The sequence below is a fragment of the Pectinophora gossypiella genome, chromosome 2, assembly GCF_024362695.1.
Source record: "Pectinophora gossypiella chromosome 2, ilPecGoss1.1, whole genome shotgun sequence".
NCBI classification, from domain to species: Eukaryota; Metazoa; Arthropoda; class Insecta; order Lepidoptera; family Gelechiidae; genus Pectinophora; species Pectinophora gossypiella.
In genome coordinates this window covers 7,637,723-7,709,811 of record NC_065405.1, presented here as the reverse complement: position 1 = coordinate 7,709,811, position 72,089 = coordinate 7,637,723, and the positions used below count along the sequence as shown (strand labels likewise).

At 36.8% G+C, this 72,089-nt stretch overlaps 1 protein-coding gene across 1 annotated transcript; it reads left to right on the top strand.

The window, feature by feature from the left end:
* The first annotated feature begins 14,530 nt into the window (after positions 1-14,530).
* Positions 14,531-61,401, top strand: LOC126371683 (lachesin-like). The gene is made up of 8 exons (XM_050016974.1): positions 14,531-14,628; positions 49,293-49,399; positions 49,811-49,996; positions 53,672-53,864; positions 56,359-56,487; positions 58,788-58,907; positions 59,784-59,954; positions 60,250-61,401. The coding sequence occupies exons 1-8, from the start codon at positions 14,568-14,570 to the stop codon at positions 60,507-60,509; spliced, it is 1,227 nt and encodes a 408-aa protein (XP_049872931.1). The 5' UTR covers positions 14,531-14,567; the 3' UTR covers positions 60,510-61,401.
* The last annotated feature ends 10,688 nt before the right edge of the window (positions 61,402-72,089 follow it).

Here is a 72,089-nt window from a genome sequence, read left to right as displayed (position 1 = left end):
TATCCGTGGCATCCACTCATACTCTAATAAGATCTGAAATTGCTAACAAGAAAGCACGAACAAGAAACAGAACGGAAATTATAATGTTTAAAATTTAGAGCGACATCATACAAAATAGCTCCTAATTGTGACAGCAAAGCTACGCCCAACTTTTGCTTCGTCATGCATTTGGATAATTTGGCAAATTAATTTCTTAAAAGGAGAACTTCGCTTCAAATTCTCAAGTCTTTTTGTATATAGCGACGCGAAATAGGTACTTCTCTCACAATAAGGTGAAAATACTTGTACTGATAGGTAGCTAGGTATATGTAGGATAGATGCATGCCCACATTTATTTCAAGGTATACTTATTCCTTTATGGGTTGGGCACCCTCAAGCCGGCTATCTTAATTTTATGTGAGAGCCTTCAGCGCTCCCCATTTGTCCGGTCAACTAGTTAATGGTCTTTGCAAAATTAAAAGAAGGATTTATTTAAAGTACTCTTTACATACGGGATGTCATTGTGTTTAGTAAAGAACGGATATATTCGGTATAATTTGTTCGATATTATAGATGAATAATTAGTCATGTTACTACTACCTTTATAAGTACCTATTGTATGTAACGAATAATAAATCAATGACACTGTTAATTTTGTTTGTAAACTCTGAGTTTTCTGAGATTACGTCGGAGTCGAGTGTACCGACCGAAAGTGACAACCGCTGAAAGGGAAAACGTCGGCACCATAGAACAGATGGCCGATTTTCGTTGTCAGCACCGCTACCAACTGGGTCTATTTCGAGTAACGGATGAATTTAATGCAAGGAAATGATTAGCCGTCTTTCGGAAGACAAACTTTTGAGTACCTACCTACATATTTCCCCGTAAATATTCTAAAGAATTTCGTGATACAGTGCAGAATAAAAAAAAAATTAAAAAATAACCGGCTTCAAAATCTGTCAAATTAAAGGTGAGAAATAATGGCCCAGATTCCTGCAGACACCTCCTTATTTTATTTAATTCTTACCCGCTGAAAAAGAAAGGGACGGATAATCAACAGGCATTTAAAGTTTATGGAACACACGTCAATTTTACGCAGAAATTTAAAAAGCCCTTCCAAGATTTTATATTGGCCGATAACCAGACAGAATTAAGTTGACATCACACGTAAAATGAGGTGCATATGAGCGAGATATCTATTTTATACCCGAGCTATTGATTCATTTTAAAATTAACAGCTGTCAGCCATCCGACTCTTTCCTTTTCGGCGGTTAAGAAAACGACAGGTATAACTTAAAATAAAATTAAGATGTGTCTACAGGAATCGGGCCCAATATTTTGTTAAATACAATATGAGAATCAAAGTTCTGATGTGTCTCTAAATTCAGAAGAGTATATTTACCTAATAATTATGTATTTATTTAACCCAGAATTGCTTCGCTACGGTTCAAGGCCTATTCTCATCAACCGAAAGTATTATGGTGCATACCGCACCACTCTCCTCGGCTAACCGGCCGTGCAGTGAAAGCACTTGGCCTGTGTAACTAACCATTTTATCTGTTTTCAAGCCATACAAAAACAAAGTTGCCCAAAATGAACAAATAAGACCAAAATCAATGTTTATTTTCACGTACGGATGGTTAACACTCGCATTTTCTCGTAATATCATTATAAAACTTAACAAATGAGACGTTAAATGACGAGAAAAGTTTCGCGTGTCTATCAAAATTTTCATAGTCAATGTCATTACTTAATTTGCTTGTGATATAAAATTTACATCGTACTTGAGACGGTTGCGAGCATGACAATAAGATGCGAGAATTAATAAGCACATAATTTAATACCGCATTAACATCGAGGCTGGCGTACATTATAACTGCATTATCTGTTTATTATTCATGACTGAAACTTCCGCTAAGTGGAACTGGTGACGAATTCTGACTTATCCACCGAATAGGGACCTCCCTATGAATATGTAGCCGTAAGGGAGATAAGCGTTTTAACATACAACCTCGTAAATACGGCGCTTTCATGAAGAGATTTATCTGCGGTGAAGCGTGCTTTTTTATAATAATATTAACCCCGCATCGTAGTCACAATCGACATTATCTCCCTAGCATTATCCCGTTTTTCACAGGATCCGCTTACATAACTTGAAGATTTGACAGGTCCGGTTTTTTACAAAAGTGACTGCCTGTCTGAACTTCCTATCCGCGAAGGGAAAACCAGCCCAGTACAGGTTAGATCACATACCTCCAAAAATTCTTTACTTCACTGCTGTGCACGTGATAATTATTTATGATCCTGTGCTGGATTCGAATCTGCTACCTCAAGCGTTCTACCAACCGGGCTATCACGGCTTCAAAGGCTTCATCGTAGTCATAATTGACGCTGTAGCTTAATCATTGAACGGATGAGTTTTTAATAATAACCACATTTAGATTTAATTGTCTTAAGCAGCCTCTACGTGTTGGCTTCGGCCGGTTAGGCCCAACGCACGCCTTCCAAAAGTCCGGGAATCCATATGCCCGACATTATGAAAATGACATACAAATAAAAATAATATAAAAACATATTTCCACAAAAAGCCATTTAAAATAAGTAAGAAGCAAGTAACAAAATAAATATTTAGCGGTTCTCGTTTCGTTTTGTGAGTGTTTCTTGCTGAAAGCGTACTTTAAATTGTGTTTAGGATTTCGTTTCCCGCGATACCTTATCTAAGCGACACCGACGCAGGATTATGTTCAAACACTATGTAGTTGAAACTACTCGCATAATAAGCGTCAGATGAATCAAATCAAATATACTTTATTGCACACAACATACAAAACAAATTTACACAAATGGACGAAAGATACAGCACAATCTGGCGGCCTTATTGCACCGAACTGCGATGAACTTAGGGGTGGATGCATGATAGAAAAAATTACCAACCTATTATCTTCTATTAATGGCAGATCATCTGCTAGTAACAGCTGAAAACCCCTGGTACAGCTTGTTAAGTCTTCTATTTGTTTTCATTAGAAACATGCTGAATTATTTTTTCAACAAGAGTAATCCTGCTGATAGGAAACCTAAGCTGACGTGAAGGGCTGAGGGCAAATGTCAGAGTTAAGCCAGGCGGGACCCGCGCACGCTCTATAATGTGCTATGGATTACACCGAGATTCAGATTAAGCTTCTCCTTGCTCGGGAGTCGAGTGCTATCGGCTAAATAAAAATCAATATCAAAATCGGTTCCGAGTTTCTTCTTCACAATCCATTTGCTCTAAGAACGTAGTGCTTTCTCAAAGGGATCTGCGCGGCCCTTACTTCGAGATCCTTTAGGACCACACTTGAGGAACGGCGCGGAGCCTTTAGGGCCCCGCTTCCGCCCCTCCGAGAAATGCCCGAGATAAGAGAGACGTTTTGGCGCCATTCATGTTTATGGCAGGGCAAATGGCCCTAGAATACTGCGTACTTATTATAAACAAGTACCTACACACAATATATTTAGAAGGGCTTGGGGCGAGATTGAAAAATGTCATTTACTCGTCGCAAAACGCTTTCTTGCTCAATTTTTAAAGTACATTAAGCTGATTTGAAATATACTTATCGAGCAGGACGTACACAAACCCGGTTGCTTCCGTAAACACATTTTGCTGGTGAGGTTTTATTAAGAGGTGCAATGCAAACTTAGGCTGGTATTAATAAACTAATCTCAGCTGAGACTGCCCTCAAGACCATGCTCAAGCCTCTGTTTTTATATAAGAACTGTCACAATGACAGTCTCAAAGCTGAGATTAGTTTATTAATACCACCCTTAGAGATAATAACTAAAATATTCATTTTAAAATCAGATCATTCAAACTGTCCTTTTTGATTCCAATGTTCAACTTTCCAGACGAGGGTATTTTCTATTACTTATTTGTATTTTCGTGACCGTTGATAAAGCTGAGGTCGTGAAAACTAGCAATCTTCCAAGAATCCGTTGTAATTTGGAAGTGTGAAGGGACGGGCCGGGCGTAGTATTACTTTATTTTACAAAATGTAGTCACCGTAAAATTTTATGGCAACCGTTTGAGAAGGGGACGGTAGGCAACAGTCATTAACAGCCTACCTATACGGACGAGCGACGATAGCGTCGGCCTCCACACTTCCAAGTCGTTCTTTCAATTACCTGCCTAACTGATAATTAATGTGCCACTAAATATCTATTAGAAATCTTCGCAATGAACCAGATAACAGTCTTCGAGTCGTTAACATTAATCTATTATAGGAATCATCATAGGAATACGATATTTAAATCAATAACATTCTTTTATTAAATTTTCAGTACATTGCCTCCAATATTTTCATGTTTTAAAATTTGTTAACGCAAATTCTGTACGGAAACGCTAGTAAAGCTTAATTGGAATGTATTTTAAGTAACAGCCTGGTCTACAAATTGCTGTAAAATGACAGCTTTACAAAGTAATTGTTTCACAGTTAATTATTGGGAATCCATAAATTTTGAACCTCTAAATAAATGACCCAACTATTGATTAACTATGTAACATGTTGTTTGGAACAATTAGTTCACTCTACTTCGATCAACTTTGCTAGATGCGATCCGTTTGCAAACTATTTAACTCAAGGTTAGTTCGAGATTCATTTTATTTACATTTGATCACTACACGTCGTATCAAATGCAATGGTGGACTTTCCGGGCTACCTTTACCACAAAAATATACATGGCGCTGTTAACGTGATTTGAACAATCAAAGGTTCACAATATAAATAAATAACACTAAATTGTTATTTAGTGTTGGGTATTTAGTTTAACGGCTTTAGTGCTGTTGCACTAAAGCCGTTAAGCCGTTTTTCCCGGTTACTACTTACTGATGTAAGTATGTAATCGTTGCATATGAGTCATGTCAGGGGCCTTTGTCGGCTCAGTAATAACGCTGACACTAGGGTATAATGAGGCTGGTATTCCACCTCACAACCCATAAGATATGAAGAAGAGACAGCTAAAATTGACTTAAAAATTCACTGAACTAATTAATTGCATTCACATCATTATTACATTAAACGTTTAATCACTGTTTGTACTTAATTTTTGAAATAAATAAATAAAATAAAATAAATAATTAATAATAGTTTAGCCTAGGTCCCATTTTATTGCAAATTATTAGTATGTTTGCATATAAGAAATATTTATAGGCAACACGCGGGCGCGCTGGCTGGGAAATTACCACTATCAGATCAAATATTCGAATCAGACGAAAGAACGTCGACGTAAACTGATAAAAAATTAAAACGACGGTCCACGCGCAGCTTTCACGATTCAAGACTAAAATAAGACCGAGGGGGTGAGGCAAACCTAGCTCAGACGCTGGTGAGCAGCAGAGAGTTGCCATTCTATAAGTAGTATTCCTTATTCAATGCTTTATCTCAAATATTTCTCTATTATGTTTGTAAGTACATTTTTCATTAGGTAAGTACCTCCTTATTAAGGCTGTGTTATTTTTAGTTTAGTTTTATTGATCCGTGCGAGGATGATAGATTTATTACTATGTTTACACACTGAATAACATTCTTCGGTAAATATATCTCTCAATTTGAATGATGACCAGCGTGGGATTGCCAAACTCACATTGTACTTACTTAGATAATAGGCCCAAAATTAAAACATTTAAATATTTAATTTATTTTGTTATTTAAGGCAGTATTTATCTGACCATTTAGGTTTACACATAACATAAACAGCCTATATACGTCCCACTGCTGGGCACAGGCCTTCCCTCAGTTAACCGGAGGACGTATGGAGCATACTCCACCACGCTGCTCCACTGCGAGTTGGTGGAGGTATTTGGGCTAGTAGCCCAGGACCAACGGTTTAGCGTGCCTTCCGGAGCACGGAATTATCTTACTTTTTCGGACAATCAGGTAACTCAAGCCTGCAATATCCTTGCCAAACAAAGGGGAGTCTCACATAGTGATTTCGACAATGTCCCCATCGGGAATCGAACCCGTCCTCCAGATCGTGAGCCCAACGCCCTTGCCACTAGATCACGGAAACCGCTCCATTGCCGTCGAACGGCAGCACCTAGAGCCATAGTACTTAAAGAACGGATTCGCCAACCTTTGAATAACACGCGATTCATCCCGGTAGGTTCTTCTATGTCCATAGGTACTCCTATAAATAGCCTAAAAATAGTACCTATTTAAACGAATAATATTGCCGTTACTGTTATCAAACTTTGAAAAATTTTTAACAAGGTCTATTATCTTTTGTCTTCGGTTGAGAAATCCCGGGACATTAGAAAATGGACTGGTTAGATAGTAGTACCTATGGACATAGAAGAACCTACCGGGATGAATCGCGTGTTATTTAAAGGTTGGCGAATCCGTTCTTTAAGTACTATGGCTCTAGGTGCTGCCGTTCGACGTTGATACGTTCAATTAAGGTAGATAAACCTAAATAGCAGGCAATGGAGCGGTTTCCGTGATCTAGTGGCAAGGGCGTTGGGCTCACGATCTGGAGAACGGGTTCGATTCCCGATGGGGACATTGTCGAAATCACTATGTGAGACTCCCCTTTGTTTGGCAAGGATATTGCAGGCTTGAGTTACCTGATTGTCCGAAAAAGTAAGATAATTCCGTGCTCCGGAAGGCACGCTAAACCGTTGGTCCTGGGCTACTAGCCCAAATACCTCCACCAACTCGCAGTGGAGCAGCGTGGTGGAGTATGCTCCATACGTCCTCCGGTTAACTGAGGGAAAGCCTGTGCCCAGCAGTGGGACGTATATAGACTGTTTATGTTATGTGTAAACCTAAATGGTCAGATAAATACTGCCTTAAATAACAAAATAAATTAAATATTTAAATGTTTTAATTTTGGGCCTATTATCTAAGTAAGTACAATGTGAGTTTGGCAATCCCAGGCTGGTCATCATTCAAATTGAGAGATATATTTACCGAAGAATGTTATTCAGTGTGTAAACATAGTAATAAATCTATCATCCTCCCACGGATCAATAAAACTAAACTAAAAATAATATAAGATAATTTTTACTACTTTGTAGACGGCGAGGTATAATAATTTATTTTCAGGTTCAAGATAATTTTATTTATATTGTTAGTGAACTTAATTGTAGGCTCTTCGCTGCGCTATGATATATTAATAACTACTTATTCCAAAGGCATATTAGCCGTAAAACACCTCCACCATACCGCATTGGAACAGCGTGGTGGAGTGTGTTACATACCCCCTCCAGTTGATTGAGGGAAGCTCTGTGCCCAGCAGTGGGACGTATAAAGGCTGTTTATGTTATATAATTACCTAAAAATAATCGTTGCAATAATTTAGCTTAATGGTTTTTGCTTGTTATGAAAAACAACAAAAAACAAAAATCGAAAAAACGATGTCTTCGTGAAAGATTGTATTTGAACGAAACAAATGTTATTTCTAACATAAAATTCAATAAAAAAAAAACGTAAATATTTGCTTTTAACAAACTTTCTATTAGTTAAACGCTCTCTGAGGAGGTCATATAGCCAACTAGCTTGTGCCCGCGGCTTCGCTTGCTTTATATTCGGGGTAACACGGATTATTCCTGATATGGAACTCGGAACAGAGTATTATTTTAATACACTACTGTTAGGTATATTCATTTCATTGTCTTCATAGTCTTTTCATTTGAGGATAGAATGTAAAGTTCAAATATTTCCACCTAAAAATCACGTGAATTCGAAGCTCTATTCGCTGTGAAAGACAGATAAACAAACACACAGACACTGTCTCATTTATAATATTAGTATGGATAGACGATTTTCCATCACAGCTAAAGTTTTTATGACGTTACCCAATAATTAGTGATTGCTTTATAAATATTCATAACCATTTGTCTATCGTAAACGATTCTTTTAGAAAATTCCCTCGTAATACTCTTGTTTTTAACTAAACATAATTGGCATGTTCTACGCGAAAATGCTTAATTATTTTCCAGTCTGTAAAGCTATCGTTCTTAATAATCTTGAAAAATGAATTAGCTACTTACTTAAATAATACATCAAAAAGTTGCCTTAATAATAAATTATGGATGCGTAACATTAATTGAAGACCTACTATTAAGTCCTGTAAAGTTCGTTCGTGCTGAAAAGTTTCGCCAGTGGGAGACATTCCGCTAAATATTTCATCAACATTTTCCTCTTTCTTAAACAGTTATAGAAGTGCCAATTAAATGCAAACGAAGTTGTACCGCCACGCATACCGTCAACACTAACTGAAATAAACGAGTTCCCGTGAACATGTCCAAACACATAAAGTGGAAATTGGAATATAGAGGTGGATGTGCGAGGGTGGTACCTACGCCAGCCGAACCCGCTAAGCGCGCCCCGCACCGGCACTTGCCAAACAAACTTTTTGTGTATCAAACTGGTAATTCCCGTTTTTTGTTTTATTGCCCTAAAGGCCCACGAGATTTATAGCGCGCCACTTCGCATTAATTTCGCATTCATTACAGATCTCTAGAATTTTCGCCATTTTTTCCTTCCCCTAATGAGTGAAAATCGCAATAACATTGTGTATTCAAAAGGCGAAATATCCTCATAAATTAATATCCTCGTTTTTAGTTATTGCCCGCCAATTTGAGAACACACGGGGAATTTTAATTAATATTAATTATCGGTTATGAAAAAAGCTTGTCTTATTAAGAGTGCCTAATTTAAGAGTGTTTAGTAGGTTATCGAAATTCCTTTGTGAAACTGTCTTTTGTTTAGTAAATGACATTGCAGACTGAATTTACTGCAAAAGTAACAAGACTCCGTGCTTCGGATGGCACGTTAAACTGTTGGTCCCGGCAATTAACCGTAAAAAGACATCCACCAGTGGAGTAGCGTGGTCCACCACATATACTCCATAACCGCTCCGGTTGATTGAAGGGAGGCTCGAATCCAGCAGTGGAACGTATATAAGCTGTTTATGTTTTTAAAACATGCAAGTTTGTAACATTCTTAAACAAAAAATTAAAATAAAGATAGCTAGCTATGAAACTAATCTATATGTACATGTGGTGTCCTAAAATATTAAATGTTTCTTTCTTTTAATACTTAATTTAAAAATAAAATAAATGAGGTTTTGATTACAGAAACTGCAAATATTAAGTCAAGCAACAAAATAGTTTGTCTTATGTGGGCATATTTTTCTTGAAGTTCTTGAATGGATTGACTTGACGTTTTTATATCTTTCACTTAATAGATATTTATTCAATAGGCACATTATATACCTTCCAATCATTCATCACATTGCCATATAGTTTCCCCGCAAGCACAATTCGACGGTATAATTTTAACCAATTTAACATTACAAATGATCTCTGAGTTCCTAAACGTCTTATACAGTACATTAAAATAGTTGAAGCTTGGACGGTATGGGACACGTGGCCGCATCTTGCTTGACTTTGACCCGACCACACATAGCTTCTCCGCCATTAATGAAGATTAATTGTTAGACCACCAAAACGCATATAGTTACGTTTGCGGTAATGTTGCGTTCGCGTTATTGCTACGTTTACGAACGTGTGCGGTTAGCGTTCTAATGAGCTTTCCATACGTTATTAGCTAGGGAGACTAGTGTGGACAAATGTAATGAGATGTCAAATGTTGTTTGTATAAGCTTCTTGGGTAGACATTCCAGAAGGTTTATACCTTCAATATATATAGAGTTGAAAATTCCACTTGATATTAACTCAGAATCATGAGCCGAATTGCCCCCCTCAGTATTCGTTATGATGTCACTACCAAGTACAAGAAATTATTGATAGCCATACGGGTATGTATGGGTGTTAGTAACATAGTAACGAAAGCTTTGGGGGATGACGCATGCCATGATTCTGAGTTGATATCAAGTGGAATGTCGTGTCGTAAAAGCTCAATACTTTTGCGATCGAAAATTCTACTTGATATCAACTCACAGTCATGGTCTGAATCATCCCTCAAAGTTATCGTTGCGATGTCACTAACACTCCGTACGTACCTACTTATTTCTATTATGTTGTTTCTATACTCATTTTAACTCAAAGTCTGATATTTGTATCCACATGTGGATTCACTGAAATAAAAGTTAGGTTGATATTGACAAAGAAAATATTAACTAAACAACTTTTTATTACTAATAATAAAACTGTTTTCTGATATATATAATAAAATACTTATTATAACCTTATGATAGCCATGATTAAACATTCATTACATTTCACTGAACAAACATATATTTCCGATAACATATCCTACAAGTACGTTTTAAAAGTAGGTATTCGGACTGTTTGAAATGCCACGTTCTTAAATAATATACAAACATTCACAGCGTTGAACCAAACAATTCTGATCGATCTACAAGTATTTCAAGGCAGTACATTTTATAATTAAAGCACATAATAACGGGTTCTTACCGCGTTTAAATGGGGATGTGAGACTCCCGATATTTCGACACTTTTGCAAGTGCCATGATCACGGAATGACATTTTATATCAAGTAATCTACCAAAGCAACGTTATCATTACATTTTTACGATCTTTTCCCATCGATAAGCGCTGCAAGGTAACGCAGCACGCAACTTATCACTGTTCGCTTATCCAACCTGCCCAAGAAATACCGCAAACGACTTACCTAAACCGCCCGTCTAACACGGCGATCTGTCGCAAGATCGTGCTTTCCGCCCGCTTATCAGTCGGAAGTGTCGCCGCTCCCATTGTATCCCTCTGTAGTCGGAATAGTCGTAATCGACTCAACGGCTAACGACTCTTTGATTAGAACCCGTTAACACATTCGCTGGCAGCTTGGCAGAGATCCCCAGTGAGCGTTTTGATCGCATTACCGCACAATTGTAGCAACTAATTAAGCCATGATACTCATAGTGTTGTGGAGCAATTAGTCGAGACGCGAACCTGACGGGCTCTGATATGCGCCATTAATAGTTGTTCGATAATTTACCGTTTGTTGTATAATGACGTTATATTATAATACAACACAGAAACTTGTATCAACAAAGTTTCGTAGCTCATTGCTTAATAAATATTCATGTTAATGTTGTGCTCCACCTACCAAAACACCATGCATTAAGCTACGGTATCAAGAGTCACAAGTTTACGCTTTTAGCATTTCAATGTCTAGGTATGATTTGTTGATTTTTTTATTGCAAACATTTAATTACAATTTAAAAACGTCATTTTATATAGAAAACAATTATTTATTTAATAATTTAAATAAGTTTATCTATCTACACTAACTAACTAAGTAAGTACTTAAGTAGAACACTTTTAAAATATCAAACTGTTTTAAACTATAGAAGTTGGATATTTAAAAAAAAAATTATAGATGATTGTATTAGCTTTCTTTATAATTTATGTATAAATATAAACCCTTTTTCGACTCCTTTTTCTTGTGTACTTACTTAAAAATAAATTATAATTTTAAAAGTGTGATACTTAGTTTGCAGAAACAAAATAACAACAAATGTTTGGATTCTCTTTAAATAATGTGTAAATATTAAGAATATTAAGAAGTAGTAAATAGTTACATAATATATTATTATAATGCTTCAAATACATATTTTGGGACACTATTTTTGTTTATCAAAAGTCAAGACAGTATTTTTTCGTTTCACAAAATAGTCTCGAGAACCGTTTTGCTAGAGATTTTCCTGGCACCTATGAATAATGACTAAGGGTGTTGTATGATTGCGCGTTTACACGACCCACTTGACTTGAATAAACAAAATGTTTCATTTTAACATGTGAACATGAGAAATAGATTCACGTATCCGTTTTAGTTAAAAAATAAGTCATACATTAGTTACATGATTTGGAAAAATCTTTCAACCGAACTTAAAAAAGAAGTTTAATTATTTTGTTCAATGATCTCTTATTAGAATACCAATACCATTGAATAAAATATTTAGGCTTTAATATAATAATATTTAGCCTATTAATTGTATATTTTGAGACGACTAATTAGAGCGATAATTTTTTGTTTCTATTCGTCTAGAAACGCGCAGAGTATGGAAAATAGAATATTCAATTTGAAATAAACGATTGTTTATTTTGCTATAAAACACATTTTCGAACGTTTTGTATCCTTTGGTATATATAAGAGATTTAAGAGAAATACTTATAATACAATGATTTTTTTTTGGAACATGAAAGAAAGTCACCTACGTGTCAGAAGTGATTCCCATACAAATTGTCAGCATAACATAACTACACTTGACGCAACAGTTGACGAAAAAGCGAAGCAACCTTTCTTATGTAAATATTTTTCCTCTGAACTATTCTTACAATAATAAATATTCAACGTAATTTATTTTTTTGTCGTAATGGAATTACTCGTGTAAGTAGCGAGGAAATGTAGTAAATAAACTAATATACTTACAGATGTTTTATGGCAGCCATTCCAATGACAAATATATTATTGAAATACGAAACCCCAGATGCGTTTTTAGTAATAATAATAAACCAATCCACTCCACCATCCCCTGAGAAGCAATCCATTTCATTAAGTAGATTACGTACATAAACGTTGCATCAATTCCACCCAAACCTCGGTATCCGATAAATTAAAACATTGTTGCAAAGCTTAAAATCACTTTCGAGTGCGAGGCGGCTGGAAATCATTTATCTAAAAGCCGTTCCCTTCCGCCATCAAAACTAAATCAAGTAGGGCGAGGAACATAAACTCGACCGCCCTAGCAGTTAGATAAAATGTAAAGGGAAGTTTGATTCACTCGTGTGACACCGCACGTAGCGGAGCGGCCGCCGCCGCCGCCCCGCCGCCCCGCCGCCACCCACGTTACGACGTCTTCATATTGAGATATCTCTCTATTTGACTACGACTCATATCTCAGAGTGGAGGGCACTTACGAAGACATTATTCGAAAACTCAAACCCTTGTAAAAGTTCCCTGGTCGAGATCATACGCGTGCCGTCTATGTACAGGCCTCTCCACACGCAAATCATCTTATGTAATTTATATATTGTAACAAAACCCAGTCCACGTGATCGACATGAAAAATCCTTCCCAGAAAACACAAATTGAAATCGATAATGTAGGTTCTATTTGAATAGCAATTAATTTAACAAGCTTTAATTTCGTGTAATTACGCCAAATTGCGAATACCGAAGTATTTTTTGGAAGGTTTTCTCTTTCGTGTCGATACTTAATTACTGGATTAGTCCCGGATTATGTAACTTCATAATTACCGACAGCGGCGGCATACGAATTGGGCTCTGAAAAAAAGTCATTTAAACACTTCTTAGCGGGCAAATACCGTCGGTGGCCTGCGAGGTGGAGGTTCATCTCGAGATAAGCGGGGAGAGGCCAGCATCTGGCCCGGTAATTAAGAGCATCTGCCTACGTTCAATTTTGAAACGCGGTGGATGAGAGTTGCCACGCGCCTTCGGGTCCATTCGGGAGGGTACGAGCAAATTGCTAAACTTTCAATTAAAGAGTTGTTATTCAAACCGCTCTCGGTTCCTCAACGGAATTATATTTTTTTTCACAACGAAAACTCCGATAGGCGGTTGTTTCCAGTTCTACTCGACTACAGTTTTACGACGCCTGAAAAGGAATTGCGAAAATTTATTAACAACGGTCTATTTAAACTAATTTCCTGAGCTTTTCGTTAGCCATTAAGAGATTATTCCATTCTTACTCTTTAGAATACTGTAATGGAAAGGGAAGGTTTAAAAGCTGAATATCCGGTTCGCTATCTTCGTGGAAACACACTCCAATAGTTTTTACTTAGGTGTAAATGTAGCTAGAGCAGGTGGGGTGGAAACGACCACGGCATTGAATTTTTATGGGGAATTCCGTGCACTGCACTCTCAAGGAGTCATAGGAACAACATTATAAGAATTTAAATCGACTTTTATTCCAAAATACGAGGGCCCAACGGTCACATACATTATCTATTTAGTTGGTTTAACTTAGTGTAAGACTAAATCCCTCTTTCAACCGTAGTAAACTAAGTATTTGTTCCAATGCAATGTCGACTCTTCCCTCGACATGATTATCTAAATGTCAAACTTACTGACATCCCGTTCCGATAAATAAAAAAAAGATCGTTAGTTTTTATTTATTAGTAGAGTTACATTTAATTTGATAAGTACGTGTTTGCTTTTGTAACTTTGATGTAGTCATTCAAAAGCAAAGTGCGGAATGTTTTTTTGGATGGACTCTGATCTCCCGCTGTGGTAAAATGATAACTGGATAGTCTCATGCATCTTACTGTAAATTTTTACTCTGGCAAAAATAAAAATGATTTAATACTTATCCACACCAAGAAAAAGCAAAATAGTAGGCGAGTGTAAAGTTTGAATACGCATATAATTTTTAACTTGTTCCACTGCGAGAGATGTTAGACGGGCGTTACTATCGTATATCGTCAGAACGGATTGTCAAATTAATAATGAATGCTGTGGCATGTCAATGCCACATGTCCGTCGTCGCAACGGAGTGGCAACCCCGATGTGCCATCCCTGTTAATAGTTAATTTTACTATTCATTGTTGCAGTATATCGCGTGAACGAGGCGCAGGGGGCTCGATGTGCGGGGACGCGGCGCAGGAGCATGCTGGCGCAGCTGTTGGTACTTAGCACCGCCCTCGCGGCCGCCAACACCGGCAAGCACGGTATGTACTCCTTTTAGGGTTGTCACATCAACGCATTAGTCCGTAGATCTTAACGCCGCAAACTGGACGGCGGCGGCGCAGGGGAGAGACAAGAGTGCACGCGTCATGTCGTTTCGAATATTCAGTCTGCGCTCTAAAAATTGTTGGCCTCGAGCCTTCGATTACGTACAGACCATCTACCAATTATAATTGAGAAAGCAGATAAGTTAAAACCCTATGCGGATTTATACAGGACTTTTTATACCGGTCAAACGTGGACACCTTCCCCAATATTGACACCCTAACATTATTATTACTATATTTGGCATTAAGGAAACCAGGGTTGATGAGGTTGGTAATTCACCTCACAACCCACAGGATAGAAAAAGAAGAGGGAACCAAAAATTGGATAGTATTGCTCATTGTCAAATTTGTCATTTTATTTTACAATTTATTGTATACAAAGACAATTCGACTAACACAAGACATACAAACAGTTCAACTTATACAGGGTGTTAGTGACATCGTATCGAATTCTCAGGGGGATTATTGATTCTGAGTTAATATCAAGTGGAATTTTTCGTCGCAATCGCCCCTCAAAGTTTTCGTTACGATGTCACTAACACCCTGTATGTAGTAGAAATCTCTTCCAACTACAACCTACATGAAATTACAAGAAATTGACATTTGCTCTATCGCTGAACTGTATGAGATTACAGCAATAGGTACTGTAATACCAATAATAGTCGGAAACCACATCTACGATTTGAACGTGCACAACTATTAAATATCTACTTTAGTTAGCATAATTTAAAAATAAAAAGATTTTTAAAGGTTGAATGAACAGTGTTCCTATTAAAAAATATAAGATTAGTTAAGCAATATCGTCTTTATTAAAGCTGTGCCAGGAAATCTTCAGAGAGTAGGTACTGCACTTTCGATTAAAGCTGGCCGCTCGTAACATTATTAGTTTAGTTTAATCTGCAAATAGCAAGCTTCTCGCAAGTCCAATACAATAACTTGACCATTGTACCTCTCATCTCAAGAGTCATTTCTGACTGAGAAATAGCCATAATTTGTTTTGCATGAAGTCTGACAGTAATAAATGTGACAGTGACGATTTCATAAATAAATCGAGAAATTCGTCACTATATCCTCGCGCCGTCGGCGTCGCGTACGATACAAACCTCGGCTTACGTTTACTTAATATTTTACGTCAAATCTGAATAACGCTCGACCCCTGTTGTTGGCAAATAATAAGAATACAAAGTCGGTGAGTAAGTTAAAAAAATTCGCGTAAAATTTGCATAAACGTGGGCACTTTTTACTTTTTTCCATGGATCCCCCGGTCCCTACTCAATTCATTTAAAAGAATTCCGTGGTTTACTTTTTCATGCGCTTATTTTGGGTAAAAATTCCCGGACATTTGTATAAATACGACAATTACAGTTACTATTTTAAAGTCGACAGTTAGGTTCTATTTAATGTCTAGTTCGAGTGGTTTGCTTAAAATCGTTTTAAGTATATGATAACCAATATAGCTAAACACAGAAATGTGCATCACACACATATTATATAGACATAAGTGCCTTCCCGAGTAACCGTTAATCAAAATATCTAGACTAGTGGCCTACAAAACGAGCGTAAAAAACTCTAGTCTGAAATGTCACACCATTGATTTTTAAATAACTAGACACAGGTAAAAAATCTGAATCCTTCTATTATTAACCTTCCAATAAAAACTAGGCGTTCTTTAGCCACAAACCTCGCAATCCCAGTTGCGACAATTTATACTTTTATAAACAGCTTACTGGTAAAGTTCTCCTGCAACGGAAAATAATATTTAGTAAGTTAAATGTTTGTTTTAACACAAAGTTTGAGTTAGTGATACAACTTGTTTGTAACAGGAATTATGTAGCAACCATGGAATAGAAGAAAGAGGTTGGAAGTGAGCGCGAAACACGCGTCATAGAAGTATGAGCAAATAGTTCATACTTCAATTTTGCACTCCACTCGTCCGCAAACTTTACGACGCACGGAACTCAGTGATAGTATACTAAAAGGTGACTTGAGCATTGTAACATGTAGGGAAAAAAATATCTACTATCATGTAAAGATAGCCCTCCTTATCACAGGAAAGCTAAAAGCCCTAGTACGATTGGCTATTTATCAAAAAAATACTTTTGTATGCAGTACCTTACCTAAAATAATGATGAAATTGCAGCCTTTCATATAAAATATGTACATTGCCAGGAAAGTGGCTATGGAATTTGAAAAGCAGTAGAGCTATCCTAGTTACCTGTTTGCAGGAGTAGTAGTAAAAGAGAGTGGGGTTGAACCAGTGATATGCTCATACAAAATGCGCGTTAGGGCCTTTCTTACACTCCGTGTTTCTAAACAATACACTCCAAAGTATATTAGAGACTATAAAACTTAGTACGATGAACATCGAGACAAATAAAATTTATGTAATAACTGTCTATGATTTTTGATAGTTTTGAATTCTTATTTGTTTGTTCTTGCTTGTTTCTTCTTGTTTGTGTGTGAGATGTGACCTATCTTCTATTGGGCTGGTTTTCCCTTCGCGGGTATAAAGGTCATGCAGGCAGTCGCTTCTGTTAAAAACCAGACCTGACAAATCTTCAGGTTAGGTAAGTGGACCCTGTGAAGAACGGGATAATGATAGGGAGGTGATGATTTATTAATATAAATTATTCGTAAGTATAGCTACTAAATTAATCTAAAAAATACACAACTTGTGAGTATGCAATTACGTATGTCAACACAAAAACTGCTTATATAAATATAAATTTCAACGTTACCAGCATATTTAACAAGGAAACGAAGCATCGCGACTGCAAAGAATACCTAGAGAGATTCAAGGAAGAAGCGTATCGAGAAACTTCTCTGAAATCTTTCCTGATACATGTACCTAAGAGGAGCCCGTGTTATTTCAAGCAGAGCGGGCAGATCAAACATGACGGTGATCTACCCGAGGGATCGCAGTAATCCCTAATTCCACCTCACAACCTCACCCATCTGACACCTGAGTGTCCGAACGAGAAAAAGGCTAATCGCACAACTCATATGTGTTGAAAGGACCTACTTATAAGATAATATGGACACGTGCAGAGAGGTTACAAACACATATACCTACTGAAGTAGTTTCGTTTATTGATTAAAGAATGCGAATATTTTTTTTACCTAAGTATAAAACATTAAAAGTCAATCATGCAACTGAAAAATTCCATGTTACTGGAAAATTCAAGTCCAAGTAATATAAATCTTTAAACCCATATACCTACGTGTATGATTAAATAAAAAGCTTGAAACACATTAAAAGTGCTCTCTGCAACATATTTATTTTATCCACGAAAGATATTATTTATTCAATCTCTCCATTTTTATATATACTTATTTATTTTTATACATCGCAAATGTAGCTGAAATAGAGATACATTCTTTCATACTGAAAATAAAAAATACCTAACGTTGCCTTTGTGAACTTAGAACTGAATCCCTGGAGGTTTATGTCTTTTCGGATCAGGCGGCTTACGGGAGGACGCGCAAGGAAAACTCCTTTCCCTCATAAATATTTACTTTATGAAATAACGCGCCCTGAGCTCGGCTTAGTCTTACATACCGGCTGGGAGCAGGTGATAACTGCCAAATGACAAAAAATAGTTATTTACTTTTCTATTCCAATCCAAGTTCGTGACGTTGTTTAACTCAATCCGTCAATTCCATCCGGCCGACAGCGGCGTTCAATTTTCGCAAGGCATTTTTTCTTCTCACAAACGACAACGTTTTTTATTCTGCTGTAGTTATTCATAAAAGTATTTTCTCGACAACACGTTATTATATCAGCCGACACGAAATTGACACAATGGGTTTCGGTACAATTTCCCGCGGCACTTTTCAAAGGGTTCCGGAATAAATTAATTGGACGTTCATGAGCCAGTATTCCAGTTAACGCAATATTCATTGGATGAAGCGTGAATGATGTTACGCGACGATGCGTAAAATGCACAATACTGTACAATGGTGGACAGTCGGCGAGCGACGGCGTCCATCACTGCGCAACTATTGAAAAGTAAAGTCCAATACATCCAATTAGTAGAAACCGATGACGTGTGAACTCCATCGCGAGAGTGAATTTGACAACCGCTGCCGCCGGTTTAAAATGCAAATTAACAATCGCGGGTAGCACTTGATTATTTACTACATATTTTTCAAGTAACAAAACACAACGGTTTTTGTCAAGATTTTCCTGAAATACACACTTCTACTTAACCTCAACAATACGGTTTGTAAAGTACGAAGACGTTCTGTTGGGCTATGATGCTTGTGGTACGAATGATGGACCTTTTTTTATTTATTTTTTTTGACGTGACTTATTGTAGATTTGCCGCAGATGGCATTAACTACTTGGCCGGACAAATGGGGAGCGCTGTAGGCTTTCACCCGGTACAACGTTTAAGACAACAGGCCTGAGGGTGCCCAGTTGGGCGCGAACCTCGGGTCAGGGCGTCGTCTGAGAGGAAAAATATTTGAAAGAATTAATCGACCCTAGTGGGTCGACAGCGATAAGCGCTGAATGAGGGAAATCGTCGACCACGCCGGCGGGGTCGGTATCGGGGACCTGAAGTATTTGGTGTCGCGAGCTGATTGGGAATGATGGACCAAGATCGATCTCAATGTACCTAATAAAAGCATTAGAACACTCTCTGAGCCTAGAGTAGTTAGAGCGAACTAATTCTCGTCCGATTAAGTATACCTAGATATGTATTCAGAGCAAAGTACATTAGTGAGCATAGCTCTTAATCGCCCGATGGTTGAATTGTCCGGTGGTGATCGTGGTTAACCCGATGGAATGACAAAGATAATCATCTCCCTAGCATTATCCCGTTTTTCACAGGGTCCGCTTACCTGAACTGAAGATTTGACAGGTCCGGTTTATTATAGAAGCGACTGCCTATCTGACGTTCCAACCCGTGAAGGAAATACCAGCCCAATTCAGGCTAGGTCACATACCTCCGAAAATGCACTTCTCGAGAATTTGGGTTTCACCATGTTTTACTTCACCGTTGAGCACGTGATAATCATTTATGATCCAAACATGAATTCGAAAACAAATTCAACAATCATTGGTTTAGGCCTGTGCTGGATTCGAAACTGCGATCTCAAAATGAGAGGCAAGCATTCTACCAACTGGGCTACAACGGCTCACGACATGGAATGACAAAAATAGAGCTATTAAATTACCATGAACCCTGATCTCATTTAAAAAGGGATCGCTTCCGTCGCCGACATTCTCGTCGATATCGTAGACTCGTCAGTTTTGATCGCAATCATAGAATGATACGGATCAAACTGTCTATCTAACTGTTTTTTTATTATAATGGATGTCATGTGAAAGTCAGACACAAGAAACATAATATTGTAGAAAGGCGCAATATTCGAAACAGAATCAATCATTCTAAGTAAGTACTTACTTACCTACTCACTCTCTGCATTTGTGAGATAAAAGCAAAATCACAAGTCATACAATTCTTTACACGTGTAAGCATGAAGTTACTTTTCACAAAAAAAAACACATCAGAAATGGCAAATTTAATTTCGCTGGCACATCAAACCATAAACAGTGATTGTGCGTAACGCGAGCGCAAAATTCTGGGAATCATTTCGAAAGTAGTAAAATGAAGAACTCCATTCCTTTCATCGTAATAAGGACGAGGCTTTTGTCCCGCTGTTGTCTATTTTTATAAACTTCAAAATCTTCGTCACTTTTCTTCCGGGGGATAAACAGCGAACGAACACCAATATAAGTATTATGTAGTAACCCTTCGAATACTAATTTATATTATTTGATGCATGGTGCGCTAGGTGACAGAATCTGACACGAATTCGATTTTGAATTTTAACTAGATTTTTTTTATAATGGATTTAACTGGGATTGATATTCTCTATATGGCTGAATCAAAACGATGGCGGAGGTGCTTAAAGCTTAACATGCCCTTCGAAGCACGGAATCAGCATACTTTTTCGAACGATTAGGTGATTCAAGCCTGCAATGTTTTTAACAAACAAAGGACACTCTCACAAAGTAATTTCGACAATGTCCCCATCGGGAATCTAACCCAAATCTCCAGAACGTGAACCTAACGCACTAACCCCTAGATCACTAAGGCTGTTATGATTAAATATAAATGAGATACGATTAAATATTTTACATAAAATACCTTATTGTAGCGAGCGGCCGAATTCATGACCTAGGTTAAAATTGACCGCTATTTCCACTGAAATACAAAGTTTTACAGTTTCAATAAATTTGATTTTTAATACGGCTATGCTGTATAAAATACCGTCCGCAATTTAAGTGCACTCTTCCTCACATATTACTTCTTCCACTCACGCTGAAAGCCTTCTGTACAGTTCTAGGGCAAGTCATAATGTTTCCAGGCACCTTGCTACGCATAAACTGGAATATATATGATTGTACTTTTTATTTTTATTATACACACACATAAATTTCAATTTACAATTTACTGGACTGGGACTGAAGAAAAACCACAGATTACTTAAAAGTGGAAAAACAAAAATGATTCCAGCTACTTATAAATTAACAACCATCGGACAAGTTGTAAAAACCAACTGAAGGATTATGTCCTCTCCATTATAATGGACTTTCTACACAAGGTATAATAAAAAATAAATTGGATGTAAAAATATAGAGGTGGTTAGCTCACGTCGTCTATAAGTAATGTTCGTCCATTTTGCCTTGATAATCTTTTAGTCTACTTTACTATTCAGTTAACGGCCTTTGGGCTTATGACATGCTTCGGAGGTCCCGGGTTTAAATTCCGGTGGGGATATGTCACAAAAAGTTCGGTTAGGACATTACAGGTCCGAAAATAAGATGATCCGTGCTTCGGAAGGCATATTGAGCCATTGATACCGGTTACTACTTACTTGAAGCGGTGGAATAACCACTTTCATTTGGTATACAATTCGATAATCAGATCTTGGACACATCATCTCCCTAGCATTACCCCGTTTTTCACAGGGTCCGCTTACCTAACTTGAAGATTGGACAGGTCCGGTTTTTTACAGAATCGCCTGTCTGGCCTTCCAAGCCGCGAAGCGAAAACCAGCCCAATACGTGTTAGGTCACATACCTCCGAATGAAATGTGGGTTTCTTCACTATGTTTTTCTTGACCGCTGAGCACGTGATAATCATTTATGAATTCGAAAATAAATTCGACAATCATTTGGATTCGGCATGTGCAGGATTCGAACCTGCGACCTCGAAGTGAGAGGCAAGTGTTCTACCAACTGGGCTACCAAGGGTCATAATCAGATCTTTGACTATCTCACACATATTTGACTATCAATATAGGATAGTAGATTGTCACGAATATGATTCATTAACGTCAATACCAATTGTAGTAATTCTAGTAAACCGCGGCTCTGCCCACCCGTATAGCGATTACCAAGCTTGCCAAAGCAACATAAGACACTCAAAATATTTTTCATAATGCCTTGAAACCATTTTCCAACCACTAATTAATTACAGCAGCACTCACAACCCTAAGTAACATAAGTTGCTGCCATTATAAAACCGTACAATTACATTGCTCCGCCCAAAGCCAAAGAGGACAGGAAATATGAAACTGTTTAATTTTACGATCATCTTTGACACTAATTAAAACTTGTAGCTGAAAGAGCAAAGGCATAACCCGATGGGAATGGCGCTCCGTTTAACTGTCCTTGGTATGAACGGAAGTATCATTTTCGTTTATTACTGCTGAAAAACTTACCAAACGGATCCAGACAAGGAGAAACGTTAATAGCTTTAACAACCAAGCCGTAGAGTAGAAATTCGGTAAAACTTGAAATCTACATATTACACAGTGAAGAAAACATTTGCTGGATTTGAGTTGAATAAGTATCTTACATTTATTTAAAGATGCATCGGTACAGTAACTCCTAAGTTATAGCATTAGAGATAAAGGCTCATTCATCCCGTACATCTAGAAGTATTATGTGACGTCATGTAGAAATTATCCGATTGGATCTTCCGTATGCAATAGACTTTCATAACCCTAAATATCTTTGGTACATCCTAGTGCGTCAGTTGTAGTTTGTCCAAACATTAATTCTCCATAATATAATTGATTCAAGATACAAGTAATAACTAAAGTTCTCTTCATTAACCTCGTAAGGCCTGGATTTCCAGGCACAATAGTTCAACAATCAGTTTTGGATTGTAGAAGGCATCTACCTATATATATCCACCTATATATTTTATCAACTACGAACCAGGGACGTAAAATATTTAAGAACGTAAAAACAATCTTAAGACTGTCTCATTTTAAAGCACTATAAGATTTCGTAAAAAGATTTCATCCTCTTATAATTTCACAGATCGGCAAACGCAAATTTTGTTAAAGTGGTTTCAAAATAAGACGTTTCCGAATAGGCTCCTAAAAAGGCGATCTTTATAGCGAGAACGAGGGATATCTGCAAACGAACGAGCGAAGAAGGTTTAATCTCTATGAGGTACAAATCGCTCGTTATGTAAATTGAATCTCTTGAAAATTTGAATCGCTTTCATAAGCCAATTCCCTCTGAATACAAACAATAGGATTCTCTTTCACCGTTTTAAAATCATTTCTAAAGGCGGAAATTTATCGCAGTAATGACCACTTTGACGCGAGTTTTCCGCTGAAGACAAAATATATTGACAAGCGAACGACTAGTGGAGATACAGAACGCGGGCTCACAACTCACAGTTAAACAAACACAAACCTTCTATTTTGAATACGTTCCCATTCGCACGCAAATTGAGTTGCACGCCAATAAAACGCGAACAACCCTTAACAATAAAGATAACAACGCCTTACAATACAACACAACAATGGCAGTTGTAATGTTAGACAAATGTAGATACATTAACGAGTGACAGCAATAAAAAGGAGCAAAACGGAGCACGGCGAGCTACGTAGCGGAGCTGCAGCACAATGAGAGACTAGACACGGTGTCAAGTGCAGAAAATTATGTCCATTCATCCAGTAGGCCAGGGATTAAGACCGACTCATCTTCCCGCTCAGCGCTGACTTGCGCTCGACGAAGGCTTTAAGCGCGCCGTTTTGAACACAGCTTAAGTTTCAACGTCCTAATTAAAATGTATCTAGGTTAAAATTTCAAATAATAAAATCGAATGGGTCAAGCCATTAGTAATTTTACCATCCAGTCAGTGTCGATTAGCGAAAGTGGAACGAAAATTCGTTCCAATTGTTAATTATGTAACAGATGCAGGTGCTCCTAATCGAAAAGAAGGATTATTGATTAGGAGAAGCTGCATCCGTTTCGTGGAAACTCAACGGGTTTCATGAAGAAATTAAAATCGAATTACCCACAAACGAGGTTATTTACGAATTTACCCTAAAGAGTCGCAGATACTGTCAAACTTCGACAAAAGTTAACGCGCATTAAAAGTAAAATCGGTTATTTCGGAAAGGAGGTCCGAATGACCGAGACAGAAGCGGGGTTCTGGATAATGTCCTCTGGCACTAATTAAAACTTTTGAAACGGCAAGAAAAAGGGTTGAGAAATATGGCGTTCGCGGGATAGTAATGACGCTGTGGTCTTGTTTAATTCCCTCAGTTTTTCTTGGCGACGATTCGAATTAAAATACTCGTTAAGTACCAGTGGTTACTATAGGGTGAACTACTTAGTTCTATTCGTTTCGATGCTTTTTCTGTTCTACAAGATGACAGCACGATAGCTGTAACAAATTACAATACTAAATGGATTATTTATCGAATGTAGCAAATAAATTACATTAACTGACATTATAGAAATGAATAGACGGACACGTGTAAGGCGCGATGTGTCGACCACATTCAATAAGCAATTTCCAACATTACCACAACATTTCTCTATTAATCACGGTAAAATTACCGCTCCAGTCAATCACGGCTAGCCGCCGAATTAGTATTTATACCATGAGGAAACTCGTTTTGTTTTTTCTAGCGTCGGAAAGGAAGTGGCGTATTAATTAATTCCCTCATCAATCATTGCCTTTCCTTGCAGGCGAGCTGGCCGTCATTCACATTGTTGGATTGCCACGACTCGACAGACGCCAGCAAAAATGAAAGTTACTATATTTTCCGAATATATCCGCCCACCCAAGTTATTGAGGTTACAAAAAAAAATATTGATTGATAAAGCCACGTTAAACGGCGCGGAAGTTATCGCCCGCCTGAGATAAAGGGACAGTGGACAAATGATAATACGCCTCCTTTTGGTGGAACAACTTTTTGAGATAAAAGTATATTATACTTATATACATTTTTATTAAAGTCATCCATTTACAATGATATTACATTTGTTTATTTATGAAACCTCAAACTAACCAAACCCCATTAAAATATTTCCTCAAACTGAATCGTAAATAGATTTAACAAGAAAACTTTCAGTTATGAAGTTTCTTTGTGAAAAATAAAAAGCTTAAAGGGACACTTATAAAAACTATTATAGAATAACGTAGTTAACTACTTTAACGCGAGTGAAGCCAGTTGGCTTTGTTCATTAATTACCGTTGCTTCACGACCGTTTTGTATATAAGAACGAGAAATTCAGAACAATATAAGCGATATTATCTTCTAGCTGCATTGGATAAATATATTTTTTTCTCTAATTTGCAAATACTTGATTCTTTCTATAAAATGAAAAGCTAGAGGCTAAAAAATAATAATTAGTAGTATTATTAGATGTTTGTCTCTACCATTTTGCGTCTCTAATATCTGACCTACTAATATCGGTAGTTAGTTAGTAACGTCTCTAGTTCTAACCTGCTCTGCCCACCCCCATATACCTACTCTATGACATAACACAAACATAACCATTATGAGTTGAGTTACTAAAATATTTGTAATGAACAAAAGGTATCAACTTTCAACTATTCAACCTTGAAAGAGCGGGGGAAAATCCACTTTTGTTAAATTCCTGATATTACCCGAAGGCAGAATGAGACCCATTCCTTTGCCTAATCTCGCGACGACACGTTTCGCCTGGAGGCGGAATGGTAAGCGATAGGCTTTCTGTGATCGCTATTGCATGATAACATTGGAAAACACACATTGATTATAAGCTGAATCTAAAGCTCAAGACGCACTGCATCGTTTGAGTTTGGAATCATCCTGTCATATAAAAAAAATCTATGAACATATTATATTACAATACTTAAATGGAAAACATATACAAATCTTAGAAGTCGTAACCAGACGTGTTTTATATCAACGTTGACGTATTGTAATACACGAGACAAACAAATAAGTGTATGAATCAAAAGACAGACGAAAGCAATTCTAAATTAACATGAAAAAAGAAACGCCTTTTTGTATAAAATTTTCATGTGCTTACTTATTAGGTAAAAACGACCCAAGATAAAACGCATAGTTCAGTAAAATAAACGATTAAGTATCTCGGAGAGATAGAACCCTGAAAGTACTCAAAAAATTAAGCAAAATTAAAAATTTTGGAAAAACCCACGACGGTAAAAATATCATCGAAAAAGAATAAAATAACTCAAAACCCCCGACTTAACCCAATTATTATGTAACGAAATATTATATTAGACTTAAAAATACTTTCTAAAAAAGAGTTGATATCTCGAGACATCGGGAATAGATATACTTAAGTACCTAAACAATGAATATGGCTGTTTACAGTTTTTTCCTAACGTGTCTGTTTCTCGAAGATATACTTAAATGTAGCGATTATAATTTTACCATAATACATAACCGAGGAATATCCGTCGGGGGCTGCCTTTTCTATATGAAATTTCAACAGAAATTTAATCATACTCATAAGTGTATTTTATGTCGTCGTTAAACATCTACAATTCTTCAATAATTGTATTCACGTCACTAGAAAAACTTTAGCTGGGTTATTCCTCGGATATTCCTCGGTTATGTATTATGGTAAAATTATTATCGCTACATTTAAGTATATCTTCGAGAAACAGACACGTTAGGAAAAAACTGTAAACAGCCATATTCATTGTTTAGGTACTTAAGTATATCTATTACCGATGTCTCGAGATATCAACTCTTTTTTAGAAAGTATTTTTAAGTCTAATATAATATTTCGTTACATAATAATTGGGTTAAGTCGGGGGTTTTGAGTTATTTTATTCTTTTTCGATGATATTTTTACCGTCGTGGGTTTTTCCAAAATTTTTAATTTTGCTTAATTTTATTTCAGACTTTTTAGAGAGCATATACGAATTATAATCTATATAATGTGTAGGTAAGATCTCGCAAAACAATAAGTGTGATTCATCCTACCACATAATATTAAGTCCCTTATTATATATTATACAGTTGCTTTCTGTTTAAAGTTACCTCTATAACACTCATCTGAGAACATGCACTAATCACCCACGAACTCATTCCTGAAACCCGCATTGAAATCAGACAATACGTTTTAATTTTAATAATATTGCAATATAAACGTTTCACACTAATATAGCAGCGCCTCCTAGTGAGTTAATATCATAAGACTTATCTTAGACCATGCACCATTCAACTACGAACTCATTGCTGAAAACCGCATTGAAATTGGACAATTCATTTTAATATTATTGCAATACTATTTTTCACTAATATTGTAGCACCCTCTAGAAAGACGTAATTTTTATATTATTTGGGAACATGCAATAAGCTACCACGTACACATTGCCGAAAACAGAATTTATTGTAATCGGACATTTCGTTTTGATTATATTGCAACATTGTTTTGCACTAATATTGTGGCACCCCCTAGTGAGTTACAGCCATGACACCTGTCTAAGAACATGAACTCATCAAACACAATCCCGTTATTGAAAACCGCCTCAAAATCGGATCATTAGTTTAAAAGATAGGTGGTAACATTACTTTGCACAAACGCACACACAAACATCTCTTACCCTAAACACATATACCTGCTGCGTTCCGTCGTGGGTAATAAATGTAATTAAAATTATACTAACCGTAATTAACAACACTTTGCTTTACTTAATACTACCTGATTATTGAGTGATAGGTTCAACTTTATGAATTAAATGAGGATTAATAGGATGAATTTGATTCACTTGATCACACAATCCACCTGCCACTTATAGTCGATCTTGATTTTTCTTTAATCTTCGCCAATCACTTCGTATTATCTACAATTTATGGATTGTGATCTTCTCTGAAATCTGGTTCGAAGGACCATGAATATGCCTGATATGCCTTTTTACTGATTTTTAAGGGATTTAGGTAGCAATGAAACAGCACCGTGTTCGACGTAATTACGTGTAATCAATGGAACCGAAAAAAAAAACGCCTGTCAGAAACAATTAACTAATAAAAACTATTGCAAATAAATTGCTATTATAAATTGAAGACGCGTTTCGAATAATATTGACCCTAAACTCTAATATTGTGGCGCCCCCTAGTGAGTTACAGACATGACACCTGTCTAATAACATGAACTCATCAAACACAAACCCGTTATTGAAAACCGCATCAAAATCGGATTATTAGTTTAGAAGATAATTAATAACATTTCTTTGCACAAACGCACACACAAACATCTCTCACCCTAAACGCATATACCTGCTCCGTTCCGTCGTAGGTAAAAATATGAAAATTACTATCGTAGCTAAAATTAGTGATGCTCCCAGTCTTTTTTTTTTAATTAAGATGGGTTTGCTCTTGACTTCGTTCTTCCACAAGAAGAAGAGATCGACGTTGGAACGAGCTTACCCAGAAAATGCCTATTCACCCGTGCTTTAAAGGACCCCAGGTTATAAGAGTCAGGAAACACCGACGCCGGCAGCCCATTCCATTCCTTGGCAGTGCGCATTATGAAGGATGAAGCGAAGCGTTTGGTGCGGATTAGTGGTATGTCAACCAAGTAAGGATGGTAACCCGCCGTACGTCTGGATATCCTCAGATGGAATGGACTTGGTGGAATGAGCTAAGCTGAGTCAAAAAACTTTTTTTCGTGCTCCCTTTACGTTCTCTAGAGGGCGCCACAATGAGTTCAGCCTGACGTCACATAGCCTATAACCACCGGATAATCAAGACGCTTGTAGTGACACCTCATTTGATAAATTCTGACAGATGGTTCAGAAGTTCGGTTGGAACAGTCGTGCATACACACACACATACATACATAGCGGTCAAACACATAACCCTCCTTTTTACTTCGACGCAGTCGTGTAAAAAACCTTTCCGTTTTCTTTATCTACTCTAAGACATACTGTTCTAGCGCTGGACACAATCAAGCTAAATAGACCGGGTAAAAAATCTAGTTTACACTGGTATTTTCTAATAACCTACTTTCAATTAGCAAAAATGAACTTGTAATTATTGTTATATTTGTTTTTGCTTCCATTCTGACACCCCTTTATTACGAGATTATTTTGTTAATCTACGTTTAGTTAGTAGCTCTACCACTAGCGAGACATAGCGACACAAGTAAAAATATATCCTTCTTTATGTTTATTAGTATTTAAATTAACCTGAGTATGAAACAGGGAAACGTGAATGTTTCGAAAATGGCTAAAGGGAATGAACCTTATATTTCTACCTGTGTTTTCTCTGTCATCGTCGCTTGGATACACTTTATGTCTTTCCTCGTCCGTCTGTCGAATAATAGCGAGAAAAGCGAGACCGTTTCCTATTTGGACGCAATCTTTTCGCTTCCGTCCGAGGCGCCATCGACGCAATTAGGCGCCGGAACCTCACTAATGACGTATACAGACGTAAACTCGTCCTACACATTTGTGCCGTCAAATAATTGTTATAGTTCCTCAAACAACAACAGTAACAGACGAGAATACGGGGATTTTTAACAGAAATTTGATGAATTTTATAAAATACAAGTATTAATGTTTAATTCTGAAAGGTATTGAAAATGTAGGAATTATTAAAGGTTGGTAATTTACTATTATTCATTAATAGTCATGATCATAAGTAAGGCGTGAGAACGCGTCTACCCAAGACCGATACGAAAACTAGAAATTATATTTATTACTTTTAAAGTAATAAGTACTATTATTATTCATTTAATTAAATTGAAACTTTTTCTCAAACATCTGTAGTAGTAAAACAATTGCTATGAATTACTTAGTAATAATTCCACGCGGAAATATTTACGGCTTTCCTCGTATAGCTGTTTAGACATGAGCCTTAGGCAGTCTGGCAGAACATAAGCCCACGTAAAATATACAAGCCTTCTCGCTTTTTCCTTCACAGACGTTTTCATAAGTAAGTCTCAAAGTTTCTGAACTTACTGTTTTAACCTTTAGGGCTTAATAATCATAATGTAGGTATTTCTGTGTAGCCAAGAATCAGAATCAGAATCATTTATTCAACGTAATTATCATGGATAAACTTGTTGAAGGTCAATGTAACATTTTTGAATTTACGTCATTTCGCAAGGTGTTATGGCTGAGGAGAAGAAATGACAAGAAACTGCAACAGCAACACATCTTTTAAATCAATGAGGGTACATTACAAGTTATTTAATAACTAGAGGAACACATTCAATACCAGACATTTTTATCATTTAGGTAATCATTAATCTTATAATAGGCTTTTTTACATAAAGTAAGCTTCACGTGAGCTTTAAATTTGTTCTCTGACAAATTTAAAATATTATCTGGTATTTTATTGTAAAAACGTATACATAACCCCAAAAAAGATGAATTTAATTTACTTAATCTAGAATTTTGAACAACAATTTTATTTTTATTCCTTGTATTGTAAGTATGCCTTTCACAGTTTCTCGGAAGGAGAGATACATTTTTACGCACATACATAATGTTTTCATAAATATATTGACTTGCGACCGTCAGTATATTTATTTCTTTAAACAGCTCCCTTAAAGAGTCCCGACAACGCAGATTATAAATAGCGCGAACTGCCCTTTTTTGAATAATGAAAATAGTTTCTACATCAGCGGCTCGACCCCACAATAAAATACCGTAAGACATTATGCTGTGGAAGTAGCTGAAGTAGACAAGTCTAGCAGTGGGTACATCTGTGAGTTGTCGGATTCTTCTGACGGCATATGCTGCTGAACTTAGCTTGCCCGCTAGTGATACAATATGTGGGCCCCATTGAAGTTTTGAATCTACAGTAATTCCTAAGAAAACGGTGTGTTCAACAAAATCTAGTTTCTTGTCGTTAATTTTAATGTTATTATTTACTTTCTTTACATTTGGTAGAACAAATTTAATACACTTCGTTTTCTTAGCATTTAGAACTAGATTATTTACTGTAAACCAGCTTAGAACCTGCGACACAGCGCTGTTTGCTTCGTCAAGTTCCTCTAACTTTCTATCGATTTTAAATATAAGAGAAGTGTCATCCGCGAACAGTACAATGTCAGCTTGGTTCTGTACTACATAAGGTAAATCATTTATGTACACTAAAAAAAGGAACGGCCCCAAAATGGATCCTTGAGGAACTCCCATTTGAACATGAGAGCCTGAAGAAGTCGTACTATTGATTTGTACCTTTTGTATCCTATCACCTAGATATGAATTTAACAAACTGAGAGCTCCATTATTTAATCCATAGTGCCTCAATTTCAAAAGCAAGGTCTCGTGATCCACGCAGTCGAATGCCTTAGACAAGTCACAGAATACTCCTACGGCATTCTGCGACTTCTCCCAAGCATCGAAAATGTGTCGAACAAATGTGACACTCGCGTCTGTTGTAGACCGACCCTTAGTAAAACCAAACTGCTGGTTGTGAAGTAAGTTATTTAAATTAAAATGACATAGCAGTTGGTCGAGAATAATTTTCTCGAAAATTTTACTAAGTACTGGTAGAATAGAAACCGGTCTATAATTCGTGGGGTCTGATTTTGTGCCCGATTTAAAAAGAGGTGTAACTTTACTGATTTTCATTAAATTTGGAAAAGTGCTATTTTCAACACTCATATTAAAAATGTAAGCTAGATATGGTGCTAAGATATCAATAACAGAGCTCATCAATTTAACAGACAATCCCCATAAATCTTTCGAGGTTTTAAGTTTCAGCTGTTTGAATACTTTAACAATACTACTCGGATCAACGCGTTTAAAATCAAATAATTCAGTGCAAGCAGTAACATTACTTTTCAACAATATATCAAGCCCGAGCTGCTAAAGACGGCATCGTATTCTTGGAATTCAAGAATACGAGTCTAACAACAAAGGTTGTACTTGAACAATTAATTATAGAAAATATACTTGATATCATTATGTATGCACTCATAGGCCGATTTTCGTCTGCGCTTACTTTCTAAACTTTAATTATTTCAGTGAAAAAAATCTCGAGCATGTGGATAGACGTAGCAGCATTAGGTGACCTTCAACTAAAAATATAAAAGACACACATTATTATTAATATATTATAATTATTACACGAGCAAAATTGCTTACAATGTCTCAAATCAATTTGAGCCGTCACAGGTTATATTGAAGCTTACATAAGTGTGATATTTGTTTTGTTTCATAAATGTTCTCATGTGTAATGAGTAGGTTCAGGTCGTGTCGTATCAGGAGGTGAAGGTTTTGGCGGGAAGAAAAGAGGAATGGCGATTACTCCACCGACAAGAGCGCAGCTCTTAAATAAAGAGAGAGAAGTGTGATATAAAAATAAATGTATTGTTTCTTTCTTCACCTTTCACAATTAACAGTATTTATTAAACGCCTAGACTATTCACCCACAAGTTTGTGAATATCTAAAATGTAAATGAAATGCTTTTAGTTATGTAAATGAAAACACACTGGAGTTTGGCAATAAATCTCTATTTGTCCACCTTCATTTTCATGGTTCATTCCACATTTCCCGAATTACTAGCACTAACAATGCCCCGAAATTCGGCGAAGTATGAATTTAATCAAGTATGTTTTAGCCATACATATTTAAGTTTGTCGGATATACCTACACTACTTTGTAAATTTTACACTTTTATGGATTTCATGTGTATAGAATCGTAATTAGTATGTAAGTATGTTTAAGCTAAATTTGAATCCATATTTTGCTATAACAGCTTATTGATAACTTTAAAACGAAGATTTCAAGCATTTGCGAGTTTGTTATTTTTAGAAATAAAAGTTTCGTTTCTGCAATTTCTAAACGACAAGGCATACGATTTTTATATTATGTCTGTGTATGAGCATCGAGAAATCGCAATTCCTTAAGCAAATTTTGCGCCCCGTGAGCTAACACAATAAGTGTTCCACATAAAATGTAAGACATAATATTTGCTTATGTAAATCGACACATTAATCAAAAACTTCAATTGGGACATTTCGCTCGAAAACACAAGGAACTCCGCTAAGTTTATTCAAACCAAACAGAGTGTGTTCGTGTGAAATCTCATTTAGGGAAATCCGCTGAAAAGTTGGCGTCGAGGCTGGCGACACTCACAAACAAGAAGTAGCTTGGAAGTAGCGGGAATGCATCACCTTCCTTGTAGGTAATAAACCCGCTCGAGACGAGCCCTCCGCACTTCTTTTATTTCAATCTTCCTCCCGTTGCTCGCAAACTTTGAGTATTATTACTTTCTTTGTAAAATAAAAACGAAAATATTCATCTTGAACTGATCTTTTTGTTTAAAGAGCACCCGAGCACGGTGAGGATATAGGATAAGGATGGCAGTGACAAAATAAATACCGGGATATGATCAACTGACTGACTGATTCTTATAAAAAATACAAATGATACACTTCAGACCCTAAACCGCTCAAGAAACAGTTACGTGTGCCGTAAATCACTTGAAAGTTCTCAGCTTTTGCGTACAAAACGCAAATGTTTTCCTAGACTCTAAGAGAAAATCTAATCAAATCTGGCACGTCACGAAAGATAAGAAAAACGTGTGCTTGATACAATTGTCAAGATAAATATTACGACGAAAGTGCGATTCTTCGTCACGCGATCTCTAATGGCGTAATAAAGTTAGGAGAAAGAAAAGTTTGTAGCACCGCGGTAGCGGCCCGCTCTTTTGCGTATTAACGTCACCATTTTAATAAGACCTCTCGACTTGTGTTTTTATTTCTCCTCGCCAGCTAGGAATACGCAGGTCGCACCGGGGCTCACGCCTGCTTGGTGGTGTTGTGAAATCTGTTTGTGCTAAAGTCGTCACGTGCACCCGCTGATGAGCCGTAGACGTGATATCACTCACTTGTACGTGATCCTCACTTTATTTGAGATCTTACGCCTAAAGTTTAATGCTTTCAGATATAAAACACTGCACTCCAGCAAAGCTCCCCATTTTTATTTTAGTTTCGCCTTTAAGCAAACCACTTCTGGCATTTCTTCAGTTAGGATTAGGTAATTAAGAAAATGAGAAATGGGAAAAGTTCATTCTGACGGCATCGAGTTGTGGCAAATTTTTTAATGAAGTCGGAAAATGTCTGGCTCTTTTTTGACGTGATAAATTAATTCGCTTTTTTAATTCGAACACGAAAAAGTGACTTTTTGAAGGGCACTTGTTAAAACAGGTAAGCACATAATCTTCTTAAACTTAATGGTTACATCTCATTAATTTTTTCCCTTAAAATGGAGGTTTTCTATTTAATGGAATTTTATTTTGTGAATTCGTTGGTAATATCATTGGTATTTGTGTTGTATGAACATGTGGTTTTAGATGACTTTAATTATGTTGGAGACAGTGGAGAGTAAAACCGCAAACCTATTAGCTTGGGATAATTAACTTAACTTGATGCTTAGATTTTACGCGTCTGATTTCGCGATCCACTAGGGAATAGGGCTGTCGCTTTAATTTAAAAGAGTTATAGTGTAGTGAACCGAAATAGAGAGGATGTTCTGAATTTTTAAAAAGAGGAGGAAGAGAACTATTGCTAAGGAGAGTAAAGATATAATTATTAATTTAGGTATACTTTGCAGTAACAAAGTACTGTAGGTACCTACTTTAAAATAGCCAATTCGTTATTTCTTTTTCCTCTAAAAACCAATATCTAGATACATTAATAATGTATTTTCAATCACAGATTATATAAAGAATACATTATTGTACTTCAACTACATTCATCTACGATAAAAGCAGAAAGGTTTAATGTCTTGAAATCAAGTAGGTTAGTTATAAGTAATTTGAAAGACTATTTACATATCATATTCGATGTTACATCCAAAACAAAATATTTGTAATACTTACTTTACGAACCTCAAAGGGTCTTTCAGTTATAGTGTGACAACCCTTTATAAGTAGGTATGACCTGACATTCTGAAGGGAATTGACACGTGAGGGTTCATATAGAGTTCATGTCGCCCCTAAGGCTTTTGCGTATTCAAACAGAATTTGTAAATTGTCATGTCTCCATTAATATCTACTTACACACACACACACATTTCTCTCTAGCATAAGGGCTTACTAGACTACCCAATCTATCCGGCTGGTACATCGGAGTCGGGCAGTGTAATATAATAATAGCTCATCGGTGGGCGGTACCACAATTTCGCCATACATTTTATACCTACCCCCGAAGCATTAGTCCCGATGTGAGTAGACAGAGAGAACGCACTGAGACAAGTACTATGAACTTGCCTTGAATAATAACTATAACTGTTCGGATGCTTCTCCCAGTTTTCGGAATATCTGTTCCTTTTTTAGCTAGATTTATCGGTGTATCTACTGTCACACAAACTCAAAGTAAACTTTAATAAAATTTAATATAAAACCACGTTAGTCTACTACAATGTCATCCCATCTCCACTTCTTGCTTCTATGCAAACTAGATCCTCAATTTCATAAAGCATACAATTTTCCTTCCTGGGTTTTATTAATCACTATAATTAAGATATTCTGGTGAGCACAGTTTATTTCGTGCTTTTATTTTGTGACGTTTATAAATGGTCACCGCACGCGCCGCGATAAGACAGACTCTGCGAGTTTTTATTTTCAGGAAGTTAGCTCTGTTGGCTTTACACTCACTCGAAAATGAGTGCATTTTCTGCTTTTTTATATTTAATATTTTGTTCTTTAAAATTAAAAGAGATTATGCATTAAAAAAACTTTCGGCAGAGCTGTATAAACGTAGTAGAAGTTTGTTTAAAAAGTATTTTATACTTAGTATGTTTTAGCATCTTTTTCAAACAGAAAAATAACCTTTTATCAACACATCCCAGTATCGAGACAAAAATAATACGTTCACAGTTGCACTTGAAATCAAGTGCCAAACCACCCGAAAAGTAAAGTATATTTATCTTATCAATATCTTTCTAAAGTCGCTGTAGTCATGTCTGTTGTACTGGCTTGTTTCTCAAACGGGAAACGCCGGTTCGATTCGGTTCGGAGTTGTACCTTTGAGTTATATTTTATGTTACGTAAAATTTTCACTATTACATGTAGTTCAACCATTATAGACCGCCGTCTATAATGTGAACGTGTTACCGCTTACCACCTAGCCGTATGTTGACGTTACGTCTATCTAACAGAAAGCTAAGTAGTGCGTGGGTGCTTAGTTAGTCAAATACAAAAATGTATTAATATTATAATTACTGTAATGATACAAGTACAGACAATGTGATCTTAGCCAAAAGAACCGCACCATTCTATTAATGCTCAGATGTGCGTCAGACACGATATTAATTAGAAAGCAATATACTAAATCCCACTGCTCGCTCCTCGATAATCAATTTCCTACCGATTACTCGCATCCGATGCGATTTTCATTTCCTTTATTTTTTTTCCAAAGCACAATTAACTGTACAAATAATCTGTAAGAAATCGTTGATCCGCGTGGAGGGTCTAAATGTAGACATACTTACTGTCTACAAAAGAACTTTGATCGTAATATACGTTCTTTCGCCATAGATTGTTCGTTTGACTACTTACTTTAAATATTTATTCAACGGAAAACTGGGAATCACTTAAATCTTCTTTCATTCATTTATTTTCTGTTTATATTTTACTGTCCTAAGAAGAATGAGGATGCGTTTCGGAAATATGTGACCTAACCTGTAATGGATTTCCTTTCGAGAACTAGAAGGTCAGACAGACAGTCGCTGCTGTAAAAAACTGGACCTGTCAAATCTTCAGGTTAGGTAAGCTGTCCCTGTGCAAGCGGGACAACACTAGAGAATTGATTTTTGTACTGCACTCAGAATAACTGTTATAAATATGACATTCGATAAAAAAAATACTATCGTACATGTGTATTTATATTATACCAAAATCCCGATAAGTAAATTTGGATACATTTTATCCCAACAAAAACTTTTTCATGTCCACGCCCTAACTATACAAACCCTAAGTTCACAAACTCTACTTACAACTTAACTTATAATTTCTTGAGAATACGTACCTTATGAAACTAGTTTCATAAATCATCAGTGGAGTACCAAACTCGATAATCAACAGTCAATGTGGCACTAGCTCGCCAGATGGTTACTGTAACGCCACCATCTCACTAGGACACCATGGTTGCGCCACCAACGGGCAACTATTCGGGATTCAGTTACCGCCAACAAATTGGTTGCACAACCAAGTGCGTAGGTACCCTTTACACAATACATCTGCATACATTTTATACTTTTTGTTTTTGGATAGGCTGACCACTTGTCATCCTAAGGTTCGTCACATCCATTTTAAGACTCCGTATCAACAGCGGCTGCAAGTTGTCTTTGATTACTTGCGGCCCTGCCCACCCCATTAGGGGTTACAGGTGTAAGTTTATTTATATGTTGTGGTTATTATTATTAAAATGAATGTCGGTACATCTATAACTAAAATATCGGAAGTCTCACATTCCTGATTTAACGCCTTAAAAACCCGGTATTATGCATTACATTTTGTTGGTGGATAGAGCCCTAAGTAGCGCACTAAATACGATGTTCATTTTACAGCAGCGCAATTCGCTTCAAAATAAAGCTATCAATAATAGAGAACACATGTAAAACTGTTCGCATTTTCGCGCAAAAAACGGGTCACGAACAAACTGCTGGCGACCACATTAATAATTTATCAGCCACATGACGGCTGTTTACTAATAAAGCGGGGATTCGCAGAGGAAATATTAATAAAAGCTACGCTGCACCCGGGCTGCCCAGCGCCGCGCCGGCCAGTGACAAACGACCTGCCCCAACTTTCATTTAGTTTCCATTCGAATTAAACTAGCAAATAGCCAAATACAGCCCAATTGGCCCCGCATGGCTCCACATAGGTTAATTACGGGATTGGATTATCGGTAATTCTGTCGCATAACGCGTTTAATTTTGTTTTGACAACTTGTTATTCTATGCTCAGTGTGGTATAGAAAGATGACCGTGGAGAAGTCCATTCTGTTTATCGATAAAGTAGGCGAAAATGACGATGACAGACACCGGCAGCGATTTATAACTCGCACTATTACAGCACACATTATACTTAGAACACTAGGAACCAAAATGTAATAACAAGTTCGCGGCTTTACCTAATGGACGTGTCCTTTTTAGTTTTATTAAGTACTTGAGTTAATAGTCAGGTTTAGTCTCTTTTTTTTAATTAGCTCAATAGGTACATTCGTATTAAATACATAATTATGTGCTTAGACTTAAGAGCCCAGTTTTTGTTTCAATGTCTTTTTGATTCCCAAACCGGCTGCAGCTGAAAATCAGCGTCATAGTCTAACTAGGCTGTGACATTTGCTGAGCTGAAGCCGGCATTAAGTATAATAATTATTAAGTATTTTATTCAATCAATCAATCAATCAATAATACTTTATTGCACAACGACATATACAAAGGACATAAACATACGAATAAAAACATAAGTACAATAGGCGGCCTTATTGCTAAATAGCAATTACCTCTAATTACCTCTTTATTATTACCTCTAAGTAAGTAATGTTAATTTATGTTTTGTCGAATAATTTCTTTTTCTTAGTTCTTTCTTTCTTCCTAGGTATGATCAAAGAATCAGGAACAAATCAGTATCTAATAAAGTGCCAAGACTCAATTTAATTGGTGGTGAATGAGCCCAATGTCTATATTTTCATGTAAGTATGTTACAAAATAACACAGGTAAATCAATGGCAAAATGAACTAATATCCACGATTCACTCAGCATGTAATATGTTACTTTTTCAACCATTTTATTATATCTTTAATTGGAAAAATAAAGAAAAAGAAACAATTTTTAAATAATAATTTCTAAATAAGAAAACTAGACCTTTCGACTAGGGCTTTCGGATACTTAGTTTGAAACGAAAACTGATTTATACTAGGGAGAAGTTCATAGAAGTTTTATTCGAGGTTACCTCCACGTAGGTACAGGTTCTCAGCACCTATAGGTAGGTTAAAATAAATCTCACATAAAGCGGGTAACGACCGTATAGTGAATTACACGCCGTCTTCTGAAGGAGCACTAACTAACAGGCTCTGAATTTCGGTCACGGATATCTGAAACTACGGCTAACTGTTTCGAACATTTCGGCGAAGCGAAGATTTTATAGTGTACTAGCGACCCGCTCCGGCTTCGCTCGGGTGCGGATGTTATTATAAATATAAACCTACCTCTTGAATCACTCTATCTACTTAAAAAAAAACGCATCAAAATCCGTTGCGTAGTTTTAAAGATTTAAGCGTACATCCCTATTTTATTTATTTATTTTATTTTATACTATGTAGTGATTTTCTTCATCTTTCATTAAATTACATGACATAATAAGCACAAGACTATCACTGAGTTGAGAATGTTAAACCAACATGATAATAGGTGATAGGTGAGATAGGTAATAATAGGTGGTGAGCGTATCGACGTCTATAATGGTCGAGCCAACTGTATTAGTGAAGCCTGCACTTAAGATAAATTAATAACTCATTGGTGCAAGTCCGGGGTTCTAACCGTCGCTCCGATCGGCGGCGATTGAGAAGCAAACCGGTGTACCACAGTGACGGCATAGAATAAAGAATAATACTACGAATATAATGGCAACTCTCCGCTCCCCATCAGCGTCTGATCTAGGTTTACCTCACCCCCCTCGGTCTTACTTTAGTCTTGAATCGTGTAGGCTGCGCGCGGACCGTTGTTTTTATTTTTATTAGTTTAGTTTATATGTTCGAATTATGAAATTGGACGCCGATGATCATTCCTCTGATTCGAATATTTTATCTCACAATAACCGCCCGCGCCAGCGCGACTGCGTGGAGCCTATTTTTTATTTAAAAAGATTTTTTATCATCCGCGAAAGTAAAATTTTGTTTAAATACTTATATCTAAGTTTCAGAATTATTGATGGCAATGTTCATACCTACGTATATATCTTATTTTTTAGGTTTTATTATATTATATTATTGATATATATTAATTTTATATAAGTAAGGAGGTGTTCACAATACAGATAGGTAGCCATAGTAAACACGGAATAAAACATTATAATTGGATCAAAATTTAGCAATTTAAATTAAAATTTCAAGCATTCATCATACGAACGATTCAGAAGATATTTTGTTAAAGCTTTGTCAGATTACGTTCTTGAAAGAGAGGTTTCTGGAAAGACGATAGAAAATATCTGGTGCCATTCACTTTGTTACCAATGTGAAATTGCAATACTGTGAGGAATTTCAATATGATATTCGATTTGAAACTAGCTTGCTTACTTCAGATATATATTAAATTGTAACTAAGTAAATGTACATGTAAAATAGCCTCCGTGGGCTAGTGTCCGGGTCCGGAGGAGTCCGGGTTCAATTCCCGATGGGGGCATTGTCAAAATCACTTTGTGAGACTGTTTTTGTTTGGTAAGAAAATTGCAGGCTTGAATCACCTGATTGTTCGAAAAAGTAAGATGATTCTGTGCTTCGGAGGGCACGTTAACCAGTTGGTCCCAGCTATTAGCCGTAAAAACACCTCCGCCATCCTGCAGTGGAACATCGTAGTGGTGGTGCGTGGTTTCATGCCCCCTCCGGTTGATTGAGGGAGGCCTGCGCCAGCAGTGGGACGTATATAAGCTGTTTATGTATGATATGACCTATCATTTAAAAAATCTTAAACGATGTTGTTTTAAAGGAGACGAGGTGTTACTGAAGGCAATGCACGAGTGTGGTATCAGAGGTCCTACGAACGACTTTTTTCGCAGCTACTTATCTAATAGAACATTGCGCGTATCAGCTGACGGGACGACCGGTGTGGAGGCAAAGGTCACACTAGGTGTGCCAACCGGTTCTGTGTTCGGGCCGATTGGATATATTATGCACGTAAATAGTGTAACAAATGTTATTAAGAACTGTCATGTGCTGATGTATGCAGATGACATGTGCATATGTTATGCATCAAAGAGCACCTCGGAAATACAAAAATATATTCAGTGTGACTTAGAAAATGTAACAAAGTGGGCACATGACAATGGCATCATCATTAATATGGCAAAAACTAAGTGCTTGCATATATATTCGCCCTATAATGTACATGCGAAGGAAGTTTCTTGTGGCGATATGCGCATAGTAGGACACGATTACGAATGTCTTCACAAAAGCAAAAAAGGTTGTAACTGCCCTTATTTGCAATATGTAGATAACTTTACGTACTTAGGGCTGATAGTTGAACGTCACTTTAGTTGGAAGAAGCACATAAGTGAAGTATGTATGAAATTAAATAGAATTTTGGGAAGGTTTTTTCACTTGAAATACATATTAGATAAAAAGACATTGTTTATGGTGTACTATGCTCTGGCGGAGTCTCTTATTAGCTATGGATTGAGTGTATATGGCCGCACCTTTGCTACTTATCTAAAGGACATCAAAAACTTGCAAATCAGGCTCATAAAACATCTAGTGTGCAAAAAGATTAAAGAAAAATGCAAGGAATCGACCTATTGCGATCTATTCCATATCTGTAAGATCTTGCCAATAGAATTGAAGAGCACCTATATGATTGCGATTGAAAATTACTTCACTGACAAATATAAAGTTCGGCTTAACAATAAATATTTGAGAAAAAGAGTAAGACATGGTAAGTTAGCACAGGGAAAAGTGAATAATTATTATGGAAAAAGATGCACAGATTATATGGTTCCAAAAATCTTTAATGAAATAGACTGGTTAAGGGAGGATGTCAAATTATGTAGCACCGCACTTCGAAAAAAATTAAAATCGTTCTTGCTGGGAAGTGGCGGAAGTGAATGTGGTGTGCTAGGATTGTAGTAAGTGGGACTCCGTGGTCTGCGCCATCTTTGTTAAATTGCGTAATGTCACAATTGAGTGCATACGTCGCCAACAAACTGCACTGCAGTTTGGCGACATATTTAGCTTTAAGTAAATTTTTGTACAAATTTTTTTACTTTGAATAAAAAAAAAAAAGAGCACGGTGGTGGAGTATAGATACTCCATACTCGTTTCAGTAGGACTTTTAGGAGACGCATGTCCCTGGGCAACCGTCTTGGGCAATTATGGCACCTATAAAAAGTGACATCATACTTCCGAATTCAGATTTAATTAACCTTAAATTACTAATGATCCAGCCTTATATGAGTACTTATGATCCACGTGTAAGTTTCTAGCAGCGTTTAATTTAGAACCTCATTTTTGGCACTCTATAAAAATAATGTTCAACAAAAGGCTTTTCTTCTCAGTAATAATATAGGAATTTAAAAGGTTCTTGCGCGCGGTTTTTGCCTGATATTGTGTGCTACTGATTTATCATTCGCGTGATGGCCGCAAGACGCTGTCTCCAGCGGGAAATATATGGCCCCTTTGAAGCACAGAAAGATGGGTAATTTCATGGAATTTATGAACGTATCTAGAATCGCAAGGTTGAAAATTCAGATGGAATTGTGATAAACATTGTATCCGTACAGCTATTATTGTAAAATTGTAATATTTATGGCCACACAATTTGTTGACTTCCTATATAATAAGACACTTACAGCCGAAACTCGCGTGTAAGTGAACACTAATTGGATTGCACTGGTATACTATAAAACCAAGTACTTATATCTAAAAACGTAGCTTGAAATAGCTCAATGCGTTCCGCAAAGTACATAACTACAACAGGCACTTGAAATAAGCTACTCAAGTTTCAAATAGGTACTAAGTCTAAAACACGTTCCGTTTCGCCACACTGTTTCTAACAAAACAATGTGAAGCGATTACACTTAGGTATACGACTTCGAAAAAACTGGACGGCGCAGTTTACGCCGAAATGGTTATACAAAAGCAATATCCAACAGTTTCTGTGGCACCCTGAACAAAGCAGGATATTTTGTAAACATTTTACTGCGTCCCAGTCTGTGACGATATTGTGGATGCTGTCGCTGCAAAATGGCACTTTTTACTGCCTTCTGCGAGACCGTTCAGCGTTACAGCCGCTCGCCGCCATAGATGCCTTTATATCGTAAATGCCTCTGCAACTAAAATTCTTGTGTCGACAACCGAACTGAACTAAACCTTTATTCCGAAATATTGACATTGATTTCCAATATAGGTAACATAACGTTATTCGAGCGATATCTTTTATCCCTTGTCACCATATGGTTCATCGTATCCATGATAAGACTTCGTATCAACATTGGCTGCTAGTTGTCTTTGACTGCTCGTGGCTCTGCCACCCCATAGGGGATTGTGGGCGGAGTTTATGTATATATGTGTATATCTATATATTATGTATGTATTTATGTGTATATTTTATCAACGTAACCATATTGAAACAATATGTTATCAATAATTAACCAACTGTATAATAACCAATACAGCTAACGCCATTAAATAAACCCCGACTTCACAGCATAATTATATAAACTTGAAATCAATTGTATGCCTAAATAATAGGGATGCTAATAATCTATAACTACACATAATGTGAGGGTAATACAATAGCTTATAATTTAGCTCTATTACAACCATAACTCTTGGCTTGAAGCACACTGGTAGTACTTATCCCCACACCATACCGCTAAGCTGGAAACTTAGCTTGGTTACGATGTCGGACAAAGTCAAACTTCGGACGTTAATTTGACCCTGAAAGTCGTAGAATATTTAACTTGTTAGAATATGCTGAAAGTCTTGTATTTACTTTACATATCCACACTATTGAACTTATATCGGTAACATTACAGAGGTATTAAACTTTTAATAGCAGGTATTAAACTTTTAATCAGATACAAGTTGCGAAGAAATAACACGCACTTGTAAATTATGTACTTATGAAATATTGCTGGTTTAGCTTCATGTCTGAGTAAAGGGTATTTTTTTAACATACTAACTTTGAAAACCCAAAGACAGTAATATTAATAACAGCAACATAAGCTCACGACTATATTCGTAATTGGGGCAGTCAGAGGCACATCCATCGCAAGATGACAGTATCCTGTTACTCCAAAATATCCCACTGCTGAGCACAAACCTCCGAGGAATGGGTGATTACGAGTATGTACCATAGGTATACCACCACACTACTCCACTGCGGATTGGTGGAGAAACACTCGGACCACAGTCAATTTAGAAAAGTTCGTTCAAAGTAAGAGTGCTTAATAAAATGCAAATAAGTTCATTTGTTAGTCTAACAAAATATAACTGGGAGTGGGAATGAAAGTCAACCGCAGTGTAAAAAAAAAATATGAAAACAGTAGTCAATGTAAAGTCTTCACGTTCGTGACAGACGATCAAAGTAGTGACTTAAACTGTTCCTCGTGTCTAAACAATTAAAACAGAAACAATAGTCTCGATAACAGAAATAGCAAGAACATTGTATATTCATTTCCGTTGTTGAGTATTATGAAATGTGCTACCTACACAAATACCGCCGTCACACGTGCCAAAGGTCGTTGTTTTAACTGTATTGCTTCTTCAAAAGATGTTACGACTGGCTGGAAGGAAGAAATAACGCCAGACGGAGAGCGACGCATTTTTTCTTTTTTACAACTAAATGTACAAAAGCAGATGTTTTATTTGCATGCAACTATAGTTGACGTAACACTACTTGCCCAAAGATTTCCAAGTGTAAAAGCATACATTTTCAAATAAATACTAAAAACAGACAGTCATCTACTGACTATGAATTGAACTATTACAACCGTCTATTAGCACAAAGACACGAGTATGAGCTTATTGACTGATGGATTAGTGGAGCAATAACCGGGTAATATGTCGACTTACGTCAATAAAGCCATAATTGGTTTCGTAAAGGCATTTACTTTCAGTCATAATCTTTCTACTACCATAAAAAATATTTAAATGGTAAAATCTTTATGATATTAATAATATTAAGGCATCTTAAAATAAATGAAAAGTAATTTAAAATAAGAAAAATACTTTTAATTTGACGCTTCCTGAATACATTTTATCAAAATGTTACCGAAAATAGCTGAACCTGAACCTGATGGTAGACTGAATGACACATAGCCTGTAATGGCTCCAATATTCAACATTTAGCCGCTTCTCTTGCTTGTGCCGGGTACAAAGCGGTTGATGCCAGCACGTTATGTACCGAGTGAGAGCTTAAGCTATATACCGAGCTCAATCAATCTCAGTTTAAGCTTTGTCTACGTCTATAATGTTCTAATAAACAGCCAGACAACCTGAGGGGTTTCGTACAAAATCCACCACCATACTACATAATCTCTTTCCTTATATTGGGTGTAATCTTGCTAAGTACATCACTAAAGTGTTCTCAGGAAATTTCAAACATGTTGTAATATAACCGACTGTTGCACGTGTTAAGCGGAAGAATTTATTGTAGAGGAAGCGTTGAGTACTATCACTTGCAAAGTTATGCCTGAACCTCATGTCTTGGCTACGGCCGAGTTGGAGTGGTTACTTGACACTTTGTAGGCAGGCGAACGAGGTTGGTGCGGCCGACAGTATCGCGGTAACTTCGCTACATTCCTGATAAGCCAACAGACGACCCACAAACTAATGTCACTGGAACTTACTCCGTACGCTCATCGCTCTTCCCTGTTCGTAATTTAAGCTAGGGATGTGTTGTACCTCTGTTGCCATCACAACATGCTAGCAAACGTATAGCTTCCATAACGAATACCAAAGTAAAACAAAAAATTAATGCAACATTTTACTAATATTATAAATGTGAAAGTTTGTGAGTATGGATGTTTGGATGTTTGTTACTCTTTCACGCAAAAACTACTGAATGGATTTAAATGAAACTTTACAATAATGTAGCTTATACACCAGAATAACATATAGGCTACATTTTATAAAGATATTGTGTGAATTGTCCAAAATGTGACGATAAGTGTCAGGTAAGTAGGAAAAATCTCTCATCTGCGAGCAATTCTGGCGTGCGCTGACAAAACCGTTACACATATGTAATGTAATGTATGATATGACGGAAATGTTTATCTTAAATGGTCCTACAAAAAGCCAGGCCTATAATTAGTAATCTATATACGATTTTTTTTAATATTAAATTTAGAGTCTATACCCTAAATTTAATCATTTAAAAAATCGGAAATTCTTACCTTGGAAAACGAAATCCACGCGGACGAAGTCGCGGGCGGCTGCTAGTAAGTAAAGTCATAAGTAAACTGTATTAACGCTTTTCTCCAACTCTATGTTTGATTCAAGGTTAGTATTTAACTTGTTAGTCATTAGTTTGAATATGTCCAAAGATTGTCAGTCATTAGGTTAAAATCAGTCGATATGTTCAAAATGTCTAAACTCAAAAAATGTCGACGAACATGGAGCGATTACTAATCGCGGGCGCGCGGTAACTGTATCGATCTAAACCAAAAGAAGAAATAAAACAGTGTAATATCGTTTTTCATAGACCTGAAAATACAATAATACTTATATTACAACTAAAACACAGTAAATAAAACTTAAATAAATATTGTATAAATAAATAATAAACTCATTGTCTCGACTAAACTACCTATCAATAAACATAACAAATAAATATAAGTTAAACATAACATAGGTACTTAATAAGTAGGTGAAGTGAGTATTAAAACTCGTGATAATAAATTGAGGGTATTATATCGTATTTCATTTTATGTTTTGGTTGAGAAATATTGTAGGTAATTTTATCGTTACACAAATATAATTAGAGGTTACTCACTGACTAGTTAATAGGGTAATACAAAAATACTGTATAGGCATTTATATAATTTACCTATTAGACAAAAGTAAGTAGTTATTATCCAATAATTTTGTGTCTATTATACTCAATTGTAGCACGTTAGTCGTTAAACCTAACGTAACCTAACCTTAGGCCCAAAATAAGTTGAAATTCATAAAAATCATATGCCCTCAGCTCTAAATTACACGTCATCGTCTTTTGACTCACGTCATCGTGTGTCGACATTTTCTGGCTGGGCTACTACGTCGATTTACTCTCCGTTCATTGCGTAGTAACACAAGCACTAGTTGTCGTTGGGCGATACCAAAGAAGCAATGAACTACGTGGAAAGTTTTATAATACGATCGTTGCCTCAGTAAAACTATTCGTTTCGTGCATATTTCGATCCCACCGGCTATTCTCTATTCCTGAATGTAGGGTCAACTCTAAACGAGTAAAATATTTTAGAAAAGTTGTCAACACTGGCCGGTTTCTTTTTTAAATATGTTGGAAAAATAAAATGACCGTTCGGCGGGAGATCGTTTTTTGTTTGGATAGAGGATATTGGAGGATACGAAAAATACTTAGATTTAGCTTTGGTTAAGAACTTTGTAGTCGTAGCATAATCCAAAATAAAACAAAAGACGTGTCAAAATAAGTACATCATTTTATACACGTTACACTTAGAACCAGCGTACATTGAGTCCTGCCCATAATCCCTTACGAGTAGTAGTAGATACGAGTAGAGTCACGTCAAGTGGAAAACCCGAGCCACACAACACATAAAACTGCAATTAGGATCCATTTTTTTACTAGTGTGGCATACAACAACAAAAACAACATAACACAGCATCTTGCCTGCATTCCTGAAGGGGTAGGCAGTGCTGTACAGCATATAATACACCCACTCATCGCCAGATATTTAGAGGGAGAGTTAACTGGGCACAAGTCCTGAAAACCACGTGCTATCAATTATCTATGATTCATACATAAATATAATGCAACAAAAACAAATATCCCACTGCTGGATACATTACTCTTCTCATGGATTGAAAGAGTACCTACAGCTCATTCTCTACGTTTCACCTCTGTAAACTACAACACAGACAGCATTCAACACCATACAATCTTTTTACCACATTGTTTCAAACACTTTACTGGTTACAGTTTCCGCGCGTGTCTCGAAGTAGGTTCAAAGTAGACAGTTTGTATTTTATAATATTATTCCTCTAGAGAAGGTGTCAACTTGGAAAGAACCATTTAAAAGTTGTTAAAGTCTAGCCTAGCTTATACTGTCCCAGTGCTGAGCCCAGGCGTTCCCTTTACGACAGATAAGTATATCGTATAACTGCACTAAGCTTTTAACTCCAAGTTACGAAGATTCTTGAACATTACTTTTATTAACTTGCTGCGTTGGATTCTGTTGAGCGACGTGCTAAGAGGTTGATCGGCGACAGGAAGCTGGTGGAAGCCAAACTGCATAGCCTAGACCACCGCCGTAAAGTCGCCTGTCTGTCGGTTTTTTACAGATTGTACTTCGGGGAGTGTGCACAGGAGCTCCATCGGCTCATTCCACCAAGTCCATTCCATCTGAGGACATCCAGACGTACGGCGGGTTACCATCCTTACTTGGTTGACATACCACTAATCCGCACCAAGCGCTTCGCTTCATCCTTCATAATGCGCACAGCCAAGGAATGGAATGGGCTGCCGGCGTCGGTGTTCCCTGACTCTTATAACCTGGGGTCCTTTAAATCACGGGTGAATAGGCATTTTCTGGGTAAGCTCGTTCCAACGTCGATCTCTTCTTCTTGTAGAAGAACGAAGTCAAGAGCAAACCCATCTTAATTAAAAAAAAAAAAAAAAATTCTTTTTTGTGTTGGCTTCATTTGGGCTTTAGATGTTCTTCGGGATATTTTCACTACGAGGAAGGATTATCATGGAGAGATCATCGTTATCATCTCCTTAGCATTATCCCGTTTTTTACAGGGTCCGCTTACCTAACCTGAAGATTTGTCAGTTCCGGTTTTTTAAAGAAGCGACTGTGTGCAGATACACAGTCAGCATCTTTCAACCAACCCAATATAGGTTAGGCCACATATCTCCGAAAATGCATTTCTCGGGAATTTGGGTTTCCGACCTCTCGTCTGACCTGCCAAGCCTTGAAGGGAACCTGCATTGGTCATTCCTGTCCTGCGATGAGCACGTGATAATACTTTTAATATAACAAATCAAATATACTTTATTGCACAGAACTACATTTAAACAATCAGACATAACACATGAATACAGTAAAATTTGGGCGGCCTTATTGCTCTAGAGCAATTTCTTCCAGGCAACCACCAAAAGGAAATAAACATTTACAAACTTGGATGCGGGATAGTGCAACAAAAAATAAATATCTAAAAGTACTTAAAACTAAAGTTAACATAATAAATACTCTATACTATACGTACATACAAACGTGAATTCGAAATCAATTTCGAAAATCATTGGATTGTGCTCATGCTGGATACAAACCTGCGCCAACACAATGGCAGCCGAGCTTTCTGCCAACTGGTCTACCACGACTCTTGAGAACTCGTTTGTTTAAATCAGTTAATAAAGTAAGTAAATAATTGTTTGTCCCCAGGTGGTGTGGAAGTGCCAGAGTTTGGGGAGCCCATCACCAACCTGACGGTGCCCATCGGCCGCGACGCAACCTTCAAATGTATAGTTGTCAACCTTGGAAACTTTAGGGTCAGTATTACAGTCAATACCGTTATTATACAAACAAAGAAACAAGCTGGAGATTTAATATTTATAAGCAAAAAGAAAAAAATATATATTTCTATTAAGTGTTCATAAGTATACATCAGGTGGTGTGATTATGTAGGTAGGTAATACTTTCGAAAGCACATAATATACTGTACGAGGAAAATAGCTGCCCGTCGCTTATATACTTTTATAGCTAATCATGTTGGAGAGATCTCTTATGAATTTCTACAACATCACCAGCAAACGCGTTCCAAAAACGTACTTACCGGAAGAAACCGCGTATACTGACTGCGATAACCAAAATCCTCGTCACAAGCAGTCGGGTTGCTTCAACCCCACTACCCACACAACCCACCGGACCTGCAGATGTACTCATCTGCTCCTTTGTTCCAGGTCGGCTGGGTGAAAGCAGACACGAAGGCGATCCAGGCGATCCACGAGCACGTGATCACACACAACCCTCGCGTCTCCGTCTCCCACGCTGACCACTCCACTTGGTACCTGCACATCAAAAGCGTGCAGGAGGAGGACAGGGGACAGTACATGTGCCAGATCAACACCGACCCTATGAAGAGTCAGGTTTGTACATACATACACACATAAACTCACGCCTATTTTCCACCGGGGTAAACAGCACTTGTCTTGCTTCCTTCACATTCATCAATCGCTTCATACACGCACGCCGGTTCAGAGTAGATCGTATTAAACCTTTTCTAAGGACATCTCCACATATATCTCCATCCATCCATCCATCTACATAAATACATATCTTATAAATTACTTTTAAATTAGTTAAAAAGTCCTCTAAACCGGCAGGCTACATGTCTGTCTTTGATGAGAGTGAAACAAACGAAAGTGGTACATCAGGATCGTAGTAAATAGAATTCCGTGGTCCCTGTCTACCCCAACGGCAAAAAGGGGTAATCTTATATAGGGTGTTTGTGACATAGTAACGACTACTGAGGCAGATGATTCAGACTATGATTCTGAGTTAATATCAAGTTGAATTTTCCGACGGAAAATTCAAGATTTATTTTTAGATTTTTTAAATTATTTTCTATCCTATACTTTTGCGATAGAAAATTTCACTTGATATTAACTCAGAATAATGAGCTGAATCATCTCTCACAGTATTCATTACGATGTCACATACACCCCATACAAGTACCTGCAGGTAGGACAAGTAATCAGTAATTATACTGAATTAGGCATTCTGTCTAGTTATACATACATCGCATCAACAATGTATCCCCGTGGAGGTATATAGGGTGTTAGTGACACAGTAACGAATACTAAGGGGATGGTTCAGACCATGATTCTGAGTTAATATCAAGTGGAATTTCTTGTCGGAAAATTCATGAAAATTGTTGTGTTATTTTTTAATATTTTCAGTTTCAAGCTTTTGCGACGGAAAATTCCAATTGATATGAACTCAGAATCGTGGTCTAAATCATCCCTCAAAGTGTACGCTACGATCCATAATACACACATCCTGTATATGTATGTAACTTGTAAGGTAATTAAATAACATTTTATTGCTTACAATTTACAAGACATTTATTAAACTGCCAACAGCGTCTATTCAGACAGCATTCGATAGTAAATTATACACATTGACTGCAGTGATAAATACGTATAGATAGATTACATATATGAGATTACAACGATATCCCCGGCAGAGTTTACGGAGTTCCTGACATACAATTTTCGCTCTCATGAAATCTTCATACACCCTCGCTAGTTTGGTGCTCTCGTTGGGCTGACCTTTATATAAACGCTTTAAATATAATTGCGGTGCGTTCGCCAGGTTTTTCCCTTTTCTTATATTTTGTTAAAATAAAAACCTTGTAAAAAACCTACACATTGTCACTGTGATCTTGTTGTTCACCGGCTTGCTTCTCAAACTGGACTCGCACCAATAAGTTATTAAGTTTTCACTAACACCGTTGCCTCGACCTTTAGGGCTCAAACTGGATGACAGCGGCAGCGGCGAGGCGGCGACAGCGGCCGATGTTCCGTTCTTGATGCCAGCGGACAAATCGCGCGGTGTTGTGGCGGTATAGAGTTGTGTCTCGAATGAACGCGATGTCGAAACGGCGACAACACATTTTCAATTGTAGTCCTTTTGTTTCGTACGATTTATTATGGGCAAAAGAAGATCTGAATCCCTATAATGAATGAAGGAAACAAAAAGGCGAGTTTCAAACGCAGAGACACCGCTCGACTAGAGCGCACCGCTCGTACCCCGCTCGCCGCGCCGCTGCCATCGAGAACATTTCAATATAAGTCTTAGCATTTGAACGCGCCGCTCCCCACACCGCCGCCGCCGCCGCGCCGCTGCCGCTGTCATCCAGTTTGAGGCCTTATAGACGGCGATACTGCTCACCACCTATCACGTTGGTCTAACAGAATGCTCAGTGCGATGTAGGTACTTAGTTCATCTTGCGATGGATGTACCTCTGACTCTCGCAATTGGGATATAGTCGTGAGCTTATGTTATGTTTAGCCAACACATACAGTCCTTGCCAAAGTTTAGCAATTAGTAAAATCCTTGTTTTACGCTAACGTCAAGACAAAACGATCGCTTCTCGCGTTCTTTATCGTTTATACTTAGTGCCATTAGTGGTAGGGAGGGTTACGACGTGATAGTTAACTTTTTCTTCAACTGCTCCAAAAATAGACTAATCTGCAATCGAATACTGTTGTTTCTGAGAATAATAAGTAGTAGGTACATCAAGCGCACTACTGCTACGAGTATTATTAAGCTTCACAAAAACAGTTTGAAGTGCCTCTTCTGCTTTTAAAGTGTACTTACTCAAATTATAATTTACATCAGTCTATCCCGATCCATATATTATGATCCATAAATAAATACAATTTATTTCACATCTGTATTCAGAACAAAAATAATTACGATACTTTTTTTTTGACGTGACTTATTGTAGATTTGCCGCAGATGGCATTAACTACTTGGCCGGACAAATGGGGATCGTATACGTGTAATTACGATCCAGCAGTCACAAATTTCTTTAAAGAACGGCTTTTAAACAATCTGCATGCAAACGCAATCAAATTCGGAAATATAACATCTATCGAAAATATAATTTATCCGAAGTTGTGTGTGGTATAAAATGATCCGTGAATATGACACTGCGAGCAAGTACGGTAATAATCATTTCTAAGTTAAAGTTTAGGTATTTCGCAAGATGTTACGACCAGAATCCTGGAGACAATCGCGAAAGTACGAAGATATTATTTTTTTATTATTTTATAGATAGAGAAAGTAAATATTTCCAGAGGTCAGAGCAATTCATTACTACCAAACAACCAAACTGTCATTCCTCTAAACGATTAACTGTACACGGAGTAATTTACTTTGTTGATAATTTATTTCCAATCAAACGTAGCTGGGATGCTACTAGCAATCCTATATTGAAATGTTTTTACCTTAATACATTGAAAAAAAACAGAATGGAAACAAAGCCTCAATTCACATCGAACACAAAACCAATATTCCGGCCTATTCGACCCTTATACGTTCACATCTGATTGCCTAGACAGTTTTTCAATACATATTCTGATATTACGTAACAACCTGTGGTAAGAACCAATTTTGCTATCAATCGCTACGATATTAAATTGTCAAGTATTATTAAGATTATGCCAAATGCTGGGCCTATACTTCACTCTTTACTACGAGCATGTAATATCACAAAGAAAACAAAAAGAAAATTCAATAGAACGATGTTTTCGTAAATCTATAATACGATTTTGTCTGTGAGAGTTGTCAAACAAATTGCCTATTTAGTATTCGTCGCCTTTCATCCAGTACATACACAAAACTGAAAAGGTTTCAATTAGTTTGAGAATCTGATTATGGACTCTGACGCTACCCGAAATATAATCTCATTCGTCAGTCAATCCGTGTCTGAATTGCTTCAAAGGACGGCTTTTGAGCAGCAGAATCGATTAAATACAGACAGACCAACGTTATTTTTCCTTGTTATTGTTATGAAACTTCGGTCCCTTTTATAACTGAAATTCCAATTAGGCTAATATAACATCTAGCGATCGAAGTATGCAGAGCACACAACCTTCATTCATCTTCATTTTGCTATTATTTAACTGGTAATTAAATATTTAGTTTCATTCGAGCTTTCAGGTGAACTTCTCAACTGTTCAGAATGTATGCGGCCTTTTAAATGTGAAATTAGTCGGAAATTTCTCGTGTTTCGTCTTCACGGTTTGTTTCAGATGGGCTTCCTAGAAGTAGTGATACCGCCCGACTTCATCCCAGAGGAGACGTCGGGTGACACTATGGTGCCAGAAGGTGGGACCGCGAGAGTTTCCTGTAAAGCTCGTGGGATCCCGCCGCCACGAGTTATGTGGAAACGAGAAGACGGCCAGGAGATAGTGGTGAGGGACCACACGGGAGCCAAGACCAAAGGTAAACTGCAACAAACATCGCGACATTCTTTCGAAAGAAACTTGGTCCGTGGTCGTGAGTCGATGCTTGCAATTCCCCCGAGAGTGTTAGATTTTCCTAAGACAGTAGCTAGCACAAAGTTGAGTGTCCTATTCAGTACCAATTTGCGGTCGTTGTCGACTTGCTGAGATCTCGTATAACTCTAATTGTCTCTATATGGGGAAATGAGATTACCTAACGAGCTACGATATTACTGTACGAAGTTTGCATTTAACTAATGTAGTGGGAGATAACGTACAGTTTAAGAATTAAGATGGTCTAATTTACTTATTTAAATTTGTTTATATCTCACGTTGAGAATTATAAATCAAAGATAAGAACATCTGAGTTGACAACATTTCTATACAAACAAGCAAAATGAGACTCAAGACTAAGAATATTTAAATAATAGGTAGGAGGTTGGTCCTCGTATAATAATAAAGTAAACCCAAAGACTGTGTAGGGCACGAAATCTCAATTCGTGCCGTTATTATCCCTTTTATTGCGAAGGGCTTAAGCATTAGAGTGGAGTTGTTCCACAAATTACCGGTGTAGAATGGCAATCCCGCCGCCAACACCCGATAAAATCAACATTTGAACACGCGACGCGACTCTGAATAGTGATTGAAACTTCGTGTTTCTTTGTACTCACGAATTTACTGCAGGATATTAGTAGTGCGCTCACTTCTTCTTTGATAGATTTCCACCAAAGTTCATTTATAAGTAGGTTAAGCATGAAAATCTAAAAATATAACATAACATAACAATTACTTTATTGCACAAACAGGAAAAAACAAAATACAAAACAAAAGAGAAATAGAATAGTTATGTTAGTTGTTGTGTTAGTTGTTATATATAGTTCATAAAACAATCTTATAATAATGCAGATATTATTCATATAATGCACATTTGAGTGCAATGATTGACCAGAAAATAACACCAAACTTAAGCGTGAAAAAAATCATTTGTCTTGGTTTATTTGAATGGCGAAAAGAGGGCATTGTTTTTCTGAATATGTATAATAATACGAACGTCTGTGTGACCGCATTCGGGCCGCACAATGAGCCGAGCGGCGACTATTCTGGGATGAGTTTCGCGTCCAGTATTGTTTAAAGTTTGTCGTAATTAGTAGAGTTCTGCGTTGAATAGACTTCTAGATCTCATTGTACGAACTCCGGAACCGCTTGAAAATAGTTCAATGGAAAAAACCTAGAGCCACAATTGATTTCTTTGCCGAATTTAATTATCAAACATTTGCCATGAAGCCGGAAAAGAAACTTGTTGAAGTTAGTTGTTCTATGTTACAGTGCTTCAGCAATCATAACTTTTGTGTTCTAGATGTTCTCATTTAATATTATTCCGTTTCGTAAGAATTCTCTACGAGTATGGCGCGTGGAGGGATTCATTAAAGCAATTACTCGCGTTACATAAATACCTTTAAGCCTGTCACATACGTTTAACATACGACTCACAGCAGGCATACTAATGAAAAGGTCTAAAGGATTTCGGGTGCATACTCACTAGGTTGTTTTTTTTTTTAAATATATCTGCACTAGTGATGTGCCGGATCGTTAAAAATGTATATCCGCGGATACGGATCTGAATACGGATATTTAGTGTAAAGATCCGCGGATACGGATACGGATACGGATCTTTATTTTCTTATTCGATATTATTTGATTGGTGTCGGCACCCGCGACCTTGAAACGATAGTTGACGTCTTCGCTCGCCGCAACGTCAGGCAGGACACGTTTTAACTTGATATTTTATCTTGCTTTCATTATAAAGATCTATCTATCTAAATGTTAGCTATATAAAGGTGCTAAATATTTGATTTTAAGAAATAAAAACAATCTGAATGGAATTTTATAGTTTTTTATTTAATAATTCTACTTAATCACCTGAAAAAGATCCGCGTGAAAAGTAACGGACACGGATACGGATTTTCCTTTTATCTCGGATATCCGCGGATACGGATACGGATATTCGGAACATCACTAATCTGCACACTTAATCTTTAATATAACATATACGTGCATAGCATGCGCCCACAAACACCACCGGGTTGAGTAAACTGAGTAATTTATTTCTATATACTTAAGGAAACTCATGCCGACTAAAATCAGGCCTAAACTCCATAACTAATAAATAACATCCGAACCTACTGACTCCAGAATAAAATCAGCTTGATGATACCAAAGTATTGTGTTACCATCATATTCACATAAAATTACAAAATTATACTTCTATGAGACAAATAAAAGTATGTTAAAATCGTTCTTCTTTTGTTTCACATAGTCACTAAATTATTATCCGAATACTTGGACCGAATGATTCTTCTACGAAATGATAATTGGACACTGTTTTATCCCTACAAAACAGAATTAATTCCTGCGTACTTTTCACGTTTAGGGGAAATAAGACCAATACAATTTGGTAGGCTAATATAGTAATCAGCTGTTCTTATTGACCGCAGTGCTAACGTATCAAGGCGAGGTGCTGAAGCTGAGCAAGATATCTCGGTCGGAGATGGGCACGTACCTGTGCATCGCCGGCAACGGGGTCCCGCCCACCGTTAGCAAGAGGATCCACATCAGTGTCCATTGTAAGTCGTCTATCGTTTTTTGTATGTCGTTTTCATTTCTCGGGCCTATGGAGTCACAAACTTTTGGAAGGCGTACGTGGAGCCGAAGCCAACACATAGATGCCCCTTAAGACTTATTATTATTGCGTATGCAAACAAATATCCTGCGTGGTTCATATGTCTACTTTAAGCTCCCTCAACGAAATCTCTGCCGCATCAGTTACACTATGGAGCTCCGCTATGCCGCCTGGGAACCGAGGGGGCACTCTTTCACTGCGTGAGATAGAGTTTCGTTGTGCTCGTAGTATTGTGCCTGCGGATACTTAAACATTAGACAGAATTACGGTTCACCATATATCACGTTGGTCTATTAAAGCTTGGTAAAATGCGGGTATGTAGGTCCTCTGACTACCCCAATGGGGAATATAGCCGTGAGTATATTTTATTTAAAAAATAAGGTAACGGATGTCGTGAAAATGGATAAGAATAATCTGACCCTTGAGGATACCGAAGACCGGGCAAATTGGAGGAGATTATCGCTTGTTGCACACAGAGACGGGAAAACCAGACTAGCTGACCTTATTTTGACATGACTTATTGTAGGTTTGCCTCAGGTGCCATTAACTAATCAGCCGGATAAATAGGAAGCGCTGAGGGCTCTCCCCTGCTTCAAAATTTAGGACAGGACGCCTGAACCTACCTAGATTCTGTACCTAGCCGGCGGCGGCGAAGTTTGGCTACGGGCGGCGTTGTCTGGGAGGAATATATTTGAAAGAATCAGTCGAATCTAGTGGGCCGAAAGCGATAAACGCTGAAAGAGGGAGCACGCCGGCGGGGCCGTTATCGGGGTTTTGAAGTATTTATTGTCGCGATCTGATAGGCCGCCTCTAAGACCTTTATTTCACAACAGTAACATCAACCTTCTAGATTGTGTATGAGACCGCAAACAAAATCCTACGTGCATGTCCGCTTGTCTTATCCCTCTATGTGCATCAAGTTTTTGTAAGAAAGCGGACCCTGGCAAACGTTGAAGATTATTCAAATTTCCACTATTACCTCCTGGCTCCATAATCACCAAAGCACAGCCAAGTTGATGGTTTTAAAAGTATTGACTCGCGAATCAAAAAGAGCCTGCCCTATTTTTACCTAAAAAGTAGCATGGAGAGGAACGCTACACCAACAAGAGCATGACTCTTAAATTAGTGATGATGAATTATTTAGTTATCGACAAATTATAATATGTATAACCAAAGAAATTGTGATTAAGAAATAAAGATGAGTACTTATTCATGAATGAATAATTCAAATTAAGTTAGCGTAGGTTAGGACAGGTACACAAACAAGAAATAAAATTACAATGAATAGACCCACGGAGAAAAGTTTATTTAGCGCCAAATTTTTTTTCAGGAGAATTTAAACTAGAAACTGGTTTACCTGTAGGAAAGAGGAATTATACTTAATTACATAGTCCGATTCCGTAATTAATTTAATCAAAGCCTATTTTATCACGGATTTAGAGACTTTAAACTCAATATTAAATGCTAGCCTCTCAAATTCAAATAGATCTTAAACGAAACATGAACATTAACGGTATTTATTGTTTATTAAAAAAATACTTCGAATTAGCGTTGCCTTCAAATTTATTTGATTCATAGTACCTTTTAAAGATTCACGCACTTCATTAAACTATCATTGACCCACTTAATGTACCTAGTTTACTATGCTTTCTTATAATATATTTTGGTACATTTGCGTTTTTGTAACCTCTTATTTTTTATTTTGCTTGAAGTGCTCGCCTATAATTAGTTAGACAATTAGACTAAATCATTTAAACGACTTCCGTGGTCCAGTGGTTGAGCGTTGCACTCACGATACGGAAGTCCCGGGTTCGAATCCCGGTGAGGACATACCACAAAAATTACTTTGTGATCCCTTGTTTGATTAGGACATTATAGGCTGATCACCTATAATAATTGTCCGAAAGTAAGATAATTCGCGCTTCGGAAGGCACGTTAAGTCCCGGTTACTACTCACTAATGTAAGTACGTAGTAGTTACATGAGCCATGTCAGGGGCCTTTGGCAGCTCATTAGTAACCCTGCCATCAGGGTTGATGGGGTTGATAATCCACCTCACAACCCACACGAGAGACTAAGAAAACTAAATCATTTAAATGTATGAGTATATTGCTGTAACTACCGTTGATGTAACAAGTAAAAAATGTCTTCATTAAATGACGCAGTAGCGACCACGGAATCATTATTAAGTACCTATATGAATATAGTAAATTAATGAAGAGTAATGATGTTCTCGTGTGTACAGTCCACCCTGTGATCCAAGTGCCGAACCAGCTGGTGGGAGCGCCGCTGGGCACCGACGTCACCCTCGAGTGCTACGTCGAGTCCTCGCCCAAGTCCATCAACTACTGGGTCAAAGATCCTGGTAATGAACAACTTTATACAGTACACACACATACACAAGCACGCACAACCTCTTTCTTCTTCTAATTAAAATACCCTTCAAATAACCTTTTGTTGTGTCATAAGACAATATGCAGTCCCTATCAACTAAATAAAACACGTTATAGATTTAAACAATGTGTTTCAACTCCGCTCAGGTTGGACTATAAACAATTATAATATCTAAATTGAGATGTGTAAGTGGTAAGCAGGTATTCTTAATTTATACTTAGTACAGTAAGTCTCGAATGATATTTAAGTATCTATCCTATCTACTTGTTATTGTAGTTTATTTAGTCCTACTCCAATTTTGTTTAAAAACTATTCTTATGTAAGTGAATGTTTCTCAATAAGCAAATCTACTGTATTCTTTTGAGAAATAAAGCATTCTAAAACTTAAACCTTAGTCGCCATTTATTGGTCAGCAAAAATTTAGAATCGATCGCCATCGACTCGCAAAGAAGAATATTGCTAGTTATATTTTAAGAAACATAACTGAGAGCATGGAACACTAACCAAATCCACGCCAACTGTATCACGAATAAGTATTTCCTATGTATTTTAAAGCAATAAAGAGTATACAAACAAACAAACAATACTTCAATACATCAAACAAAAACAATATTAAAGGAACCCACTCCCTTAAATTAATCAATTTGCCAAAATGACAAAGCTAATACCAATTTGATTAGCAGCGTGCAGCATCCACGATAAAAGCGAAACAAATTATAAGGCAGCCATAAAACTCCTAGGTGTCTGCGCGAAGTTTTTACATTTTTCATAAAACTTCGCCGTGGAAAGATGAAATTCTAATATTGAATTTGAAAGCAAGTGTTTTAAGTAATAAATTGTTCCTCAGGTGAGCTGATAATACCTTCGGACCATCACGAGATGACTGTCAGACAAAAGTCCATGTTCGAGGCGGAGATGACGATGACTATAAAGAACATAAGGCGGGATGATCTTGGGAGCTATATTTGTGTTGCCAAAAACTCTCTCGGAGATGTCGAGAGTAAGATAAGATTGTATGGTAAGTGTCCATCTGCTTTAATTAATTTGTCTTTTGGTTAGATAGTGCCCGTCTTAACGATGCGAAATTGACAAAACAACATCAAACAGGCTGAGAAGTAAGGGTGGAGAGAGATTTTAGATAAGTGTTTACCTATTAAATTTAGGCACACTATTATAAATAATTATTACAATTTAAATTTAAGTACACTGACTCGTCTGCTTTAATAAAAAATATTTTTCGTCGATGAAATTGATTTTAACATTATATGTCTAGAAAAATTATAAGATATGACACCAAAAATTTCCCTTCTCAGAAATCCCGGGTAACGACCGTCACGTGTACCACTACCCCGAAGAACGGGTGACTTCAGAGGATGACTATGGGACTGAGGTGTACGATGATGACAACTCGGTGTCAGATGACGCACAGAGCAACCGCGTCCCCGACCGCGCCAACAAGTGGTACGCAAACGATGGCAAAGTCATAGTCTCACAGAATTCTGTGTCTAGTATATCTAATAAATATCTGTGGATGATTCTTTTTCTCCGCTCCTTGGTAATTTTGTTCCATTAAACATGATAAATACTGTACATTCAGTTATCGCAGTTTGTATGAAGCGCTGTTTTATTAGGCATCGTAACGAGAGCCAATTTCATTATTCCTACGAAAGAAATGTATCTACAGAGGTTTTGTATTTAGCTTTATTTACTCGTACCAGTATTACGGCCTTACTTCCTTGGTTTATTTACATCTAATAGGGTGATAGATAGATACTTTAATTTTCAGTAAGTACGTTAGATTTTTTTTAAGATATTCTTACATGATATTCCATCAGCGCGTAACGTGATAATAACTAGTATTTAATAATGTACATAGTATATATAAGTGAAATATCTGAACCGTTGTAAGATTATTACAATATTTAACATTTTGGATAACTACTGTTGAATAATGATCATTTGTGTATTTGTCAAGAGTTATTAAGCAACTGTTTATATTGAATTAACGTGAAGCCGTGTATATTGCTATTATTATTTTAAGTAGAAGAATTTATATTACCTATTTATATTTACGAAAGTTTTTATTGAATATTTTAGAAACTTGAATGTAAATATTGAAATGTAAAGCGTAAAATAGAGGATATATGATAGTTATTTGTTTCTGACAATGACGTATAAACGTTTTAATATTGCCGAACGTATTTATATGGCCTAACACGTATTTACAAATTGTTTCCGTGCTTCGCCTCGTATTGCAACTTTGTAAGCTTTCAAATACAGCATTGAACGTAAAACATTGCTGTATTCACATAAATATTATCGACGCCGCCGATACTCCTATATTACAAAAATAGTCAAAACTGTTTTGAATCTTTCTAGTTTGAATTGAATACCTAAATAATACATGACTACAGAAATAAGCTTACAAGTTGCATTACGGGCACTTTACTTCATGCATGTCTCTATAGTATAGTGAGATATAAACTTCTAAACAGTGTATGTTTACATCCAGATGGTTACCAAAAATAAAACAAAGACATGTACGATTGCCTTTCTTTTTATATATTTTTTTCACAAACACCTATATCGTTCTAAACACTCTCAATCTTCTGACCTCCTCGAAAAAAATATGACGTGAAGTGAAATTATAAATAATTACCTATAAGAAAAATGTAACCCAGAACATATCAAAACCTTTAACAAAACAGTTGCAGCTCTATGCTAATGATTTCAGGGTTGAGAACAGATAATTGAATTCCTCGTTAAACAATTCCCATATTTTATGGTATAACTTTGAATATTTTTACGCTCTCCCTCCTTCTAGAAAGAAAGATTTTATTAAGAATTTTTTTTAATAAGATTTCGAAAATTCGAATACGTCAAGAAAAGTTGAGTGATTATATATATAGTGCTTTGCGTATGGCAAAAAAATATATAGCCTTGCATGGATCATATATCAGAACACAATATATTGTCTTTCAAAAAGTCATGTAAGTATATAATCTTCAACAAACACCACGGTATCACATGTATATTATATTGAAATTCTTCTTCATCTCTCGTGTGGGTTATGAAGACAGTGAACGACCTCATCATGAAGTCATGATTACTATTGAGCCGCCAAAACGATCCTAAGAATATACCTACATTATTAATTTAGTAAGATTATACTAAAAATAGGTTATGTCCGACTATAAACTATACGTATAGGTGGTAGTCAGTCAATCATTAATAGTACACATTTCATAATATTTAGTCAAAAATACCAAAAGTTACTCTCCCATCTATTACTATCGAAATTTTTAGAATTGGCTGAAAGACCTTGTATTATTATTATTGCGTATGGCAAAAAAATATAAATCCTTGCGTGGATCGTATATCTAGTTTAAGCTCCCTAAACCAAGTCTCTGTCGCATCCGTCACACAATGTAGCTCGGCTATGCCACCTGATAACCGGCGTAGAGGGCACTCGTTCACTGTGTGAGATAGGGTTTGATCCGGGTGACCACATTCGCAGTATGGCGACTCCTTTACATACTCACTTGCCTTAAGATTACCTTCTCCTCCCACAGTCCATATATAAGTATAGTTTACCATCTTGACGAGGACCCATTCCATGAATTGAATTTTCGATATGCACGGAATGCAGCAGCTAAACGCGCTCTTGTTTTCGCCTTTTCTTTGCTACCAGTTGTGCTGAGAAGAGATATTACCTTGTTACGTGTGCTATTAATATTTTAATGGGTAATACATAATATTGGAAATCAATTACATTCGTTCCCAAATCGCTAATTAGTCCAATTAACTTACCAGCCCATAATGCATCAATTCCATTTGCAAATTAAATTATAATTTATATCACTGGCATCAATCACAAATGAGAAATACATTACTGCTAATTTTAATCCTTTAATATTTCATTGTTTCAAGCTTTTATAATAGCCAATAATAATTTATAAAGTTATATTAAAGAAATATACTTAAATGTGAAGCAGATCAATATGTTCATCGAAGTTGAATATTTGTTAAACGTTAATTTTGTCAGTTTAAAAAACAAAATACTTCCTTGCACGAAACTATTTTCGTCATCATCATCTCTCTGGCGTTATCCTGTTAACAATCAAAAATGAAAAACTTATAAAATGATTTGACGGTCATGCATATAGTTGAAGTGGACTCCTGTCTTATCGTAAATTTTAAGGCTCATTTCAATTACAAGCTGGGTTACTAACCTACCCGATTATCAATTAACTTCACACAGAATATACTTGACATACTAAACACACTATTAATTTCCCATCAAGAAAACATGGATAAAGTTAAGTGCAATTTTTCATTTGCGTATAAAAAAAATGCTGAATCACATACTAAGTAATTGGACGGAAAATTAGCTAAGTCAGAATCGCCGATCACGACCTGCTAGCTATTCAATAATCGCCCTTCATCACACATAATAAATCCCTACAGCTTTTCACATTATGATGTTTCCTTTAACTTTACCCTTTTGCCTAGACTTCAATGAAAACCTTTGATGTTTTGTAAAGGTACTAAGAATATACTAAAACTGTTTTGCTCATACAAAATAAAGCATCAACCGATATGTCTATTAAGGTGAACCTCTTTAAATATATAAAACTAGCTTAGTGCCCGCGACTTCAAATACAAGCTAGTGTGGTTTACCATACGTATTTTTTAAGATTACCCGCTACATACAAACTCTTTCCCCTTTATAATTTTACTGTAGACCAAACAACCATTTCTTATTCCGAGCCGCTGTTACAAAAGATATTTATTTTAAAAACTTTAACTACAACACACACTGGACATTGTTCTACACTCAACTTTATAACTACAGTCGTAAAAGAAAAATTCCCTCTTCCACGGACAGTAGATATCAATAAATAATTGTATTTTGCTTTAAGTACATAAAACATTGCTGATACAAAACCTGTTTATATTTAGACAATTTTATATTTTCTGACGAATTCATTGTAAGTACTTATTATATTTTATCTTTGTTTTTGAGTCACGTATGACTATGCGCCTTCAAAGAATCCTAACAAATAACGAGAAGAGTTGAATAATCGCCATTATTTTTCGTGGAAGCACGACGGCGCTCGCACAAGGGCCTTAATTTGAGCAATCTAAACATGGCAAAGCAAAAGTGATTGATGCCGGCTGTCGTTTGCGCCGACTCCTAACAAGTGTTTTTACGTGACTGTAATCAAGACGCAATTTTCGCCACTTACGATGGGAAATTGGTACACGATTCAGCATAAGTACCTACATACAGGAATTACATAGCAACCGAGCGCACTAGCTAATTATAACGCTGCTTCTACACAGATATAAATAAGCACTTAAGTAACACTAAAATGGATTGCTGTATTTGTAGTTACAGCTACGAGTAAACTAAGCTCCGCCACTACACCGACACTACGCCGTAGCATACTGTAACAGTTTTTAAAAGTAATACAAGTCGGAATTCATTAAAAAAAATATGGTCCATGCTATTCCTTCGTGAAATAATTACGCTTGATTGTTATCAGTGTCACTCGTAGATTAATATCGCCCTTTCAACTTCAGTAGAACTACTAAGATAGAAAACCAGGCCACCAATCGCTGGAGTTTCCTAAAGTTAGTTCAGGACTAGACCCTCAGCAAACAATCACGTTTCACAATACAATTCTCCATTTACCTTTTTAGTTTGAAATCGTTTTACGATGGCGGTAAAATGCAAACTAGCCACAAAGATTGGACGAGAAGAATCGAAATAGAAGGGCAGGTTACGACTGGAGCTCTATCAAATAACCATTAACGCTAAGGTAAAAGAATACTGGAGCTATTTCAAGTAACTTGAGTGTAAAATTTATTCCATAAACTTATCGATCCAACTGTACTTCTTTTATTTTAGTGGGTACTCTGGCATCTGTCCGTAAACTTTTTAGGAATCCGTACAATAAAAAGAAAACCTAACCCTTATAAAGATCTCCTAGATTTCTAAGAATAACATACATACAGTAGTGGTTAAGAGTCATAATTAGGTAAACTACACCTTTTTTTAATTGAAAATAATCGTTTAATGTTAATGTTACTAGTTACAATATTCAAAAACAAAAAGGGATATTAAATCCTCACCATAGTAATGGTTCGCTTCTTGCCCGACTCGCTTTTTGTATTTAGAATTCAAATATTCACATTCGATTTATGTATTTACCACCAAAGTTCATGACTTTGAACGTCTATGGCGCTTAGAGTTTGATGCCAAGCGCGATGAATTGAAAGTTGAAACCCCGACCACCTGCGGCGATTAATTCTACATATTTAAATAGTATGCTCACATGCCCGCTAAGTGCGAGGATCTTTTCAACAAGATTGGCTATACGAGTACAGGGTGTTAGTGACATCTTAACTAATAATGAGGAGGATTCAGACCATGATTCTGTGTTAATATCAAGTAAAATTTTCCGTTGCAAGATTAATGTTTATTTTTTTAGTTTTTTTAAATTATTTTCAATTCTATACTTTTCCGATAGAAAACTCCACTTGATTTGAACTCAGAATAATAAGCTGCATCATCTCTAAAAAGTATGAAACAATAAAATATTCTCTTCTATTCTCTGAAATTCTTCCGAATAGTGAAATGTTAAATCAGAAATCAAATTCATTTATTCAACGTAATTATCATGGATAAACTTGTTGAAGGTCAATATAACATTTTTTTATTTTTAGCCGTGGTTACATGTCTATCTGTCCTAAGAGAGAGAGAGACAGAGAGAGAGTTTGCTTACCATGGCATACGACAACGGCTATCTCCTAAACATCACACTATTCGGAAGAATTTCAGAGAAACATTTTCTTGTTTCATACTTCTAGAACGTGATACTTCAGTAGTCGGGTTTTAGTTTGAAAACTTATATTTTTTTCACCACTGCACTCCACTTTGACACAAAACCTTTACTCTAAAGAGTTACATAAGCACTTGGTACGAGTACTATCATTAATTTTGAAATGGTTTCATGATTTTGTTCTCATTGCACGAGAAGCTGAAAGGGGTCGTTGCAGTCAGCTAACAAACTATACAGTCTCTTGCAAGTGCAAGTGCCAAGTGCCAATTAACCACCTATGCACTACAAACATCGCGCAATAGTCACTATGAAATATCAATACGAGTACTATTGTTTGGAGGTATGGGAATATGAGTTCATAGCATAATAAAGCTGGATGCTGACAAATAAGTCTAGCAGTGGCGCAGATTTTAGCGCTGACACAATTTAAAATTTAGTAATTGTTTTATGTATATTAATTTATAAATTCAGGTTCAAATGTGCGTCATGGTCCAAGCAAATGGAATTCCATAGTATGCTTGCTTGCTCCGGTGAGATATAGGCGTGAGTTTATGTATATATGTATGTAGTTTATAAATTAACAATTTATTATATTATTTAATTCTTCTATCGTGTGGGTTGTGAGGTGGATTGCCAACCTCATCAACCCTGGTGTCAGGGTTATTATTGAACCGCCAAAGGCATGACATGGCTCATGTAACGACTACATACTTACATGAGTAAGTAGTAACAGGGACCAACGGCTTAACGTGCCTTAACGAAGCACGGAATCATTTTACTTTTTCAGACAAAAACACCTCCACCAACCCGTAGTGGAGCAGCGTGGTGGAGTATGCTCCATACCCCCTCCAGTTGATTGAGGGGAGGCCTGTGCCTAGCAGTGGGACGTATATAGGCTGTTTATGTTTTATATTTTTATCTCTTTCCGATACTTATAGTAAGTGAAGGACCGCACGAATTTAATATTGAAACTGTCAAAGTAAAATAAAGTTTCCTTACAGAGTCAGAAGTTAAAAAATACATCTACTTGATACCTAATTACGAGGATCATTATTACTTAACAATACCGACTCTAAAACGTACTTACCTTGAACGATATGTATTATTATTTATTGTTTACATTAACAAAAATAGTAAACAAAAATATACCATATAATAGAAAATATATATACTCATTAGTATATTTCCGTTTGGCTGAAGTTGTCGTAAACACACTGTTTGTTATTGAGAAACTTTTAATCGAATTGAGCTGACAACATTACAAGTTCTGAGAATATTTTAATCAAACATGTATTTACAATACGTAGATTAACTTACGGTAGGTTGTCTTAAGTAATGAGAATAGTGGGAACAACTTATCCTTGTCGAAGTATCGGGTATTCAAGGTATGTCGTCGTCTATGGCAAATGTTATTTTGTTTAGAAAATACAATTAAAACTTGGCCATTAACAGACGAGCTATCAATCCAGTGTATTACGCGAGGGAGTCTAATACAATTTAGGCAGCTACTACCCTTTAATTAATACTCACTACTTTGAGTAAATTACTAAGCCTGAAAGTTTGTACAATTTAACGACCCTCGAGTGCGTACATGATACAGACTGTCGGCTCATCCCTTGGAAAGGATGCGGTCACCGGCACAGGCGAAGCGGCCGTCTTCGGTACTTTAATACATGGTATTCTTGATGTTACACACGTTGACAAGTATTACATTAATTATTAATAAAAAGGAACTAGCTTAAGCTACTACAGAAAATAATCCCAAAGTTGAGATTTTTACTATTAAGTATTCTATTTGATCTTATCCTAAAAACTGTGACACTTACCATTAGAAAAGATGAAACAATATATACAACAACTTCATCTGAAATCCCAAAACAACACAATTTAAATATTTCACTACAAGAAAGGAGTACAACAAAATACGTTCCACCACGTCTTTTTTGTAGTATACTTTAGTATAACTTTGTAAATATGGTAGTAAGTTCCCCTAATAAAATAAAAATAAATACAATCTCAACTTTTATCAGCGTAATTTCAACCGCAATGCAAAACTGACTCTGGTTTAATTTCCCTGATGACACTCAAGTGTTATTTTAGCAGTGTAGGTAACACAATAATGTTGATTAGAGCGCGTATCAAGTTGCAGCACATTGTTCTCAAAGTTCGAAGGGGAGGGCCTCTTGTGTTCTCGTCCTTACTTCCTGTGGCCATGTGGGGAGTTTGATAATTAACATTCTAGGAAGACAGGCTCTCAGGTGGACGAGCCCTTATCGCGGCCTTGATTACCGATTAAGAACAGATTACACAGTGAGCGGAATGCGTTATTGCTAGTTGAGCACACTGAAGTGTCCCACTGAGATTTGTGTAGTAGAACCCCTGTACAAGGACGCCGATAGAAACCCGATCGGCTATGAATTGCTCGAGCAGAACTATTGGTAAAGTTCCGATAGACACCGCGGCACAACTTGTGCCGCTTTAACAAGAACTACAAGCTTTCTCACAGGTACAGAACTATTAAATATTAAATATTGTGCCTTCCAGTCAGTAACTATTTTAGTTACACACAAAAAACTTGTACTTTTACACCCCGTTTCAAACTCTCCAATTTTACATACCGTATAGGCTTTTATTCAATTTTCGGGAGAACAATTTTCATATCGGCATTCAGAGTCAAATTAAATGTGGTTTGCATGTTTTCAGTTCATTCACTATTCAACCACAATTGAATATATCTCGAAAAATGAATGAAGATCGAAATAGCTGGTTGGTGAATGTGATAAATTGTATTCGTTCATTAGTAGTTTGTTAGTGTGGCGGTTGGAATTCATTATTGGGTGCAGCGAGAGGCTAGCAGCGGAAAGCCGTCGGTACGGAGTTGAATGTGCTGCCATTACCAATTCAACGCGCCCACCTCGGCGAGTTCCTGTATCAACATTTACATTAGCTTCTTAACTTTTGCTTTTAGCAGAACTGGAATTGATACAGCGAATCAACTTTACTATGCTCATTGTTCGTACAAACCGGCTATTGTGTTGACATATCGAAGTTGGAGTTATTCGCGGCTCTGATTGGTCCCCGAAGGGGCTAACTTTACTGTGAGCCAATTGTTCTACTTAGCACATTTTTAACGACACATTTTCATCTATAGTTTTGATGAAACAATAGTGAAATTGCATTTGGACTTTTCTAAACGTGTTGGCGGCTATTAATAGCTGTTAGGGGTTTAAATTTTATACAATTTACGCTGTTGTTGTGTAGCAGACCTGAGGAAGAATTTGTAGGAATATTACAAGTCCAGTTACCGCTATTTACAATTAGATACTTTATAAAATGGACTTAATAAAAGTCTATTGACAAGAATGTTGTTAGGTATCGTTGTGTGTATGCACGAAAACCTGTTTAAATAGAGCTTCTGACAACGAACATTATTACAACAAACAAACCATCCACCCTTTAAAACCACCTCTTAAATGAACACTACTGTGTTACGCTGCATAAAAGGAAAATTTTAGAATCTTTTTAATTACTAGACATTGTTCCGCACAGTTCATAAAATAAAAGCAGAGGTGAACCAAAAGATAAATATTAAACAAAGACAAGTTATTAAGCATTTTCCGGAAATTTAGTTTATAAATAGGGAAAAATAGGAAATTCTTGATATATACTTACACATAAAATAATATTTTGACTTCCTTATTTATTAGATACTAATACTCAATAAACAAAAAATACTTTTGATTTCATAACAGGCGCGCATCTTATTAGACTTTGTGACCGATTCGTGAGAGAAATATTGAACACAAAAATTAAATTGATATTACAGACGTTTTTTTTATATATCCTGACTTCCGCGCGTCAGCATCCGTCAAATGGATTTTTGGCGAGGTGTGAATAACTGCAGCCATGTATAATTAAGTCAGCCTGGATCGCAGCCCTTTCACACAATGACTGAGTCTGCCACACAAAGGGAGTGAAGCTAATGGCGCGTGCATAATCCGAACAAGACTCCAGTATTCAATGGCAACTGGCAAATTTTTGAACGATGATTTACTGAAAGCCTGCAACTGAGAATGCCGAGTAACAGTATTCAAAGTTAAACTTTGGAAACGAATAAAATCCTCCAGAATATGGATTTGGTGGATGCTGTGATTCCTTACACAGAGAGCTTACTCATACGCTCGAAGTTCCAAATAATTCTAAGCTTTACTGAACTGCGATACGTGTCAATTACATAATACACAATTAAAATATAAGGTATATAACGGCCTCTGTGGTCCAGTAGTTTGAGTGTTCGGCTCACGATCCGGAGGTCCCGCCCGGGTTCAAATCTCGGTGGGGACATATCACGAAAATCACTTTGTGATCTCTAGTTTGGTTAGGGCATTACAGGCTGATCACCAAATTGTCCGAAAGTAAGATGATCCGTGCTTCGGAAGGCACGTTAAGCTGTTGGTCCCGGTTTCTAGTTACTGATGCAAGTTAGTTGTCGTTACATGAGCCATGTCAGGGGCCTTTGGCGGCTCAATAGTAACCCTGACACCAGGGTTGATGAGGTTAGTAATCCACCTCACCACCCACACGACAGAAAAAAACATTAGGTACTTCTTTTCTTCACTGTATGGGCATAGAATAAAGAATAATACTATGTATACTTAAATCAGACTTTCTTCTCCCCGCACCAATTCGTATCGGTGCCAAGCTGGATTTACCTCACCCCGCTGTTGGGTCTCACTTTACTCCGAATAGCCCGAAGCCTTTAAGGAGTAAAAGAGCACGCATGGAGTGTCTGTCTCGCTCGTACTTACGTGGTAAGCTGGCACACAGTAAGAATGAATTTTTTAAACGGAGTGTCCGGGCTGCGGTATCGATGCCATAATTTGATACATTTAACGTGCCATAATGGTAAAAGGTACCTTTCTCAAGAAAGCTCCTTCTTGAACACTTACATAACAGGTTACCTTATTTAGTGCCAAAAAACTTTGTGTAACCTTCTAATTATCAGTTGCGTTATCGTTATCCTACGACATCGGTCACGTAAGAACAGCTATTTGGTCTGTAATATTTATGGGTGTAGGAATACATTTTTAATGAAAGACTTTCCTAGCTATGTTCCCCAAAAAGCAATATAGAGGGCGCTGTTTCACGTAATAATTACCTATTTTCTGATTGCTAGCATAGTAATCTTCTATCGTGTGGCTTGTGAGGTGGACCACCAAGTGGTGTTAGGGTTATTATTGAGCCGCCAAAGGCTCCTGATATGGCTCATGTAACGATCACTCACTTACATCAATAAATAGTAACCTGAACCAACAGCTTAACGTGCCGAAGCACGGATCATCTTACTTTCGGACAAACAGGAATCAGCCTGTAATGTCCTAAACTCCTAACCAAAATTGGAGGTATATCCCAACCGGGGTTCAGACCGTGGTAATGATATGACATAAATTAATAGCAGAGGCATATATAAAAATAAGATGTGTTGTGCCCGGGTATAATAACAAGGGTCATCATTTATACCCAGAAACAAGCATAAAAGACGCATATATCTGTTAGATATCCATGAAATTAGAAGGTTAAACGAAGGCAACTCTGTACAGCTATCAGCATCTATATTGCATCTTTGGTTGTCGTTATAAGCGTTAAACAGTACATACATTTATATTTTGTTAAAATTGTTCATAAAAAATGTGTTAATATATATTTATAGTTTATAATTTATATAGTTTAGTATTAATATAGTTTGTTTGTTTTCATTTACGGTGAATGCTGTGTACGCATGTAATTGGCAAGCATATATTATACCAAGTCTTTCTATTTATAATGCAGTCTGTAAAAGTTTCATATGTATTGCTGTGTGTGTAAGTGCCTAAATAAATAAAATAAATAAATATATTTTTTGGGGAAGGTAGCCTGGAAGGTCCCCTCATTCCATCGTTAATTAATCGAGCAATTTAATGCAGTACCAGAGGAAATGACTGTGTAACTTCGACCAAAACAAATTTTCTGATAAGCGAAAGCGCTTTCTCATAAAAAGTTATAATTGGTGTGTAAATCTATTATCGTAACATTTTCTTAGATATTGAGTTATAAAACAAGTTGTTAAGATAAATTGGAAAAAATACTGTGGCGCGTTTACAACCTGTCATAATCGCGTTATGATCGTTTTGGAGGTTTGAAATATATAATAAAATTTTAAAGCCTATTTGATGGTGCAAAGTAATCTTACAGAATTGCTCATAATATACATAGCACTAAAACTGTGCATCATTCCTAAGCACCTACCGGTTGATAAAATACATGAC

Bases quoted from the DNA above. Each gene is read 5' to 3' on its own strand.
- LOC126371683 (XM_050016974.1), top strand. From the start codon at position 14,568: ATGCTGGCGCAGCTGTTGGTACTTAGCACCGCCCTCGCGGCCGCCAAC. The intron at 14,629-49,292 runs GTATGTACTCCT...GTTTGTCCCCAG, and splicing joins CGCCAACACCGGCAAGCACG to GTGGTGTGGAAGTGCCAGAG. The intron at 58,908-59,783 runs GTAATGAACAAC...ATTGTTCCTCAG, and splicing joins CTACTGGGTCAAAGATCCTG to GTGAGCTGATAATACCTTCG.